This window comes from Cebus imitator, unplaced genomic scaffold (assembly GCF_001604975.1).
Source record: "Cebus imitator isolate Cc_AM_T3 unplaced genomic scaffold, Cebus_imitator-1.0 Scaffold4, whole genome shotgun sequence".
Classification (NCBI taxonomy): domain Eukaryota; kingdom Metazoa; phylum Chordata; class Mammalia; order Primates; family Cebidae; genus Cebus; species Cebus imitator.
In genome coordinates this window covers 9,009,147-9,075,948 of record NW_016107319.1, presented here as the reverse complement: position 1 = coordinate 9,075,948, position 66,802 = coordinate 9,009,147, and the positions used below count along the sequence as shown (strand labels likewise).

Sequence of the window (66,802 nt, the reverse complement as noted above, 5' to 3'; positions counted from 1 at the left end):
TTTTGAGATGGAGTTTCACTCTTATTGCCCAGGCTGGAGTGCAATGGTGCACTCAGCTCACTGCAAACTCTGCCTCCCAGGTTCAAGCAATTCTACTGCCTCAGCCTCCCAAGTACCTGGGATTACAGGCATGTACCACCATGCCTGGCTAATTTTGTGTTTTCAGTAGAGACAAGGCTTCTCCATGTTGGTCAGGCTTGCCCCGAACTCCCGACCTCAGGTGATCCACCCACGTTCGCCTCCCAAAGTTCTGGAATTACAGGCGTGAGCCATTGCACTTCGGTGCATTTTTTGAAGCAGGTATAGAAAGACAGAATTCCATGACATAACAATTATTCTAGAATATAAAACATAATGTTAGAAAATGATAAATATGACTGGGTTTAAGTATTTATTCATAGTTCTGGAAAATAAAAATACATTCACTATAATATTGAACCAAAAGGATAAACATTCTTTTAAAAAGTAGTACTTGTTATTCATTATGTGCATTTTCTAATTCAATTCTTTTTACTGTATACGATTTTCTCTATATAGATTTCTATTCTGCAGGTTACATTCTATTTTTTAATAAAAAAAATACAAGTGAAAAATATAAGCAAATCATTTTTTAAACTTCGATGTGTTAACTCTCTTGAAGTCGTGTGCTATCAATAAATAATAAATAGTATTGAGACTATTACCTTGAAAAATAAAATAAAATAAACAAATTATGTTCTTCCAAGATACAATGATGAAACAGAGACTGATAAACATTTCCATTCCAAAATGGAGAAACAGGCCAAAAATGAGGGGCAGCAAGCCCCACAGAAATATGCAAACCAGTAGGGCAGACATTAAAGCTCCAAAATAATCTCCTTGGCTCCATGTCCCACATCCAGGTCACAGTGGTGCAAGGGGTGTGCTCCTTGCACCCCTCTTGGGCAGCCCCACCCCTATGACTCTGCTGGGTGCAGCTCACATGGCTGCCCTCGGGCTGGAGTCGAATTCCTGTGGCTTTTCGAGGCTGAAGGTATAAGCTGGCTCTTTCATTCTGGGATCTGGAAGGCAGTGCCTGTTCCTACAGCTCCACTAGGCAATGCCTCAGTGAGGACTCTCCATGGGGGACTTCAACCTCACATTTCCCCTCAGCACTGCCCTATCAAGTATCTCTACAGTGCCTCCACCCTGGCAGCAGGCTTTTTCCTGGGCACCCAGTCTTTCTGCCATATCCTCTGCAATCTAGGGGAAAAGTTGCCAAGCCTCCGCCACTCTTGCCTTCTGCCTGCATGCAGACCTAACACCACGTGGAAGTCTACAAGGTGTATGGCCTGTGCCCTCCAGAGCAGTTACTCAAGCAGGATCTGGTGCCCTTTGAAATGAGGCTGGAGTCAAAGCAGGTAGGATTCAGGGAACAGTATCCCGACACTGTGCAGGGCCATGGGGGCCCCAGGCTTGGTTCCCAAAATCACTCTTTCCTCCTAGACCTCTGGGAGGCTGTCTTGAATAATTGCCTTCAATAATTTATAACATAGCAAGGAATCAAATTTCTTATTACCTTTCTTCATGGGTTTTCTGGCCTCTAAAATGGAAAAAAGATTAATTCTCTTCCTAGAGCTATGTATCCAGAAAGAAGATTTGTAACAAGTCAGATACCAAGCAGAGTTAACCACACAGTAGAAAAATGTGCCCATAAATGCTATCACTGGGTGCCAACTTCAACCTCTCATGTGCAATTTAAGTAATAAAAAGAAGTATTTTTTAAAAACCAAGAGATTTAAACTGAGGAACAGTTACAAATTCCCAAAGGGATGATTTGTTCACCTGTGTTTAAAAGTCTTGGTGCTAGACAATCAAGGATGCTTCCAACATGTACCTAGAGGACTCTGACCTTCTAGGCCCACTGTCCAGATGTTAAACCGGGCCAGTCCTATGTGACTACCTGCGCCTCTCTGTATTGTCTTTCACTCCCAGCTGCAGCTGGTGGCTGGCAGCACTTTGACCTGCAGTGAGAGCTGCGGCTCATGTTCGTGTAACACTGCCATCCTGTGGATAGATGGGGTCTGCAGCCGCCAATCAGAGGTTCAATTCAAGGTAAGCCTGGGGAGACCTCTACAGCTGCCTGTGCTTTCACAGTAACTGAACTATTCATTCTCTTACCAAGCCCCCAGTCCCAGTACTGTCCAGGTACAGTAAGGAGCTCAATGATATTTTTTTTTTAAAGATTAGTTACTGCTACGAAGAAACTAAACTCAGCGTACGAAGGAGCTCCCTCTAACTTGTCTTATGACGATTAGGGTGGGAAGAAAGCACTGTGGCATCTGCAGCACTTAGATTGACAAGAGTATTCTGCAAGACCTGTGCCATTAATTTTCTCCAATTGGCTCCCAGGGAAAGAGGTTGCCAAAGAATTAGCAATCTGGGAGAAAGCCTGTACCCAGAGAAAAGACCTTTCTACAACTGGAAACCATGCTAAGAAAGCAAACCTATCCATCTACTGTTCTAGGATTAAAGGGAATACAAAATGAAAAAAAAAAAGTTACTCCTTGCAAAGCTAGGATGACCAGATGGCCCCTTACCACCTCCTAGAAAGTCATCAAAGCTAATCACCACCCTGTTTGTGAGGAGGAGCCAGTAAGAACTCCGCCTTTGCATAGCAATCTGTATCATTTATATTCTTTTTCCTTCCACTCAGGATCCCTACATCCAGCCAGCATGCACATCAAGGAAAGCAGGCTAGTGGTAAACTTCAGGGCAGAGATCCTCCTCTGAGAGCAGCTGATAATGTCTCACCCAGCTAAACCTTGCTTCTAGCCAACAGCACTGCCTCACTCAAGAAATTACTAATCTGTATCAGGCCAGGTGCAGTGGCTCGCACCTGTAATCCCAGCACTTTGGGAAGCTGAGGCGGGCAAATCATTTGAGGCTAGGAGTTTGAGACCAGCCCGGCCAACACGGTAAAACCCTGTCTCTACTAAAAATACAATAAGTAGCCGGGCATGGTGATGCGTGCCTGTAGCCCCAGCTACTCAGAAGGCTGAGGCAGGAGAGTAGAAATTACAGTGAGCCTAGATCACACCATTGCATTCCAACCTGGGTGACAGAGCAAGGCTGTTTCAAAAGTCACTAATCTGCAAGAGACACAGACACTTTGACAGAAATTCAAACAGCCATGGAGAAATACTGATGGTCTACTGAAGCAGTGTTTAGTCCTTGCTAGAATTCTTGAGTTTGAAACAGGGGAAGCAGCAGCACTTCCAGTGTGTCTGAGCATTGCAACGGAGCTCTAGAAAGAAGCTGCTGTTGTCGATGATCTACCCTTTCCCCAACCACCCAGGCAGCTCTTTGTCCACTCCAGTGATGTCTGCAGACCACCCTAATGTCACCTCTTGAGGGGTGAATCAACCTTCCACTGGCCAGCACAGCCCTAGGGTTTCATCTAATTTTACAGTGAATTCGGCTTTCAGGACAGGATTTAGTTTGGGACAAAAAAATATTTCTATTAAGTAGTGTATTTGAATCCTGGGTTTTTCAATGATTGATGAAGACTAATAAAGAAAAGCTTACAAATAATCACATGAACTAAATTAGGACTCCACAAATTTAAGGTGAAATGAATAAATAATGCCTATCTCTATTTCTTTTCTCAAATTATTCACAATCTATATGCACAAAAACTCCTTTGGGTTGTCTACAACATCAAAAACAAGAATTTCTATAGTAAGCAAAATAAGTGCTTAATTATTCTGACTTTGCAAGTGTTGTTAATGTTTTTGTCAGTGTGGTGTTTATCTTGATTAAATTACAAAGTTTCCAGCATTAACTAAATTCTGATAAACTTTCTTCTTATACTGGAGATACATGACATGCAACATTAAATATTGGTGTCCTAGAGCTAAAAGCCCCACACCTATGCTATAGAATTAGAGGCCAGCACCTAGATCCTCAATCCTCTCATAGCCTCATTACCCCCAGATAAAATCTGTCATTAGAGCTGGGGAACCTCTCAGGACACAAGGGAACCTCAGTGGTAACAAAGAATGAAGACCCATGTTGCCAGTCTTAACTTGGCTATCTCAGGTGAGGTGCCAGTCCACTTCTGAAACAATGCTTTGCCTCCTATGCCTATGGAGAAACAATTTTACTTTTTTTTTTTTTTTCATTTAGAATTGTAGCATTTCAGTCTTTTTCTTCTTACTTCAATGTTGGTTCTGGTATCATAGTCTTTCCTGGTAACTACTGTAAAAAATGCTGAAAAAGCCTAATCATTCTAATAGAAATGTTAACAGATCCAAAACGATTCTGGCATGTACACAGTGAATTCCCTGTAGCACTGGCCCACACCCAAGAATGTATTTTGCCCATTATCTGTTATCTGGGGCATGCTATCACCTTTGACGATGACATCAGATTCCAACAGGTAAGGATATATTTTGGTAACAGCTATGCACCTCAAAGTTTCTTCTCTGTTAATACCTGCCTTCTAGCATTCATCTGGATTTACGAGTTCATCAGTCCACTTTGTGTAAATCTACTTCGCTTAAATTACCCTCCTTAGTACCTTTTTTTTTTTTTTTTTTTTTTTTTTTTTTAGCAATGTCTAGGCCCACACATTCTACTCCAAAACAACTGGTTTGATATACAGCAGGACGTCCTTTCAAAGGTTTTTTAGATTAAAAGGGATAAAACAAGATGAAGTTTCTTTTTTTACTCAGTATTTTTTCTGGAAAACCACAGAGGTGTTTCATGTTTTGTTTTGTTTTTTTAATCGAGATCCAGAAAGGTACTAAGCCAAAATTCATTTGTATAATCATTTATATAATTAAGTGCAGATCAATTCAAACAATCATTTTAAATACTCAAAAGTGCAGATTGAGCAATCCTTATCTGAAATTTTTGGAACCAGAAGTGTTTTTAACATTTTCCAGATTTCAGAATACTTGCAATATACTTAACAGTTCAGCATCCCTAATCAAAAAATCTGAAGTGCCCCAGTGAGCATTTCCTTTGGGCATTCAGATCTTGGAGCATTTCTGATTTTAGATTTTTTGATTAGGGATGCTCAACCTGTACTCTATGCCTAGGATTTGCTTCTCTCAACTTTATGAAACTTACACTGTAGGCCAGGTGTGGTGACTCACACCTGTAATCGACTTAGGCAGGTCGAGGCAAGAGGATGGCCCGAGGTTGGCGTTTGGGACCAGACTGGGCAACATAGCAAGACTCTGTCTCTACAAAAACTAAAAAAAAAATCTAGCTGGACATGGTGGTGCACACCTGTTGTCCTAGCTACTTGGGAAGCTGAGGTGGGAGGATCACTTGAGTCCAGAAGTTTGAGGCTGCAGTGAGCTGTGACTGCACCACTGCACTCCAGCCTGGGTGACAGGGCAAGATCCTGGCTCTTAAAAAGTAGAAATAAATCTGGGCAAGATGGCTCACGCCTATAATCCCAGAACTTTGGGAGGCCGAGGCAGGTGGACCATGAGGTCCAGAGATCGAGACCATCCTGGCCAACACGGTAAAACCCCATCTCTACTAAAATACAAAAATTAGCTGGACGTGGTGGTGTGCACCTGTAATCCCAGCTACTCGGGAGGCTGAGGCAGGAGAGTCACCTGAAATCCAAAGACAGAGGTTGCAGAGAGCTGAGATTGTACCACTGCATTCCAGCCTGGCAACAGAGCAAGACTTCATCTCAAAAAGAAAAACAGTAATAATAATTACACTTTATAAAAGCTGCCAGCACTTTTTCAGATGTACAATTAAGCATTCTTGCATGCTTTTTTGTTGTTAAAAAAAAAAGACACATTTAATCAGCATCATGATCAGACTATTACATTTAGCAATCAACAGCATGGATGCAAAAGAAACAAAAATCTACATAACCCCTGTGTTGGAATGCCTTACACTTTCCATAGAACAGAAACTAAAATAACCTATTATACAATTAGTCACAAATAGTCATCAAGTTCAGTGGTTGTGGTGGCTTTTGTGGCAGCATTGGTGGTGGTGGTGGTAGATACAGTGGGGATTGCTATAATAGATTTGGTAATGATGGAAGCAATTTTGGAGGTGGTGGAGGCTACAATGATTTTGGCAGTTACAACCATCAGTCTTCAAATTTTAGACTCATGAAGGGAGGAAACTTTGCAGGCAGAAGCTCTGTCCTCTGTGGTTGTGAAGGCCAACAGTTTGCCAAACCACAAAACGAAGGTGGCTATGGCTGTTCCAGTAGCAGCAGTAGCTATGGCACTGGCAGAAGATTTTAATTACTGCCAGGAAACAAAAACTTAACAGGAGAGGAAAGCCAGACATTTGTGAACTCAGCCAAGCACAGTGGTGGCAAGGCCTAGCTGCTTCAAGCTTTTTCCAAGTGAGTTTTTCTCTTCACACAGTTTCCATTTGAGTCCCTCAGCTCTCAGAGCTAGCACTATACTCGATTCATTTTGCATTTCCACTGTGTATCTCCCTCCCTCCCAGTTTCTCTTCCTCTTGAAAACATCACTTTTGTGACCTCTATAAGTTTTCTTCAGCCTTACATTTTTTCAATTTCTTTCATACTGAGGTTATAACTGTTACAAATTATTCGTTTCATGAAAAAGGTAACCATTCCTCATGCATGTATTACACCTTTAACTGTCAAGACTCTAACATTGTATTTAAAAAGTTAATTTTGAGGGAGCACTAAATAAGTTCAAATTACTTTACAATTTGCCATAAACACTGTGTTTTTGACATTAACAGCAGCAACTCCACATTTCAAGAAATTAAGCAGTATTAGTAATACTGCAGCTATAATTTTTTTTTTTTAATCTCCAATTACATGTGGGCAGGTGAAAACTACCAACAGAAATTTAAGAGGAAGAAATCCAATTAAGGGAAACAATGTGTCCTAAGGAAAAAAGTGAATTAAAATTGAGAAAAAGATTAAAGAAATTGAAAGAAAAGACCACTTTACAGATTATAAAAGTTATATTTATTCACGATGCTACATTTATTGCATTCCCTTAGAAAAATGGAGAACTGTTTATGTACCCAATCTGCACATATAAAATTTTATACAAATTATGTGTAGCACATAAAGGCCTCTGGTACAGCTAAAATCCTGACACTATAATTTGGGTATTCCTGCTTTAGGGTCTCCAGTTTATCAAGTCTGTCCATAGAAAACAAAAACTGGAATTATAGTCAGTCTTGCTAACACTTAGAAATGACTTTAAAATATAATAAAATTTTCATTTACTCTAAAACTCAAAATGGGAGGGGATACATTTTGTTACCAATTTCAATGTAACAGTATGACAAATTCACACTTCATTTTGGTTGGGTCTTTCAAAATTTAAAAAAAAAAAAAAATCACCTTAGTTCTGACATTATCTAAGGCCGTGGCTGCTTCAGAAGGTCATGTCAAAATATTTACCAAATAATTAGAAATAACAGTAATATTCCTTTTACAAAATGGTACAGTAATACCTTAAGGAACCGGAAGATATTAAATGTCTTTGGCTATACAACTAAAAGGCCATTCTTCCAAAAGAATAGGGCATATTTATTTCAAAATCACCTATAAAAACAGAAAGCATAACAGAAATATGCATAGAATTTAAGTATACTTTGTCTTGCCTTCTTTTCTCATTCTACCCACATAAGCTAGGAGAATGCAATTTACATAATCTTTCCAGATGAGACTCAATAGCATTACAAAGAAAATACCCAAATTTCTGCAAAGGCAAAGTGGATTAAAATAATTACACAACCAAGTGAAGATTGAAAGGGACAAATGTTATCTGAAATTTTCTTTTTTTTTTTTTTAAACTTGCTTGTTTTTAAGCCTTACAAGTGTAGAAATTATAGCTAATAAACAAAAAGTCACAATCTTCACAAATGGAACTACAATAGAAAAATAAATCAAATGAAACATTTAGTAATAAATGAAGCCTATTTTATTACTTCAAGTGTTAATGATAAAAAAATTTCAGCACAGCTGTTGCATTTAAAAAAGTGAAACTACATACTATGTTTCTAGCTCAGTAAACAGATGAACCTGATGTCTTTAAATGACATAACAATTGAGCATTGTACAGTACATCTTATGAAGACCCGTAAATTAAAGAACTACTGGTTTAAAGTTAGTGATTATGAAACAAAAACATATTCATAGTTTCAGCTTCTTTTTTCTTCCTCGACCATCAGGTGCTCCATCCATTTTACGTTTCTGTGTCTACAAACAGAAAGAAGGATTACCTTTCACAACGAGACTAATATAAACATGAAATATAGTTGCAGACACATAACACCTTATTAATAACTACTACAAAGTAATAGGTGAGATTTTTCTCCCAGACTATATAAATCTTTCAAAGCAAACTTTTTATGCCTCCAAATAATCTTATCTGCTTACTTACACAATAAACACATTTTAATGTTAACGACGTTATCAGAATGCACAATTAACAATAGTAAATCAGTATCAAATAAAGTCACTCTTCCCAAAAGAAAAGAGTGTAAGAAACACTTCAGTTTTTAAAAGGCAGTTACATAAATACCAAACATTATCCAGAGATATTCATTTATTCATGACTCTATAAATTACTTTTTTCATTTTAATTAAATTAACTATTATTAAATAGCAATTTTTTTCCCTTAAAGTGTTTGCCTTCAGGTTGCTAGAACATCACTGAAAAAAATCAAAGCTTAGAGATTAACAGTAAAAGCCATAATGCTACTGCTTTTCTAATGTTTCTTGTATTATCCTAAAATTATAACTTGTATTCCCAATGAGATGTGTACATACTTGGCATTCAGAAGACATACCTTTCCAGATTTTCATGAAGACCCGTATTAAGGACTACCGCATCATCAAGACATGATTTTTCCTACACAACCCAATCAAGCTAAATTTGTACTTTTTAAGTATTTTAAGGAAGTCCTAGTTATAGCAATCAGAGAGAGAGAAATATGGAACATCTAAACTGGAAAAAAGAAGTCAAACTGCTGTTTGTAGACGACATAATCTTACATTAAGGAAAATCCAAAGACTTCATCAAAAAACTATTAGAACTCATAAACAAATTCAGTGATGTTGCAGGATATAAAATCAACATACAACAACCAGTAGCATTTCTATATGCCAACGGTGAAGAATGTGCAAAAGAAATAAAAAGTAATCCCATTTACAACAACTACACATGAAATACCCAGGAATTAACCAAAACAGTGAAAGACCTCTACAATAAACTATAAAATGCTGATGCAAGAAACTGAAGATACAAAAAAATAGAAAGATAATCCATGTTCATGGATTAGAAAAATCAATATTGTTAAAATGTCTATATTACCCAAAGCAATCCACAGAGTCAATGCAATCCTTATCAAAATACCAATGACATACTTCACAGAAATATGCAAAAACAAAAAAAAATAACTAAAATTTATATGGAACCACAAAAGACCCAGAAATAGCCAAAGCCACCCTAAGCAAAAAGAATAAAACTGAAAGAATCATATTACCTGACTTTAATTTACAGTACAGAGCTACAGTAACCAAAATACCATGGTGCTAGTGTAGAAACAGATACACAGATCAGTGGAACAGCAGAAAAGAACAGAGAAACCAGAGCTAAGTCCACATCTACAGGGAACTCATGTTTGACAAAGGTACCAAGAACATACACTGGAAAAGGACAGTCTCTCCAATAAATGGTGCTGGAAAATTTGGATATCCATACACAGAAGAATGAAACATGACCCCATCCCTAACTACATACAAAAATCAAATCAAAACGGATTAAAGATTGACTCTAAGACCTCAAACTATGAAACTACAACAAGAAAACATTGGGGAAACTCTCCAGAACACTGGACTGGGCAAAGATTTCTTGAATAATACCCCACAAGCACAGGCAACCAAAGCAAAAATGGACAAAAGGGATCATATTAAGTTAAAAAGCTTCTGCACAGCAAAGGAAACAATCAACAACAAAGTGAAGAGACATCACACAGAATGGGAGAAAATATCTGCAAACTACCCATTTGTCAAAGGATTAATACCCAGAATATATAAAGAGCTCAAACAACTCTTCTGAAAAAATTCTAGTAATCCGATTATAAAATGGGCAAAAGATCTAAATAGACATTTCTCAAAGGAAGACATACAAATGGCACACAAGTATATGAAAAGCTGCTCAATATCACTGATCATCAGAGAAATGCAAATCAAAACTACAATGAGGTAACATCTCACCCCAGTTAATATGGCTTTTATCCAAAAGTCAGGCAATAACAAATGCTGGCAAGAATGTGGAGAAAAGGGAATCCTTGTACACTGTTGGTGGGAACACAAATTAGTACAATCACTGTGGAAACAGTTTGGAGGTTCTTCAAAAAACTACAAATAGAGTTCCCATACAATCCACTAATCCCACTCCTAGGCATATACCCAAAAGAAAGTCAGTGTATCAAACAGACATCTCTACTCCCATGTTTACTGCAGCATGATTCAAAGTAGCTGAGATCTGAAAGCAACCTAAGTGTCCATCAACAGATAAACTGATAAAGAAAACATAGCATGTATACACAAAATAATACTATTCAGCCATAAACAATGAGACTCTGTAATTTGCAACAACATGGATGGAACTGGAGTTTATTACGTTAAGTGAAATAAACCAGGCACAGAAAGACAAACTTGGCATGTTCTCACTTATTTGTGGGAGCAAAAAATTACAATTAAACTCATTGAGATAGAGAGAAGGATGGATATCAAAGGCTGAGAATGTTAGTGTGGGTGGGGCTGGCTAATGGATACAAAAAAATACAGAGTGACTAAGACTTAGTATTTGATAGAACAGGGTGACTACAGCAATAAATAAAATATCTCACGTAACCTATAAATACATATACCTACCCATAAAAATTAAAAATTAGAAGTTTATACCACTACTTAAATTTGAAAAGTGGAAGAAATCTCCAATTACGATCTTAGGTTCCCCCTTAAGGAAAACAAAAGGTAACTCATGGCAATTTGGGGGAGGGAGACAGGCGGCCCACAACAGGGACTACCACATCAATGACAGCCAAGCAGTGTTCAAATACTTAAAAAGAAAGGGAAAATTTACATAATCCACATATTTACATATTCATGAATACTTACTGAAGGCTTTGGTCCTCGTTTCTTTTTCTCTGCCTTCTCCTTTTCTTCTAGTTCCATGTTTTCTCTTTCAATCAAAGTAATTAAGGTGTTACATCTCCTCTGGAGCTCCTAAATTACAAACAAACATGGCATAGGCACTTTCCATCTACAAGTTTCATGATTTCAATTTTAAAATAAGGCATGTTTTTAAAAGGATAATATGAAACCACTACTGCACCCGATTTTTTAAAAAACTGATTTTCATACGTAATTCATGCTATGAAGATTAAAAGCAAAATATCTGTAAATGTTTTTACTCCATTCTTTAAAGGCAAATCACTGTATAGTCTTCAGAAATTCTTCCTTCACTTAGGAATTACAGCAATAAAGATGAACATCTCATAACACATGCAACACTGCTACTTAGTGTGTATGTGTGAGAATTACTGTGCGACTTATAGCCAAAACTTAAAAAGATTAATATAGTGCATATATGTGAGGGTCAAACGCAACAAGAACTTTAACAGGTGTGTATAATCTTTCCCTTCAAAGTATTATCACTAGAATTCTGGTAGTCAATGAATCACATGGCATCTTTCCCAATTTGGAAAAGCAGCCATGGAAGTCTATGGTGAGTTCTACTTCATCTCTCTGGCAAACTGGACATACAGCCTCCAGAAAAGATTTAAAGTATAATGTAGAAGTAGTGGATAACCCTAAAAGAAAGAGAAGTCCATTTGCATGGCTGCTGGTTAGCAGCTCCCTTTCTTACAGGGCAAAATTATTCTTTTTCTTACAGTAAGTAATACTACTATACACACAACCACGGTAAAATAATTTTAATAATTTTAAAATACTACTCTATAGAATACACCACACAAGGCTTAGAAATAGTATTATAGATAGAAGACTACATTATCATTTTTTGTGCATCTTAACATGATACATATTAAGAAGTAACAGTTTTAAACCATGGTATTATACTAGTAAATTAACACAGCACTGTCTTGTTAACAATTACTACAAAATTATTCTTTATTAACTCTATAAATTCTTTCCACTTAAGAAGAAGTAAGACCAAGCTTACAGCAACTGGATCTTTTCTCTAATTATGTATTTATACAGTGTTTTTTATCTTAAAAGTACCTTCATGTATTAAGTTTAGTACACTTCCCAAACCTAGTGATGTCTAGTGAAAAAAAAGAATACTGCTTTAACTTATCCACTGTCTTACAAAGTGACATTTTAAATACACAGAGAAATCACGATAAACAAACATGAAGATGTTTAAACTTTGCTTATCCCAGAATACCCCAAACTTAAAACTACGGAACTTATTAGCATTATTCTCAACTGGCAAAAAAGTTGAAGCTCAAAGTTAAATGGTGGTGAAATAAGGAAGAAAAGGAACAATCCATCAAAGTTAAACTTTTCTGTATTTAAATTTTAGGTTGTTAGAAATGGGGATATTTGGTCAGAAACAGTTAGCCAGACATTGAGAATAAAAACAAAACCTAGCATTAAGTCAGTACAAAAATAGTGTTTCACTACATTAAGTGATCTTAAAATAACCCAGACTCAGCATTCTGATGTGCAGATGCCTGAATGCAAGGACAATTTTTCTTTATAGAAATGTGTTCATTTAAGAAACCAAAAAGTCATAACATTCAGAAATTGAAACTGATGATATTTCCTCTCACTTAGAACTTGAAAAGCTAGTTTTAGCATATAGTGACGTTTAAAGATGTAAGATATTAAAGGACGGGACCAATAAACTTGTAAGTTATCCATGCTACTAGGTTTTATGACACCAACAATATTTTAACAAAAGTTTACTTCAAAGATTTTTTTAAGGTCATCTTAAAGAATACCAAAGACTTATTCTGAACTTACTCTGAAGTTTCTGCTATATTACACAAAAAAAACCCTTGAGCACTCACCATTGCAGTTCTGGACTTAAGAAACCAGTCAAATCTGAACTGAGGAGAGTTGCGAATACACTGTCGCAATTCATCATAAACGTTTTCTTTGTCAAATCCAAGTTTGTGAAGCATACAAATCAGAAAACGATCTTCTTCTTCAGTATAATTTTTTCCTTTGTTAGTACCATATGATATTCTCAGCTGATGAAAAGGTGCTTTGTACCGTCCAATCTAAGAAAGTGAGATTTTATATTACATAAAAAACAAATCCTATATAATCTGTATTTCAAACTCAGCTTTAGTAGAATTAGCTAAAATGTTGCATTTCAAATCAGAATTTCCTATCCAGAGCACCTTAACTGCTTTATATATAACCTTTGTCCTGAAAGACCTTTATAGTCTTTATTATTAAGAGAAAAACAGACTCAGACTTTTGATACTACTTAGTAAAAAGCTAATCTTAGTGCCTCTGACTCTGATCTATCAGTCTAGTACAGGGGTAAATTCTGTTGACAATACCATGTTTGAATGCTACTCTGAAGAAATTTTAAACTTGAAACTCTCCTTCTTTTCCTTTTGTAAAAAACTCTCATATTCACAGCTAGGAGTTATTTTATTAACTACCCTACTTATTAACCAGCAAATTACCTTTGTGTCAAGTGCTTTTTTGATGCTTATTCTTCTTTGAATTCTTGCCTCTCCCCTTTCAATCTGAGCCATAATCTTCTCTATGTCCTGGAGCTCGTTGCACCTTTCCCAGAACACAGCTATAAAAGTTGGACAAAGTAAACAAGCCACTTATACTTTGTTTTCTCAAAAAAAAAAAAAAAAAAAAAAAAAAAATGGGATCGACTGGATGATTTGTTATCTTCTAATTCTTAAATTTCTGCTATTCTAAGCAGACACGCATCACAGCATACCCGCATATATTAACATAGTAATACAACTGACTGCCGCAAACACACACATAATACTTGGATGTTATGGAGAGAAATAAGATAAAAATGAAAGTGCAATTATCCTGTGACTTATTCTGATTTTCTTGGCTGTAGCTAGTTACCTAGGGTTAAAATTTTTTTTTTAAATTATACCATTTTTGGGAAGGAGACATTTTCTAATTTGTAAAAAAACAATAGGCCAGACACAGTGGCTCATGCCTGTAATTCCAGCACTCAGAGACCGAGGCGGGTGGATCATCTAAGGGCAGGAGTTCGAAACCAGCCTGGACAACATTGTAAAACCACGTCTCTACTAAAAATACAAAAAAATTAGCTGGGCATGGTAGCGCATGCCTGTAATCCCAGCTACTCGGGAGGTTGAGGCAGAACTGCTTGAACTAGGAGGCAGAGGTTGCAGAGAGCTGAGATCGCACCACTGCACTTCAGCCTGGGCAACAAGAGTAAAACTCTGTCTCAAAAAAACAAAAAACAACGAAGAACGTACTAACTATGCTGTGGCAAAATTAGCTAATCACAATATAATTCAGAGTAAGAAAACAAGAATCTTCCAACAGCTCTTACTGAACTCCAAAAGCCTGGTTAAAAGAATTACCTGAATATTCAATGACTTCTTCTGGAGTTTTGCCTTCTACTTCTCTTGCTATATTTTCAATATCATCACGACCCCACTTCTCATTAGCTTTGATAAACTGGTTAAAATCTCTCTTATTCCAATTGGTAAATCCCTTCACAGGAACAGAAACAAAATATTTAATCCCAGCACATTAAACTTGGAAAACATGCTATTAAAATTATAGTAATCCTTCTAAATATTATAAAAAAAATTTTAAATTGCTCCTAGTTTATTTACTACTTTAGAATGGCATCTTTTCATTTACATAAATGTAGTTTTGGCAATACATTATATATTGCTCAAATACCCAAGCAATTAATTGTAAGTGGGAGAGAGTAAGAAACACTGTATGAAAAGGTGACAGTTTTGCTTAACTTTGAAAGATTATTAGCAGTTGGCCACAAAGAGTGAATAATCTAAAGGGCAAAAATATGATCAAGTAGAAAAACGGAAGGAAAACAAAGCTTTAAAGGTAGGTTAAAGGCCAGATTCTAAAAGAGCTTGATGAACACCAAAGGATGTTAAGAACTTACCAAGCCAAGATTTATAATTGAAAATGGTGAGTGGGTAGTAATGTGGAAAATTCATAGGAAAGACAAGAACATTCAAAGTAAGGTGATAAAAAGGATACCCACCCTACCAAGGCCAAAGTAGTCTTCTCAACTACCTCAACAACTAGTGACAATCAAATGGAGCATTTATGCACATGCCCATGCTTTGTTATCTCCAATTATTCCATCTTTAAAAGCAGAAACCTGTACTTATTCGTATGCCCCCAACATCACCCAACACAGTACTTTACAATAAACTGTTACTAAAGTTTGTACTGATTAAAGGCTATACCTGTGTTAGAAGCTTCTCTTTTTCCTCTAACTCTTCATCATTAAGAGGTTCAGCTTCATCAATTTTAAGCTGTTCTTCTTTTTGTGCCTGTGCTGCATTAGGCAGCTCAGGATTTCGAGGTACCTAAAAGATATTTTTCTATGCCATCAATAAGTAAATTTTAAAGAGCAAGTGATGAACTAAATTCTTAACCAATTAACTGACATTTCACAAGTTTCCATTCAACCAGGAAAGAAAATATACTGATATCTTGCATTTACCACATTAAAAACAACCTAGATTGGTCATGAAATCTTATTTTTCTTTTTAAATAACAGACACAAAGCTTATGTATTTGACATATACAACTAGACTAAGCTAAAGCAATAGCTTTTCCCACTAGGTCCAAATTAGATAAATATTAATAACTAATATTTATACCTTCCATAAATTCTGGATAGCAATGGACAGAAAAGTGGACAATTTCAATTACCTTGTACCCAATAGTTTTTCTGTAAAACAGAATTTCTTTTTCCAGTAATTCAAATAAACGTGGGGGAAAAAACTGGAAATCCTGAACATTGGGTTGTTTTGGAGGTCGAGGAGCCTAAAGGAAAAAAAAAAAAACAATGTTATCTATAAAAAAGAAATTTTGTTTTAAATGTATCCTTACTTCTTACTTCATAAACCGTGACAGCCAATTTTCCAAGCAAACGAATGCATCTTTCAATAAAACTGAATTGATACCTTAATTTTAAATGCACAGATTCAAAACTGATTTTTTAAAAATGTTAACTAAAAACAGAATACAGTCTAAAGAAATATAAAATGTAATTATCAATGTTTTTGCAAGAATATAGGAAAAAAATTACATTTTTAAAATTTTTAGATATTTTTATGCTGTGTCAGTCAACTCACCTTGGGTGCTTTAGGTTCACTAACACGAAGAGCTTCCCTGAAATATGCATCAACGGCATAATTGGCTTTTCTTTCTCGTTTAGGTGGCTCAATCCACTCTGTGAATGCAATCTAGCACATGGGAAACCATTCAAATCACCAACTTTTATTACACAGTAACAAATTATCATCAAGAAGGATGTTTGTAAATGGAAAGATATTCAATCCTGGCTATAAGCTCTATGAGGGTGGGGACTACGATACTTTGCTCAATATTATGTGTATAATTAACACATGAGACAGTGTCTAATAAAGAACAGTGTAAGCATTCAGTATTTCTTGCTTAAAGGAACAACTGTTAGAGAGGGAGGAACACTATAGAATGTTTGCTATAAATCTAAACTAGTAGAAAACTGTAGACATATGTTTAGTCTAAAACAAATTCTGAAGATATAGACCTAAATGTTAACAAGAAAAACACTGGGTAGAATAATTTTTTTCTTCTACTTTATGGGTATTTTCCAATTTCCCTCTATATTACCAAGTATTACTTATGAAATTAAGAAATTTTTCCCTTTATTACCAGCCACTTCTGCTGTTTAAAATAAAATTAATCAGATTAACATTCCCAATTACTATATTCATCCCATACAAGAATATATTTCACTGTAAACATATACTACAAACTTCATCAGAGAAACTGTAAAAATATTTCAGAACTTCCCAACTCAAAAACCAGCCTTAAATTTTACATAATATTCAGATGTCAATAAGCAAAAATGACTGCTGTTTTAAGCAAAATTACAAGACATTATAGTACCACTTAAAATTCCAAGTTTCTAGTAAAATAAAGCTTTCATGTATCCCAAACCTATTTCGAAATTACCTTTTGTTTTTCTCTATAGTCTTCTCCTTCAAAGTTATAAACACTCGACTCTGTATCCATTGTAAAGTTTCTAAGTGAGCTTTCACCCATCTTGGAGAGCTTTTCATTCATCTCTGCAGTCTAGAGAACAAAACAAACAACTTCTTAGACTCACAACAAAGCAAGTATGAACCTGTAGTCAAAATAAATTAACTTCATGTACACAAAAGCCTTTTTATAGGAAAATAAAATTATTTATAAGCAATGTAACAAATATTTCCTCAGTTTCTAGTCTGAAACATTTTATATTAAAAGCATTATCATTTAATCTACATCTCACCTTCTTTGCACCTCTTTCCAAAATACCGTCGATATCTTCATCAGTGATCTCACTTTCCTTTGAAGCAAACACATGTGTTGCCCCATGTCTAATCATTTGAAGCATTTCATCTTTCCCAATTTTGTTCAGATTCTGGTCCACAAGCCTCCCTGAAAAAAGATTGTGTTGTATAATGTTAACTGAACAGACTTTCACTGGTAACTTGAAATTTTAAATGTAAGGTTTAATGCTTAATAATTTTGTCTCAAATGTCAATCATTTCTGTTTATTGTTTATTCACATCTGATAATTTTCATTTTTACACTAAATTTAATACCAAATTTTCAGCTGGTAAGCTACAAAAAATTTCTAAAGCTTATATATTATATAATGAACCCTACTGTATACTGTCAATGAAATATAATCTTTTGTGAAAGCTGCATATAACAAAATTAACTTTCAAAAATCCAGAAGTTTCAACAGATAGAAACATTACATATACAAGTTTCTGATGAGCAGAAAGGTGTTATTACTAATACTCCCCAAATCAGTTTTTTTTCCTTTAAAAAGTAAAAAAATCCTTCACATAGGCCAAGCCTTTACACTAGAACTGAAATATCTAACATCAGTTTCTTTTTAAAGCTGAAACTCCTAAAAACTTATTATTTTTTTTGCAGTCTTGCTCTGTTGCTTAGGCTGGAGTGCAATGACAGGACCATAGCTCACTGCAGCCCTCAACTCCCTGCTCAAGCCATCCTCCTATCTCAGCTTCCCAAGTAGCTAGAACTAATGGCATGCACCGCCACACCTGGGGAGAAAATGTATCTGGATCATCAAAGAAACTCAACATTAATAAATTAACAAAGATCTTCAGTTGGCGGGAATTTGGACAAGCTTGTAATCTGTGTTTTAAAAAATACAAGTATATATTTAAAAAAAAAAAAAAAAAACCAGAAACACTTGTTTTCACCCTCCTCAAGGGTCACTCACATACACCTAAACAAAGCTTTGATTTTTATATGCCAACCAACTTGTAGTAAGTGGATAAAGATCCAAGTTTTCAATAACTTCTTTTAATATTTATATCATGGTTTGGAACCCATAACAGAATGTACAATCAAACATCCATGACTCTGAAGGTGAGGACATAGCCACAAAGCATGTTTCTTTGAATTGAAAGCTATCTCATTGCTACTAAAATTTTCTTAGGCTTATACAAATTACTTCCCAGTTGGGTAGGGAGGGAACCTTCAGATGTAAAGTGCTTATGTACTCTTGTTTTTAATTATGTCCCTCAAATAAAAAACAGTAACACAGAGGCATGCACTTAAGGCCTGGTGTTTGACTAACATGTCTACAAATGGCACATGAAAGCTATTGGTCTGAAGGTTTGCTCCCAAAATTGCCACAGTAAATATGAAGTAAAAAATCACATGATTTCTAAATTTATTATGAATCAATCAATTAAGAGCTTTTTAATCTTTAAAAAAAAAGTGTTCCAGCCAGGCATGGTGGCTCACGCCTGTAATTCCAGCACTTTGAGGCCGAGGAAGATGGATCCCCTGCGGTCAGGAGTTCACGACCAGCCTGGCCAACAAGCTGAAATCCCATCTCTACAAAAAATACAAAAAAACTTAGCCAGGTGCAGCGGTGGGCCCCTGTAACCCCAGCTACTAGGGAGGCTGAGGCAGGAGAATTGTTTGAACCTGGGAGGTAGAGGTTGCAGTGAGCTGAGATCGTGCCATTGCACTCCAGCCTGGGCAACAAGAGCAAAATTCTGTCTCAAAAAAAAAAAACAGTGCTTCATGGATGAAAATAACTCAGAACAAAAGTACATGGCAGGTGTCTTCCAAAACACATGGATGTGTGAAGAAAAGTAAGACATTGGCCATTATATTACCCATGAGATAACCTCATGGGAAGGCAGCCTTTCCTAATTAAATAGTTAACAAAGTTCTTGATTGCTCCCCCCATCACTTCCCAGCTGTATATATAATGAGCAAGTAATTTAACCTCCTCAAAAGTCTTTACCTCTGATGCTAACACCTCAAGTTGGCACGAAGACCAAAGGAGGAAATGGGCCAGGTGCCATGGTCCAGGCCTGTAATCCCAGCACTTTGGGAGGCCAAGGTGGGTGGATCACCTGAGGTCAGGAGTTCAAGAGCAGCCTGGCCAACATAGTGAAACCCAGTCTCTACTAAACATACAAAAAATCAGCTGGGCATGGTGATGCATGCCTGTAATCCCAGCTACTTGGGAGGCTTAGGCAGGAGAATCGCCTGAACCCTGGAGGCGGAGGCTGCAGTGAGCCGAGATCACACCATTGCACTCCAGCCTGGGCAACAAGAGGAAGACTCCGTCTCAAAAAAAAAGAAAAAGAAAGTTTAAGTACACAGCACGCTGCCTGACACAAAATAAACACTTCATTAACAGAAACGATTTGTAAATATAAGCAATAGTTGTCTTCAGGTATGCAGACATATGGCTAACACAATGAACAGCACTATGGATGCCAAAGAAATATAAAATACTCTCTTACATGGAAATTAGAGACTGACAAAATCAAGATACTTACATAATCAGTAAACAATGTACATATGCCTCTCAGCTTTATAGACAGATTGTAAATATATGCTCAGAATGCAGTTATAAAGGAAACCAATATATACTTGAAGTTATTAAGTTCCCCACACCTTTTCTTGCATTTTCTATTTCCCATCATCAACTTTATAGTAAGCTTCATGAAAACGTTAAGTTATGTCATCCTTAAAAACTGCTCTGGAATGAGAACTTAAGTTTCCTTCAACCCAAAATAAAATCCCACTCTCACCCCCTACTCTACTTATATCATTGTTTACTTCTTCTTTCCCACCTAATTAAATTGTAAACTCTTTGAAAAAGAATATTTGTATGTTCCATTTACCACTGAATTCTCAGCAACAAGAACAGTGCCTAGCATCTGGGGTACTGATAAGTTGCAGACAAGAAAAATAAAATCAGACTCTTTGACTTTTATTTTTATTTCAGTATTCCCCACAGTAATCAAGAGTATCTAGTGCATATAAACCATTAACCACCACATTGAATGTCAGATATTTTACATACATTATCCCCTTTAATCCTTTAAAATCCGTAAGTGTAGCTATTTTTATCCTTACTTAAGAGATGAGGAAATGGATTCAAGTAATGAGAGAGAAGTGCTAACTGGCAGAGTCGTTAATTCAAACCTCAACTGTCCTGAGCCCAAAATCCATCTTTTTAATAACAAAACTAAAGTTTACTATATTTGCAATACCAGTCATCTCTACTGGCTGCAAGCTTGACTCAACAGATGCTTAGTAACAAGAATCTTCTAAAACGATTTTCAGACAAAAACAGGTTATATCAATCCAACTTGGAAAGTTTTAAAGTTACATAACTAACCTTGTTGAATGACTATTGAATCCAATCTGAGTTTCATCTCAGCACGTTCTACTATTCTTTCTTCTACGGTGTTATCAGTTATAAAGCGAAACACTCTGACTGTCTTGGTCTGTCCAATTCTATGTGCTCGGTCCTAAATAAATTACCATGTTATTTTGAAAACAGTTTAAAAGTTAAATAAATAACACTGAAATGGGTACACTGAGAAACAAAATTAAAATATTCTGCAATATAAAACTTTTACAAATTTGTAGTAACACTGAATCTGTAAGGAATCAGATGAATTCTGCTACATTACACTAAGACAAAACACATCTCCAAACACCACACAAAATTATAATTAAGTCTGATGATAAAAGATTTTAAGTCTTTTTTCCTAGGTTTAAATTCAAAGTGTTTTTCTACATCAATCAAATCATTTGCACTGCTATCAGGCAAAAAAAAAAGTGACATTAAACAATGAACTTAGCAAACAATATTAAAATTCTAATCTTTAAATAGGGAAAGTGCCTAATGGGCAAGGTGCAGTGGCTCACTCCTGTAATCCCAGCACTTTGGGAGGCTGTGTGTGGATCACTTGAGTAAGAAATTTAAGACCAGCCTGACCAACATAGTGAAACCCCGTCTCTACTAAAAATACAAAACAGCTGGGCATGGTGGCGCACACCTGTAACCCCATCTACCTGAAAGGTTGAGACAGGATAATCACTTGAAACTGGGAGGCGGAGCTTACAGTGAGCCAAGATTGCACCATTGCACTCCAGCCTGGGCAACAAGAGTGAAACACCATCTCAAAAAAAAAAAAAAAGGGAAGTAACTAATGACAAAGATTAAGTTGGGTAGTTGGGTTTATGGTCACCAATGTCGTGGGTCAGGCCAATCTGCAGTATCAATTTTCTCAATCTAAAAATAATCTTCCTCATCTGACCAGGTACTCTCACAAAAGCATATCTTTTAAACATCTAAAGTGGCAAACAAGTTAGTTGCTCATCAAACCCAATTATCTCTCCTCCTGTGATACAACTATATTATCATTTACCAATCCCCTTGCAGTCAGTTATGCTATATGATTTGAGTTCTGTCCAACTGTCTGGTCAATGAGGTGAAGAGACAAGGAGGCTCTTTCAAGGTCTGACCCATAAAAAATTTCCCAGGCAATCCCCAACTCTATCCTTTCCCCTTTCTGCAGTAGGATGCAGAAGATATAGCAGAGGACTCCAGGGTCCTAAGATATGGCAGAGGCCTGAGGTGGAAATACCCTTATTTAGATGGATGATCACCTCAAAATACTCTCATTGAATCATTAGAGAAAAATAAAATTCTATTGGGTTAAGTCACTGATATTTGTAGAATTCGCTTGCCCTAATTAATGTATCTACTAAGCACAGAATACATTTATTTGTTATCTCTTACCATAGCCTGAAGATCTACTTGGGGATTCCAATCAGAATCATACAAAATTACTACATCAGCAGTTGCAAGATTGATCCCAAGACCACCAGCACGCGTGCTTAACATGAAAACAAACTTTGTGCTGTTTGGTTCATTGTAGGCATTGATGGAGTCCTATGGATAAAATAAAATGAGTATCAAGAAATTCATGATTCTTTTTTATCTCCCTCCCCATATTTTACTCACTTGTCTTTCATCATGGGGCGTCTGACCATCCAACCTGCAGTACTCGTAATTTCTCCACATGCAATAATCTTCCAAAATGTCCAAAACCCTTGTCATTTGACTGAAGATTAGTACTCGTGAACCTGTTGGTGAATATAATAATCCATTATCAGCGGCTTCAAAAAAGCAAAATTTAAGGGTAACCAAAACTAAGACTAACCAATTATCCCTTAATTCCAAAGTTACCTAACTTGGTTACAAGCAGGGAAAAAAATCTACATTATTATTCAAGTCGCTCATTCCCTACTTTTTTCACACCGTGGCACAAATAAAAAAGGGTAACATTTGTACAAAAAAGCATATTTGCCACTGGTCTGGGAGGCTATGCTATCCTTTTTTTTTTTTGAGACGGAGTTTCACTCTTGTTACCCAGGCTGGAGTGCAATGGAGCGATCTCGGCTCAATGCAACCTCCGCCTCCTGGGTTCAGGCAATTCTCCTGCCTCAGCCTCCTGAGTAGCTGGGATTACAGGCATGCGCCACCACTCCCGCTAATTTTTTGTAGTTTTAGTAGAGACGGGGTTTCACCATGTTGACCAGGATGGTCTCACTCTCTTGACCTCGTGATCCACCCGCCTCGGCCTCCCAAAGTGCTGGGATTACAGGCTTGAGCCACCGCGCCTGGCCTGAGGCTATGCTATCCTAAAGGGTAAGATAATCATCATCTTGTTAAACCATGTATGTTTAAAAATAAACTTCCACTACTCCACAACTTTTCCATGCATACAACTCCTCCAACCCCCAACACACACCCAATACTCCTAGTCCTAGCCTGGTTCTAAAGACCCATTCCAGATGAAAGGATCATAGTATGTGTCTCGTGTTTCTACAGTGATTATCCTTCACTTATCTGACATGATTCAAATTATCTCACTGCCTTCCATTTCTTTAGGCAGCCACATAATACCCTTCAGTAGAATGTATCAAGACAAAGGATCATTTTGAAAAGTAATGATTATAAAATGATCCTGTCTTCAAAGCAGAGGCTGAACATCTGCTGTTGCCACACATTCCTGCATCTCAAATACATAAGAATTTTTTTTTTTTTTTTTTTTGAGACAGAGTCTCACTCTGACACCCAGGCTGAAGTGCAGTGGCGCCATGTCAGCTCACTGCAACCTCCACCTCTCAGGTTCAAGTGACTCTCCTGCCTCAGTCTTCCATAAAGCTAGGACTACAGGCACATGCCACTAAGCCCAGATAATTTTTTTCTATTTTTGGTAGAGATGGGGTTTCACCATGTTGGCCAGGCTGGTCTCAAACTCTTGACCCCAAATGATCCACCCACCTCAGCCTCCCAAAAAGTGCTGGGATATGAGAATTTTTCATAGTTTCCATTTTCCCTGTAGAGTTTAATAAAGCTTTTGTTATAGCTGAGTATTGCCACTAAGTTTCTGCCACTCCTCCCCACCAATTCAATTCCTTTAATTACTTTGCTTTCAAGGAAAACATTTTTAAAAAAATCTATCTCCACAAAAAGGTATAAAAAGGAAAAAGTAAACCCATTTGCTGACAACTCTTAAATATGCTTTTGACAGTAGCATAGAGGAGATTCATTTACTGGTACAACTGTCATTCTTATTAAAATACAGAAACAAAAACAACCTTGAACCTATATACTTGATAATATAACAGTGATATGTCTTAGCTTTAAGAGATACATAATTTATGAAATGCTATAGTGTCTGAGGTTTGCTTCAAATAATCTGGGAGGAGGAAAGCTATAGTAGACTAAAGATGTTTTTTATTAAGTTAAAATTGTAAGCTGGCTTCTTACTAAGTTCTTTCTACATTCATGTAATTTTAAATATATTCGAACACTCACCACAGACATATAAGAAGTCAGCACACTATGAATAAAAAAGTTTTGGGTCCATGTAAATGGTACCTAATTAAATTAAAACTCCACACAAGTAACTGAAAAACAGTATCATGAACACACCACCGCTATCTAACAATGGATCTGGGAACCATGTATGGGAGGGAGGTGCATTCTTCACATTTTATGACAGAAAGCTATGATTTCCAGGAAGGCATATATAAAGTGCAAACTCTTCCCAAAATCCAGGGAGTGTGGTTGCTCTAACTATTGCTTACCTTCTGAGAAACTTAAGGCCTAAAACCAGGAGGAGGGGTTAGCATTCGAATAATGAATAGGTTTTTACTGTTCTACACTTCAACTTTACAAAGTATCAGAACAGTCATTTCAAAGTATAGTGCTCCTTCATTTTAACGTGAACATTTTAAAACAGTTTTGATAATTTGATATGAGTAACAGATACCTTGTTCTTTTAATTTAGGGAGCAGTTTGTCTAAAACCACCATTTTGCCACTGTTAGTTACTAGATGCATATCTGTTGTATAAGGAGGACCAGGTTCTGCTCCATCAAAGAGATATGGATGATTACAGCATTTTCTCAACTGCATCAGGATGTTCAATAACCTCATTTTGTCCATCTTGCCTGCTGAGTTGAGTATATCTATATCCTTCATTAATATCCGAGTATACCTATTCAAAGAAGAAAAATATTTTAAGAGCTCAAATGTTCCTTGATCGATCCCTGCCACTTTACATACTCAATCACCTTCCCCACTGGAACCCTCAAACACCTATAAGAAACCATTCATCAACATCTAGGTATGGTTAGGAATTTAACATCTGTACCCTCTTTCTGTTTCCATTTTTCTTTATTGTCTATAGCGTTCTAATGTTCCTATTTATGTCTTGAACCTTGAGGATATTTTTTTTTTAAAGTACAAAAAAAGTTTCCTTGGGTAGAATTAAAACAAAGCAGTAAGTTATAATATTTTTAAGTAAACAAAACTTAAAAAAAGTTAGGTGTAGTTTTTTGTAACAGAAAGTGCCACGATTCAATTACAATATACCCCCCGTAGATAGTACAACATGTAGGTAAGAACCCTAAGATCTGAGAAGAGAAGAAGAATAATGAGTTGTTAAGGCATGATGATGAGAATAATATGAATAAAATGAGATTAAAACATACATATAAATACATACGGGGAGGAAGATTTCTCTGTGAGACAGGTCAGTGAAGCTACAGTCATAAGCTAAGGCCAGATTATAAAAAGCCTTGAATGTATACTGAGAATTTGGACATTATTATGCAAGAATGAGTAATTTGAGCAACAAAGTTTTAGGCGCCTTGGATCCTTTGAACAAAATAAGTTCAAAGGCAATCTCTGCTTAAACAAGGCAGACCTTTCCATCTCAATTCTGATATAAAGTTCACTCACGTTTAACTAAAAAAGATTTGTCTTCCCTTAGCATTAACTCGTCTTAGTTTTGTTTTAGAGATAGCCAAGGTAAGCCTACTACCTGCTTTCCTTTTAAAAGTTTCGAAGACATTTAGGACTACCTTCTACAGATAACCTCTTACTCAGATAACATGCCCAGTACTCTAGATGATATTAAGTCCTTTAACCAAACAACCTTGGCCTCCTGCAAATACTTACCAAAATTTAAGTATCCAACTTAATATACTTGAAATATGAGACCAGTAAATAAAAGGGTAGCTATATTTATTTCCCTCCTTTGAACACTACACTTACATTAAGGTTAATAGTATCTTTTTCTGCAGCCACTTTACACTGACCCAAGTATTTATGAACTTCCAAGTAAACCATATGTCTCCCCTACTGTGCTATCACAGTTTCCTTTTAGAAAACCCAAGTAGATGGCTTCATGTGAACCCTGTTCAATTAAATCCCAATTTTAATGTTGGATTCATAAGCCTTCCATCCTGATTCTATCATCTAACAGGTTCAAAACTTTCTGTAACAAATTTAATGAGCAAGCCCTATACTACATGACAAAAAAACCTTTCAGGTTGAGTTCAATCCAGCACACCGGAATTCCACGAAAACACAAATTAGGAAAACAAAATACAAATGAAATTTAGGGAAGAATCAATAGTGCTATCAAACACATTTGAGAACACATACCATTCTCTTTGCATTTTGCTGAGACCCACATAGATTTTTACTTCCTTCTTTGGAGGCAAACTCTTTTCAACATCAGCCTTAATTCGGCGAAGGAGGAATGGACGCAAAACCTTAGAAAGGACAAAAAATAAATAGGTAATACCAATATGACACATAAGGTCATATTTCAGAATCTCAGAATTGTATATAAAATATAAGAAAAAGAAATTTCTGTGTCCATATCAAGTGACTTTTAGGATTTCTCCTTGCAAATACAGTCATATCTCAGTGTCCATAGGAGACTAGTTCCCGTCCCCTTCCCTTTGAATACGAAAATCCACAAATGCTTGAGTCCCTTATATAAAATGTAGTGTTTGTACATAACCTACAAACATCCTCCTATATACTTTAAATCATCTCTAGAATACTTATAATAGTTAATAGAATGTAAATGCTACATAAATAGTTGTTACACTATACTGTTTAGGAAATAATGACAAAGAAAAGGTCAGTATGTTTAACACACATGCAACCATCCATTTTAATCTTTTTTGGGGGCAAATATTTTCAGTCCATAGTGGACTGAATCTACTGATGTGGAACCTAAGGATATGAAGGGCTAACTGTATATAATTTGTGACTATTGGGTTCCAAGATCATTATTTATTCAATACAGGTATACTTCAGAGATAGTGTAGACTCAGTTCCAAACTACCTCAATAAAGGAAGTCATGTTTCCCAGTGCATCTGACATACGTTTACACTATTAAGTGTGCAATAGCACTATGTCTTTTTTTAAAAAAAAAAAGCATACATACCTTAATTTAAAAATACATTATTGCTTTAAAAATGCTAACAAAGTGAACACATGCTGTTGGAAAAATGGTGTTGACAGACTTCCTTCATACAGGGTTGCCACAAACCATCTATTTGTTTTGCAAAATCAATTTAAAAAAAAAAAAATGCAGTATCTGTGAAGCACTGCAAAACATAATAAAATGAGGTGTGCCTCATTTTATTATATTATTGGTATATACTTGTTATACTACCATAAAATACTAAAAACAATAGTAAATTTTTAAAATGGTGTTTTTAACAATTCACTGCCTTTCAGGTCTAAAACTAGTTACTTGCATGCAGACTGTCTAATATTGCTTAAGAATGGGCCAGGGTCTCATTAAGATCTCTTTATGGTTAGTCTTTAAATTTACTGTCCTAACTTACGGAAGGAATATGAAAGTATATAATTCAATAAATCATGACTGTACAGTGTTATAAATTTTATCCAAGTACTGTAAAAAATACCCACGTAATTATTACCTAAATTGAACACTCTAGAAATCCTTTTTGTGTCCCTTCCAGTCACTATCCCCTCCTCATTTCCTTCCCAAGAGAAAGCAATATTCTGACTTTTAGACACCACAGATTAATTCTGCCTATCATTTTTAACTTTGTATACATGGACTCATTCGATATACACCCATTTATATCTGGTTTCTTTTATTAAACAATGAGACATTTCCACGTTATATGCAGTTCACTCATTTTCATAAGAGTAAGTTTTAAAATTACCCATACAACTAAAAATATCCTTTTTTGTACCTTTGTTCTATTTACACTGATTTTTTAAAAATACTATTATCACAAAATAAATTAGACATTAGTGAGAAAAATAATCAGCAACACCTCTCTAATATCGCCACGCAGAAAAGCTAGTTTAGCCCTAGTCAACAGGCAACAGCAACTGTCCCTGACTGGTGCTCTTCTAGCATCGTCCAGCTAAATTCAACTAGATAAACCCAGGTGTAACCCACAAGAAACCATCCAGTCAACCCATAAATTCTGGGGTTGTTAACAAAATATAAGATATTAAGTGTTTGTGGGGTGGGGGAAATAAGCGGTTCTAAGATGTTTTGAAGGGTGGGGTACATAAGGGGTTCTTATTAACCCTTAAGGGGGTTATTAAGGTATTTTGGGGGGGGTGGAGGAAATAAGGGGTTCTTTCGTAGCATTAGATAACTAATACATAAAATAAGAGTTATCTCATTCCTAAGCATATCCACACTGACTTCTGAATCTTCCTTTCATTATAGGAACACAGGTGTTATTGTAGAAACTTCAGAATAAAGATCAGGACAAAGTAGAGAGATAGCTACAAAACCTCTTCTCCCTGACTTGAGAAGCATTTCTAAAATGCCCTGTGAACAAAATAGAGTTTCCAAATCTGATTGATTCTGCTGTGTGAGTTGTTCATTTGCTTTACCTAGATGTACCTACATATTAAAGGAAAGCCAAGAGCACAGGAATAAGGAAAAAAAATGCATGAAGGAAAATCAAGTTCTTCTGCCTTCTTTTCTACCCCCAAGATTACACATAACACTACACAATCCTTGGTCTAAGTAAATACAAAGAGAGTGCTTAGATACTTGAATGCCATCTGAATTGAAATAAAGGTAGCTAGGAAATTATTACCTGTAATATTTAGCAAAACTCTCAGTATTTAAGAATTTTAAAGTACCTTATAATGAAATATGTGAACATTCATGAACTTAAATTTTTTTCCCTGCTTAAACAACCACTCTAACCAGGCATTGTGCCAGGTATACAAAGACAAATGAATATATATTTCCTGTCTTTATGCTTACAATCCAGTATGGAAAACACTTGTGAATCATCTAAATAACCTCTGCAAAGTCCTATAATGTTAGAATGCTCAGATTATTAAAGAAAGAATACACAGAAGAGCACCTAGGCCAGCCTCAGCCTGGGTAGGTCAGTGGAGGTGATGTCACTGAGTGTCGGACTAGGTATTACTAGTCAAGAGACGAGGAAAAAATATTCTAGATGTAGCAAAAACAGATTAGAATTAGCACAATGTTTACAGAAAACTAACAGTGGGGTCAGTAGTCTGTCAAACTAAAGCTGAAGAAATAAAACAGATGCCAAAGAACGTTAAAAAGGTTACGTCATGGAGGGTCACAATTTTGTCCCCCAGGGGACATTTGCAATGTTTAGAGATATTTTTGGTTATCACAACTGGAGGAATGTTACTACCGGCATCTAGAGAGAAGTGTCAGGGATGCTATTAAACATACTACAATACACAGGACAATCACGTTCTCCCCTCTTTCCTTACCCCTAAAAGACATATCCAGACCAAAATGTCAAAAGAGGCTGAGAATTCCTGAGTTAAGTCATTAAGGGCTTTATAAGACATTCTTATAAGCTCCTGCTTTAACCTGCTGACCAGGGTATTTTGATCTGGAGTCTGTTAGAAAAGTTTCTCTACCTATCATCTTTTACTTGTAAACTGTCATAGGAAGCTATATGTCGACACAAAGCCATACAGCAAAGCAAAAACCTACCATCTCTGCTCATAATGCAATATTAGCAGTTGCTTATACACACAGTCACTAGATTTAAGAAAAAAGGTATATCTTTAGCCTTTTCAAAAGTGAACCTGTTAGATTCTTCTATGGAATATAAATGGAACTAAGTTTTAAAAACTTGTCTATAAGGCTGGGCGTGGTGGCTCACACCTGTAATCCCAACACTTTGGGAGGCCAAGGCAGGCAGGTTGGTAACTTGAATTCAGAAATTCGAGACTAGCCTGGGCAACGTGGTGAAACACTGTCTCTGTAATAAACACAAAAATTAGCTGGGCATGGTGGCAGGTTCCTGTAGTCCCAGCTACTCTAGATGCTGAGGTAGGAGAGACTGCTTGAGCCTGGGAGGCAGAGGTTGCAGTGAGCCAAGATCATGCCACTGCACTCCAGTCTCCAGTGAGACTCTGTCTCAAAAACAATAACAAAAACCTGTCTACATTATCATGCAATTCTTTTCCCCACTATAATTTTTTTAACTACAAGAGATTACTTTTTCCCTTAAGTCAGGATTCCATTCTAGGTTCTAACACTGAAACAACCACACATCACCCCCTACATTGATTGTAAGATGTAACAATTAAGTGGCAGAATTCAAACAGATCTGATTCTTAAGCCATTATGCTTTTTGCTAACAGGAAAATAATTTACTAATTTAAACTTCTAACCTTTTTCCCATCAGAAATATGCTTTAACACTACTCCAAAATACTTACCATATGAAGCCTCTCAACTAGCTTTTGATCCCCAAGGCAGTTGTTTGTATCAAACCAGGAATCAAAATCCTAGATTAACAAACAAAAAATATACTCAGGTCAGAGATAATATTAACAAATACCCTATAATAACAGATATAAAAGTGATTTCTAGAATTAGTATATTTGAATTGTAATCCCCCCAAAAAAAATCACTTAGTCCAACCCCATTTTTTATGTGTCATTATTACCAAGTAATTTTAAAACAAAGTTTAGAAACCATACTACCTTCTAAACATTCTTCTCGAAAACATCAAAATAACAAGTTTCACGGTGAAAGTTGGAAAGCAAATTCTATAGAATCAGAAAACATTCTTGAAAAATATCTTTCAAGTTTCATAAAAGCTTTAAAAGTAAACCATTTTATAGTTTGTTCTCTGAGACCATTCAGACTACTCAAATACAAAGTTACAGAACAATGTCAATTTTAATCAAACTTACTAAATGAAACTGAAATTACTGGCATTTCATTGATAGTTGGTTAGGATTTCAACAAGGACAGTTTCCCTAACCTCATCTCTTGAACACATGGAGTTCTTTTGTTGGTTGGTTTTTTTTTTTCTTTTCTTTTGAGACGGAGTTTCGCTCTTGTTGCCCACATTGAAATGCAATAGCACAATCTCAGTTAACTGCAACCTCTGCTTCCCTGGTTCAAGCCATTCTTCTGCCTCAGCCTCCCAAGCAGGTGGGATCACAGGAGCCTGCCACCAAGCTCAGTTAACTTTTTGTATCTTTAGTAGAGACGGGGTTTCACCACGTTGGCCAGGCTGGTCTTGAACTCCTGACCTCCAGTGATCCACCCGCCTCGGCCTCCTAAAGTGTTGGGATTAAAGGAGTGAGCCACCACGTCCAGCCTGAACACATGTATCATACGTGTGCTTTGTTTTTGAGTAAACATAATCTTAGAATTCATTGCTATAACTAAAGCAAATGAAAGTGTCAATGTAGTGAGAAAAAGGAATTACCTCAAAAACATCAAAATATGTAAAATCAAAACTAAAACTGCTTTTGGAGTTAGTTTAAGTATCTTTTTACAACACAAAATCTTTCTTTTAAAATAATCTTCACAGAACAAACCAAAATTAATACCTTTTTATAACTTAATTGTACAAAAACATACTAACATGGAGCTCTTCAAATCCCCCTAATACATACAATACGCCAGCTAGGCAAGCAAAGCTTCAAAAATAAATGCTGGTACAGCCCAAAAAAAAAAAAAAAAAAAAAAAAAGCTCTGCAATTATGAATAGCACAAACTCTTGACATAGTTATCACATTACTATTAACAGTTCAAACAGCTAATTAACCATTGCTATCATTTCTATAACTATAAATAATCCATGAAGATTAGGTTCTATTTGTTTGTTTGTTAGACTATAAGAAATGCCAGACAGACTTCACTGTATTTGACAGTCACCCTTGAGACTTAGAACATAAGCAATGTGAGGTATACAAATCATTTCAGGAATACATTTAGCAGCACCTTAAAAACACAACCAGTCAACCTAGAGCCACTGAAACAAAGTCAGGCCAACATGACTTACCAAATAGGAGTGATAATTTATGGCATTTCAGGGAGAGAAAACAATGATTTAAAGTAGACTGAAGACTGGTGAGGTGGCTCACACCTGTAAACCCAGCACTTTGGGAGGCCAAGGCAAGCAGATCACTTGAGGCCAGGAGTTTGAGATCAGCCTGGACAACATGGCAAAACCTATCTCTACAAAAAATACAAAAACTAGCCGGGCATGGTGGCACATACCTGTAATCTCAGCTACTCAGAAGGCTGAAGCACAAAAATCGCTTGAACCCCTGAGGTAGAGGGTGCAATGAGCCAAGATCACACCACTGCACTTCAGCCTGGGCAACAGAGACTCTGTCTCAAAAAAATATATAATAACAATAATAAAGCAAGATTGACACCAAAGGCACAAAAGTAAATTCCCATTATACAGAGACAACCTAGCAGATAACACCAGGCTAGCTATCTAAATAAATGCATGAAAAATTAATGATAATCTCAAGCCGTGCTATAAAAGCAAGCCACTTTTATTACAAAAATACATAGCATTAAACAAAATATTATTAGCCAGAAAGCACCAGGAAATACTTACATCTGCAGAATTAAACACATCTGGCAACAAAAAGTTAAGAAGTGACCACAGCTCATGCAAGTTGTTCTGAAGAGGTGTTCCGGTTAATAATAGTCTATTTGTAGTCTTGAATTCCCTCACTATTTCTGACAACTGAAAGAAAAGAACCAAATACACCATTATAATAGTCCGCATATTGCACTAGTTACAATAGCAAAGACTTGGAACCAACCGAAATGCCCATCAGTGACAGGCTGGATAAAGAAAATGTAGCATGTATACACCATGAAATACTATGCAGCCATAAAAGAGAATGAGTTCATGTCCTTTGCAGGGACATGGATGAAGCTAGAAGCCATCATTCTCAGCAAACTAACACAGGAACAGAAAACCAAACACTGCATGTTCTCACTCGTAAGTGGGAGCTGAACAACAAGAACACATGGACACAGGGAGCAGAATATCTCACACCAGCGCCTGCTGGGGGGGTGGGGAAAAAGGGGAGGGAGAGCATTAGGACAAATACCTAATGCATGCTGGGTTTAAAACTTAGATGATGGGTTGACAGGTGCAGCAAACCACCATGGCACATGCATGCCTATGTAACAAACCTGCACATTTTACACATGTATCCCAGAACTTAAACTAAAAAAAAAAATTCTGCATTTTAATCAAATTCTTACACGAAGGCTTTTCACATCTAAGTGTCAAATTACCTTAGATTTTTCATTTTTGATCCTGTGAGCTTCATCTATTACTAAGTATCTCCAATTAAATTTTTTGAACACAGACTTCTCTTTAATAAGCATTTCGTAAGATGTTACACATACATCCCATTCTCCTGGTAATAAAACATCTCTGACAAAAGCAGCCTGTGTAACAAGAGAAAAAAATTACATCATGCAGAAATAAACTACACATGAAATTTACTAATGACAAGTAATCTAGTACATAAAAGGAGGTGGGAATATTAAAAAGGAGTGGAGTAGCTACCTTATGCAAACATTTAGAACCAGCTTTCCTAACACTAAAGTAACTTCATTAATCATTTAAATGTCAAAGCCATTGAGTTTTCAAAAACTGACAAAGTTAACCAGTGCAAAATTCAATAGACTTAAAACAGAAAGACTTTAAGTGTCTTTCCACAATTCCACCAGATCTGGAAATTCTGGAGAGACAGGTTTAGACAAAAAAAAAGAGGGGCGTTTTAACATAAAGAAAGGAAGAGGGCAGAAAGATAGTTAGCATTAGTAGCCATTTTCATTCCTTTCAGGTTTACAAATGTATTAACACACTGCTAATAGTATTACTTTACAGGTAAGAAAATTGAAGCAAAGAATGGCTAAGTAATTACCACTCTTTGGGCTCTAAAACAAAACAACTTGATAACTTAAAATACCCAACATAACTAGAAGGAGAGAGAAAAAAATCTAGGCTTATCACTCACAACTAAATGAAGGCGAAAACAAAACAAGTACACAGCCGTTCAGTAGAGTCTGAATAAATTTCCAAATCTGAGCTTTATATTCTAATGTTATTATTTCCATCTCTTCTTCCCACAAGCATGATGTCAACTGATCAAAATTTTAACTTATTTCGTTAGATATCACAACAAATCATCAAATTACTGTAATTGAGTCAATCTGCCTTTAAAAACTATAATCCTATTACTATTACCACTACACACATTAATCTAAAAATGTAGCTCCTTAAATTTCCAACCACCTCACATTTCACAGGATCTTTTAAAACAAGAAAACACTTTCAAGAATGAGAACACAACCAATGATTTTAAACAGCCACTCCCAAAAGGGAGAAAAACTATATTCTTACAGCTTTCTGCAGTTTCTAACATTTTCCCAGTATAATTTTTGTGGGTTTTTTTTTGAGACAGAGTCTCACTCTGTCGCCCAGGCTGGAGCATAATGGTGCAATCTCGGCTCACTGCAACCTCCACCTCCCGGGTTCAAGTGATTCTCCTGCCTCAGCCTCCTGAGTAGTTGGGAACTACAGGCGCATGCCACCATGCCCAACTACTTTTTTTCTATTTTTAGTAGAGACATGGTTTAACTATGGCAGCCAGGATGGTCTTAATCTCCTGACATCATGATCCATCTGCCTCGGCTTCCCAAAGTGCTGGGATTACAGGCATAAGCCTGTCACTCAGTATGATTTTTATCCACCAAGACAATGCTACATTTGTAAATACTAGTATTCGCAAAAATCCCATCTCTTTTATCCTTCCCCCACTATACCCATACCCAAGCCTGAAGTCAAATTATTTTAACATCAAAAATGTAACGAAATATTAGAAACTTACTCGTTGTTCTTTATCTCCTATCAAACAAACAGATCTAAGTGTTGGTACCCATCTCTTGAATTCACTCATCCAGTTGTGTAATGTAGACTTAGGAACCAAAACCATATGAGGACCAGGAATGTTTCTATAATGTTTCATGTATCCAAGAAGAGAAATTGTTTGAAGAGTCTTTCCTAGGCCCTGAAAGATTTCAAAATAACCACAAAGCAATGAATAACCACAAAAACATTATTTCACAATTATACCACCATATGTAAAAGAAATGCTACATATTTTCAATAGTTAATAAATCGCGAAAACTTAATATATGTGAAAGTTTCTAAGTGTTATGTCATCTAATCTTCACAAGTCCCTAAGGGAAGTATTATCACCCACATAAGGCCCAAACAGTTTAAGTGACTTTCTCAAAGCCATCTAGCAGAGCTAGCATTGAAACGCAATTCTTTTGACTTTGTACTTTCTCCAGCCAATTAAATGTTTTAGCAGCAGAACAATAAAGAAACTTTTAAAAATATTCATTACGTAACTAGTAGTTAATAAGAGATAAAACATCTTTTAAGAATTGTACAAGCTGCCACCCTGAAAAAAATACTTATCAGCTATAAACAATTAATGATCTCACTTGTGTTTTACAGAAGTGGAAGGAAATAAATCATTGTACTACAAAACTCATCCAAAAATATGTTTCTCAAAATGTATTGTTTTTAAATTTATTGTATTTTCATAGACGGAGATTTCTCACAATTCAAGTACAAATCACACTCATGCAACTAAGGCAAGCTGCTTATACCAGTTTCAGAGCGGATCAGTTTGCTAACAGTTCCAGACTATAAGAAACAAAACTGTGTTACATACTTTTATCAATTTAATGTATCAGATATTTTAAATACAAAACATACCCTTCAAAAAACTACCAAACACATACCATTTCATCTGCAAGGATACCATTGATGCCATTCTCATACAAGGAAATGAGCCAATTCAATCCTCGGACCTGATAATCTCTCAGTTTACCCCATTTTACATCTAAGAACAGAAGAAAAGCACAATACGCATTTTAAGAGAAGAAACACAAGGCAATCTCTTTCATGTATGTCTACACATATCTACTGAGTTCATTTTCATTACTAAAGGATTCTTGAACAATAGGAACTCTGCATTTACAAAATGCTAGAGGCAGCTGCCATGGTCTGAAATGAAAAGGGTGGGCATGGAAGATAACCAAGTGCAGGGAGCATGATTGCGGGCATCAGAGTACCCACTCCAGCAACTCAGTTCTTAAGTTACACATATACTGGTCCAAGAGACTCTTTGGCCTCTTGTCTTTTTAATGACAACCCAAGTGTTCCTAACCAAGTATTTACAGCTTTCATAAAGACCAGATACAGATTCTTTGGGTGTTTTATTTTTTTTTTCCATTAAAACAAAGGAAATAGGATATTCCTAAATTACTTTTCCAGTATATCTTATACATTCTAGTGTACTCTCTTCTTTCAAAGTATACTACTTGCTTTGCTTCCCAAAGTAATTATCAAATATATATAATAGTCATCTGATTTTTTTTTTTTTTTGAGACGGAGTTTCACTCTTGTTACCCAGGCTGGAGTGCAATGGCGCAATCTCGGCTCATGGCAGCCTCCGCCTCCTGGGTTCAGGCAATTCTCCTGCCTCAACCTCCTCAGTAGCTGGGATTACAGGCACGCGCCACCATGCCCAGCTAATGTTTTGTATTTTTAGTAGAGACGGGGTTTCACCATGTTGACCAGGATGGTCTCGATCTCTTGACCTTGTGATCCACCCGCCTCAGCCTCCCAAAATGCTAGGATTACAAGCTTGAGCCACTGCACCTGGCAGCATCTGATTTTTTTTCATATGTACACAGTGTACCCCCATCTCCTTTTGAAAAACCACCTGAGATAAAAAAAAAAGCTAACCAATAAACAAATACATGTCAGAAAATATTAAAACTAACATAAAAACGTTAGGAGATAAGTAAGCAAATGTCTCCATGAAGTACCTTTTTAAAAATAAATTAGTTTTCTTATCTGGAACAAATATAAAGCAAAACCATCTCTAGTTTTACATATACCTCAGGGCAATAACAAACACAATGACATTTTATATAACTTTGAAATACAGCACTACTATCAGATAATATGCTGATAATATGCTATCATCTCCATCAAAAGCTGAAGTTTATTTCACAACCAATAAATATCTAAGATTACTACACATTTGCTTTACAAATAGTACCCAACACAAATCCAAAACATTAACCAAAGGCTGTCTCGGAGGGCAATTTTTTTTAAAAAATCAAGTGTGTTTAACATACATGATGGAGAGTCTTCAAATCGCGTGCAAACGTTGGTTGCTTTGGAGCTCTCTGTTAATAGTTCTTCATCCTCCTCTTGCTCTGTTCTACGGTGTCGGTAACTATTAAGTTGAAAATAACATCACCTGATTTAAGTTTTGGCTTTAATTATCAGCTACTATTTCAACATAATAGTCAAGCAGCTGACCAAGATTCCACAAAATTAAAATTTTTAACAAGCATCAACCAGTGAACATCAGCAAATACGAAAAAACTGGCCAGGCGCGATGGCTCTTGCCTGTAATCCCGGCCGAGGCGGGAAGATCATGAGGTCAGAAGTTCAAGACCAGCCTGATCAACATGAAGAAACCCCATCTTACTAAAAATACAAAAATTAGCCAGGCGTGGTGGCGCGTGCCTGTAATCCCAGTTACTCGGGAGGCTGAGGCAGGAGATTCACTTCAACCCGGGAGGCAGAGTTTGCAGTGAACCAAGATCGTACCATTGCACTCCAGCCTGGGGGACAGAGCAATACTCCATCTCAAAGAAAAAAGAAAATATGAGTAAATTTAAATCTGAAATGTTTTAAATAATTATTTAAAACATACATTAAATTGTTATTAAAATACAGTAGTACTGTAGACTAACCAGAACTCAACAAACAGAAATATGATAGTCAAATTTCAAGAACTATGTAGTCAGAAAATCTCAGTATTTGTTCTTTAAAGTGTACCTTGTTAAAAATCTTTTTGCCAAGGGAAAAAACTTCCAGAAACCACATTTTTAAAACTACAACTTTGAGCAAAACCTGCAGCATAAAAACTCAGAAATTAAAGCAGTGACCAGGGATTCATCAAAAAGCTTTATAAATACACATCTAAATTCTACATCCTAAGAGAATCAGATATACCCCCTTAAAAACTGATTTTCTCAAGTTTAATACTGCCAATGAATGTCTAAAGGGCTCGGTTCAGTAACACTATTAATACTTACTCCCCAGTTCTGACACTTCCAGCTTTAAACTTTCATACATCCAGCAAATATTTTCATCTTATTTAGAAAAAAGCAAGTTATTCCCCTATTGAGACCCCTGAATCTAATTTATAACTTCCTTCTACCAAAACTACATGCTTGGTAAAAGGGTAACTGGCCTTCCAAAATAGAAGAAGCATTCCTCAGAAATTCAAGGGCCTTGTTACATATGCTTCTAATAAGAACATCCCAGTCTTATTCCTTCTACTTCTCTGCATTCCGAGCCTATGAAATTGAGTACAAAGATCTACTTCCATCCCCAATTCATTCTCCATAAACTGGGCGATAATTTTAACATTATTTTTATAAAATCTCCTTTACGATTATTTTCAAAATGCTTATTACAGTTGTAAAACTCAAAATAAAAGCTGAGGTATGTTTTTTTGTTAAAAATTGAATATAATTGTGAATGACTGGAGGAAAAAAAAAAAAAAAAAAGGATTTTTGGCCAGGCATGGTGGCTCATACCTCTAATCCCAGCACTTTAGGAGGCTGAGGTGGGTGGATCACTTGAGGTCAGAAGTTCGAGACTAGACTGGCCAACTTGGTGAAACTCCATTTCTACTAAAAATACAAAAATGAGCTGGGTGTGGTGGTGTTATCCTGTAAACCCAGCTACTCAGGGTGCTGAGGTACAATAATTGCTTGAACCCCAGAGGCAGAGGTTGCAGTGACATGATATCACACCACTGCACTCCAGCCTGGACAACAAAGTGAGACTCTGTCTCAAAAAAAAAAAAAAAAAAGATTTAAATAAATGTATTCCTGATACTCAAAGACAGTAGTCACCCTCATTACTTTAGGTAAATTAGCTTCTCATTTAAGATGGTTTTAAGAGTAAAGAAATTTGTTAACTAGGACTCTTCTTCCCCAATAACACTATTTAATAGATCAAGACGAACAATTTATTACGTATTTCCAACAGAATCTTTTTTCTTATAAAAAATTAGGATAAAAACAAAATAGAAAAGAATAACAGAATTGTTTCATTGTTTCATAGACAATGTGACATCATATTGTCTATCCCATAACGATATTCATTACAGTAGTCTCTAGTTTCATGCCATGACACTGATATTCAAGTATCTGCAAACTTCTGATGTCTGAAACATTTCAAACACAGCTGAAGTGCAAAGTTGCCTCTTACAAAGTCTCCTAAGTATTAAGATAGTGCTTTGGTCACAATGAATAAGAAATAAGATATACTGGATGAGCGGAATACTCCAAATAAAACATAGTATGCTTACAACAATAATCCCTTCAAGATGAAGATCAAACTTCCCTCTTACAATACACTGTGTAGTGAATTTAACCTTGTTGATATTTCTTCTTCTAGATAATCTTTTATATCTTAATTGCTAATTAGTTTTCACTTGGGAATTACACAAAGGTATTTCAGGGAGCCAAGATGGCCCTAAATCTACTATTACTAATTAAACATCTTAGTTATCCAACCAGAACGCAAATTCTAGAGAATTCCCAAATTCAACATGTAAGAATTATTTTCAACAACCACCAAAGGATGGCATACAACTTGACACTTTAGTTAATACAAAAACAACTAAGTATGCCACAAAAATTTTAAACAGGCTGCTGTGACCTAAGTCATCACAATATCCCACACACTAGACTTTAAATAAAATACCGTCAATACATGCATGTGATGTAGGCGCCTACAGCACACCCAAGTCAGATCCAAATTCAAGTCTGGATCATTCTTACTATTTCAGTGTGATGTTAAGCCACTTAACCTCAGCATTTGTTTTTCCTCTCTGAGGAATGATGTGACATCTAAATTCCATACTCAGTATGACTGTTACAATTCATAAACACTATAATGCTATAGAAAGTAAGGCGTTATGCACATTTTTCTTTTCTTTTTTTTTTTTTTGTAGTGATGGGATCTCCCTATGTTGCCCAGGCTGCTCTCATATTCCTGGAGTCAAGCAATCCTCCCACCTCGACCTCCCAAAATGCTGGGATTACAGGCAATAGCACTGCGCCCTAACTATTATGCATATTTTATATGCTTATTCATTTATGGCTAAAGCATGCCAGGCCAAGCAGGACCTAATAAATAATGACACTAAAATAATTTTTTAAATTATTTAGTTATCATAAAAGTGACTTTATGCCTCTACTGAATACTATCAAAAGTAAGTTTGGTTGAACTAAATTACTCACTCGCCAACTGATAGTAAGTTCTGCTTCTCATCTTTTTTTATTCGTGGGCGCCCTGGTTTCATCTTCAAAGGTGAAGTTGGAGTCTTCTGAGCAGCAGGTTGAATGAAATGTGCAAACAGTTCTGTCTGCTTTAATAAATACTCAAATCTATTTGCCCGGTCAGTTTGCTGAAAAAGAAAAAAAAAATTAAGATACATTTTATCAAAGTATCCATTAAAACTCCAGAAAATCAAAGTTTTGGCATGCCTCCATACAATGAACTCAGCAAAAAAAAAATAAAANAAAAAAAAAAAAAAAAAAAAAAAAAAAAAAAAAAAGAACTAGATACATCCAACAACATGGATGAGTTTCAAAAGCACTATGCAAAGTCAAAGAAGCCAAACACAAAAGACTACATGCTGTATGATTCCACTTAAATGAAACACTAGTGATAGAAAGCAGGTCAAAAGTGTCAAGGAGGTAGGAGCAAGAACTGACTGCAAAGGAGCAGGAGCAAATTTTTTTGGGATGATGGAACTACTCTGCATGATGATTGTGACAGTATTTAAGTAACTGCATGTATTTGCTAAAACTCACTGAATTACAAACTTAAAATTATTTTATGTCAAACTTCAACATAGTTGATTGGAACAATTTTTAAAATATTAAGAGGCATTGTGCAATACAAGTGAATTTATTCAGAAGCAGGGAAAAATGAACTGGTCATTCATTAGTTAGGCTGTGACGAGTTTTAAAAAGGTATTAGGTTTGATATTATTCCTTCCTTTCGTATCTACCAGCTGCACCTTTGAATGTTCCCTAATACCAAGAGAATGGAAGAAATTTACTTGGACAAAAAAAATTTTAAAGCTTTGAAGACAAGTTTTCATAAAAATAATGAAATTGAGAGCCTAAAAATTTAGGCAGCCTTTATACAGAAAGAATAATTGTTTGATGAAACAAAGAAGACAAGAAAAGCTCAATAAACAGGAAAACCAACTACCCAACATCTCTGTCTATAAATGTTTAAAATGTCAGTTTTGGAATGAATTACAAAAAGACATTTTACCTAGCCCAGAAATATCCAAATGCCATAATGTTGTAAAAACTATGTATTTTTAAAAGGAACACAATCATTATTTAAAATTACAACATAAAAACTGAAGCCCAATTTGCTATTAGGAAGGCACATGGTTATAGTGTTTCATTGGGTCACAAATGACCAAACGGATCTGCACAGTAACAACACTGTGAACATGCTAGAACCTAGTAGTGTCCTACAGATGACAAGCCTCCGTTGTTTATGTTTTTCAAGATTACAGACTGTTTTAAAGTACTGAACAAGATACATATGTGAGTACATATTTTACACAATTACATTTCTTAATTTATATTAATGAAAGAAAAGCCAAGAGCATGCAACTAAATGTTAGGACTGAAAAAATATTAAATTATTATAATTTTGTTTGGACTCAAGATAAACTGCTTGAGAGAAGGTTAAAATTGAAATGTCTGGAGGGAGAGAAACTAACAGAACACAAAAGCAGAAACAAGAGTATGATTAGGAACCTGAATGAAATCACTTATAAAATCAAATGGAGATTAAAGTGAATAGCCTTGGACTAGCTTCTTCCTCTGAGACAGGAAGAAATGATGTAGGACAGTAGAGGCTATGTTTCAAAAGAGAAAGAAAATAAAGACAGGCCTGCAATTCTTTGTGGAGGAAGACTGAAAATGACAGCATGATAGAAATGGAGCAGAAAGACTGATCAGAGTGGGCACATTTTTGAATGGCTAAATGAGATTGATAGGCAATAAATACTCAACATCCAAGAAAATAAAAACCATAAATATATTCAGGCACCAATCAGCACTATTACTTAGTTTTCTGAAGTACTACTCAGCATTCTGGGTTCAAGAATCAAGAGTGGATAGTGAACTTATCTATGGTTAGGAACTAGCAGATGACAAGGGAGCTTGCTTAGAAGAAAACTGTTCAGGTGAAGATCACAATGTCGAAAAAGAAAATGATGCTGGGAGACTGAAAAACCTGGAAGAAATGAGAAGAGTTCCAATAAAAGCCACTTAGAAAATAAAAAGCACTGTAGAGAACCACTGAAAAACCTCCATTTTATAGTCAGATTTGTGTCATAAATAGCACTTTCCAAAAATGTTAAGAAACGTGGAAGAGGCCAGATCATAAGAAAGAAGGCAAATAAAGAAGAACAAAATAACCCATGCAGTAATAGAAAAATACTGAACTAGGGTGATATGGAAAAAAGAATAAACTCATAAGTAAATTTACTATTAAAAGGTATTCAGTACTGTCATGGACATCTTAAGTACACCTGAAGGGGAACTTTCATTCATTAAGGTAACACTAAGGTATGTGAAGTAAAAATTGAGTACACCTCAAGAGGAACTTTCATTCATTGAGGTAACACTAAGGTATGTGAAGCAAAACTTGTCAATTCAGTTTTGGATATTCTCAAGCAAGAGGTAAGAATAGGATTTTAAAGTAAATGAAAATACTGATTACAGGCTTCTGGGCTAGAGGTTAAGTATTTGAAAGTATTTAGTTAAAGATAACAGGTGAAAACCAGTAAGATTCAAACTGTCTAGGAAGAAATGTTCAAAATTTAACAGGGAAGAACAAAAGAATAAAAAAGCAAAGAGGATGTCATCAAGGGAAAAAACGTCTTACAAGGCAAGTCAAGATTTCTGAAGAATGGTCAACAATATCAAGTACAAATCAAGAAACTAAAACTAAAACTAAGCCTCAGAATTGGCAATTAGATTCACCCGTATAGTGTTAGTGTCAGAATCTAAACTGTAAAGGGTTAAAGCAGTATTAAAATATGTAGACTGCATTCAGTTCAAAGTAGCATTCACTTTAAAAAAGAGTGGCAAATATATTTTTTCCTAAGTTTGGTAGCAAAAAAGATGAGACAGTTTATACATATGTAACAAATCTAAAAATGTATCATTTATAATTTACATAGTGTTACATGTATTGTGCATATTATGTATGTGCATAAAATAAATATCCTAATTTTAGGATTTTGAAGCTATTTAAAAGATTAAAAAATATTTACTGATTTGGAAGAGAAAGTCAGAATACAAGAAAAAAGTATGTTTTAAAAAATATGTAGTATCTGCTATATGCCAGCTATTGTTCTGCTGCAGATAGACAGATTAAGATACTGTTCCTAACTTAGAGGAGCACACTGTGTAGTGCTATTCTTATTTAATATACTGTTATTTTAACTTTTAAGACTTCAATACAATTAAATGAGTTCAATCCATATAAAGCATTCAGAAAAGGGCCTGATACAGAGTAAACATTCACTGTTAGTCGCTGTTACTATTATTAAAACTGAATTTAAATTTAAAGCTCTGTGGTGGTACTGTTTAAATCAAGTCATAGTTCTGAGAGGTTTCTTAGAAGATATGGGATGTGAACTGGGACTTAAATGACTCCAGTATAATGTCATATTATTTTTGTAAAGATCCCATCTATAATATAAAAATGCTGTAAGCAAGGAGCATATATTTTTTCTTTGTAACCAGGAGAGTACAATGCTCGCCAGGTACAGAAGAAATATACACTGGATAAACTATTCTGGTCCTCACCTCACTTCCAAGGTTAAATTTTTAAAGGTATTGTTAACATAACTAGATAATGACATTATGTTAATTCATACAATACTTCCATTTGGTTTACACAGGCAAGTAAGATATGGAAGTTACAGTATTCTATGTTACTTACACGTATTTCAAATGGATATCTGTGCCCTCATTGTAAAAATTAAACAGACGTTGCTATGGTTTGACTGTGCCGCCGTCCAAATCTCCTATGTTGTAATTTAATCCTCAATGCAACAGAGTTGGGAGGTGGGGCCTAATAAAGAGGTGATTAGGAAAAACTTTCTGTCATTATCTCAGGAGGTTGTTAGTTATCACCAGAGTGGGCTTGTTATAAAAGAAAGTTCAGTCCTGTCTTGCTCTCTTCTCTTGCCCTTCTTCCATACAATGACACTGCAAGAAAGCCCTTAGCAAATGCTGGCCTTGACATTGGACTTCCCAGCCTTCGGAACTATTAAGAAATAAGTTTCCTTTCTTTATAAACTACCCAGTCTGTGGTATTGTTATAACACAAAATGAACTAAGACAGATGTTTAGTACATTTAATCACCTAACAAAAAGTTTTCCTTACAGACTATCCATAAGCCTAGAACATACCATTTTTTCTTCATAAGTAGGATCTGGTTCTTGGATTTCTTTTTGCTTTCCAGGTGATGTATCATCAAATACTTCCTAGTAGGAAGAAAAAAATTAAATGGAATTGTTCTTCAAAAATTTTAACATACAATTATAAATGAATTTCTGCCCAAAACACATTTTAAATAATATATTCTCACCCAAATTTCCTAGAAACTGAAATTATTGTCATCTAACCTAACAGAAAAACTGATAAAATGAAATTAAACACCATAGGGATAATAACCTATTTAACCCACATATATATACTGTATGATTGCCAAGATTAGAACAAGATTATCTTCACCATCCTAAAAGAAAACTACATTTAATAGTCTGTTTCTCTTTTTTGTAATAACCATGAAACCAAATTAAATAGTTGTGCAAAAAAGTTCCCTTTTTATCATAAAACTACAATATGTGCTGTGCTACTACACAAATGTAAGCAAAGAAATCAGGATTAGTCACCCTGATTTCCATCTTCTAGAATATTACAAAAAAATTTATCTCGTAGCCTAAACTGAATAACTACAGCCTGATTCCTAAAATAGTAATAAGTATGTTATTCTTGCAAATGCATTTATCCTGACATTCATATGCCACAAACAACAAAAATCAGCAACTTATATACTGCCAAGTTCTGTTCATCCACTAAAGAAAAACTGGCAGAAGTATAATCTTCATTAATGATGCACAAATCTATGCTTGGCAATACATGCTACAATGTAACTATCTGTGACTAAAAAGTTGTGGGGAAGAGGCCTGGTATGGTACTGGAACAAAAGGTAAATGACCTTAAGACGAGCCTAACTTCATTGCTAAGACCCTTGGCACTTGTGTGAACTTATGTTCATCATAAATCTCTGGTCTCCATATGTAAGTGACAAAGCCACCTACTCAGTACAGTTTACAAAATTCCAAATGCCATGAAATGCAACATACAAAAATAAAATGTGCTTTCCAATAGTTGTCATTATTTCTTCCACAGTTAAAAAAANTCCAGGCATCTTGACATCATTATCATTATTGGCTAATAGGCGGTTATTTAATCAGTCCAGTCAAGAGATGAGGATCAACACAGAAGAGTTCCACATTGCCAGAAGAATAACTAAAAAACAAGTTGCTCCATTGACCTATCAGTATCAAGCAAAAAGAAAAAAAGAAAAAAAGTAACTGAATATATAAGGCTATTTCTGAGAAAATCAGCTTTGTCACACACAAAAAAATTCATGAATGCTGTTTATTCTGTGCTTTTAGAAAAACACCTTAGACCACACTTTCAAACAAGAAAAAAGCATTTATAGAATATTCATTTTCCAAGTACAAAACAGATTAAGTTGTGACATTAGGCATGTGTGCTGAAACTTAGTTTTTATCAGTGAATTGCAGTGATTCTGAATTTTGTTAAACAGAAAACAGACTGACAGTACATTGTAAGAGACAAACACAAACACACACACACACACACTATAATGTGAAAAGGAAAAAATTAAAATGAGTCAGTGATAAGATGGATGAAAAATAAAAGTGGTCCAATATAGGGCTGCCCAGTGGCAGTGCAAACTCTGAGTTCAACGAGTTTCAGGAATTACTCAAGGTGATGAGGGCAACTGATGACAGAATAGTACATGAATTAAACACTATGTTTCCAAAAGCTTCCTCTGAAGGAAAAATTGATGCCAGCCAAAACTGTAAACAACTTTATGAGTCTCTGATGGCAGTTCATGACAGTAGAGTCAGAATCATAAAAAAATTGTATAGCCCAGACCTCAGCAGTAGTAAAAAAGCTCCGAGAAGAGAGAGAAAAGAATTTGGACGATTTAACGTTATAAAAGCAACTTAGGGAAGAACAAAGTTTGCCATGAACATTATGGAATCAGGGAGTTCCTGTAGATGTTACAGCTCTACCTCTTCATTTTCTTTCTGAGGAAAAAGTCTCAGAGATAGCAACATCCCCAAACCCAGAAGCTATCGCAATGGATGCTGTCAGAACTGAATGTTTAAGAAGTGGTACATGGTATGAGCTGGAAGGTGTTTAATGAACGCTGCCAAATTCATTTCAAGTCTCCAAAGAATGAATAAAGAGACATACTTTGTTTTTTTTTAAGGACCAGGTCATCTCATAAGAGCTAAGCATAACAGATATCAACAGGGTGGGCTTCCTAGAATGATTTCTGAGCCAACAGTCCAAGACCTTTTGTTGATTTCTGCCCCACTTAGCCAAGTGGGGCAGAAATCAACAAAAAGTATAAATAATTCCGATATAATTCAAGTATAAATAATACCGATAATTATGGAGAAATCAACTATTTTTATACTGATTCTGTTAAAAAAAATTTGTGACTATTAAAATAATTTTCTGAAAACAAAATAAAATTCCTAATATTTCTATACTAGGAAAGTAAAAACAGCTATGGTATTCAATAAATTCAACTGCCAATTTTTTTTTTTTTTTTTTTTTTTAAGAACATGACAGAGCAAGATACGTGAGAAAAGGCTCACTTTTAAAGGCAGACCCGAGTTTTATTACAGGTTCTACCTACCAGAACTCTATTTCCCCATCTGGCAAATGAAAATATCACTAATTTAATACGGTAGTGATAACATCTATACTCATTTTTAAACTTTAATTCAATTTTCATTAAAATAGCAATTTCAAGTCAAAATACTTAAGGCTTAAAACTACGCTGCATCCAGATACTGATACGACATTTATTTTTCCAAAATTTGGAACAGACCCTTTTGAGAAACTGAGGAAAACTATAAACAACGTTTTGTAGAGAACTGGACATTTACACACGTCTCGGGTTTTCAAACCCCTGAAGCCTTGAAACAGAAATCCAAGTTAAAGAGCCCTGGTAACCCGAAAGAACCATTTCCGTAAGAGGAAAAAAAAGGCAACACAACATATTTTAATTTGAAGGAAATCTTAATCACAGAAAACTACAGGACCTACCAGGAGTTCCTATGTCAATAAACCTACCCTCACCACCAAAAGATCTTTAAAAGATTACTAACATTAATGTTACTTAACCCCAACTACCCAAATACAACTCCTGTGCCAAATACCTCAATGGTAAACTACCCTTTCATTTCCTTACCTTACCGTATTCTGCATCAAGACTCATCTTCGGAGCAGTATTACTTTCATTCTGTCTAAGAATAGGAAAATCCCATAAAGCTTTGGGCTCCAACTTACAAAGTATCTCAAAACATGTCGAAGGCCAAGAACAAAAATTGGAAGGAGCAATTACTTTGTTCCCAGATATCGCAAAGCCTGGGAGCATATCCAAGAGCTCCGCCTGGCAGCTCCCCCATCTTTCCAGCCCCCTCAGTGCTGTCAGCATCCCTTGGCCAACCCAAACCCAGAAGTCTCGGCAGCGACTGGTGCTAATTTTTTTTCTTCCTAAGGCCAGAAGCTAAAGAGAGGAAAAGTGCCAGACTGAGAGCCCATCAACTGCGCCAGGTTCTCTAATTCATTCATACACTTATTCATCCCCCCTAAATTAGATGGGGATCCGAGACAGCTGCTGCTGCCTTGGTCGCTTCCCTCCCAATGGAACAGTGCCTGGGAGGGGCCTCCTCTCCCTTCACTGAAGCAGCTGCGCCCCGCTTATCCCCACTGCGCACTCGGCCATCCAGCTCTCGCCATTGTTTCGGCCCAGAACAGATACCGCCCCCGCAAGTACCGGGAAGAAGAAGAGGAGGCCCAATACCTCGGACGCGCTTTTAAATGCCTCCTTCACCCCGCCCGTGCATCCCGCTCCAAAGGGGTCCCCGCCTTTTCCCGAAGTTTGGTGGAAACTAAAACCCACATTCAGAGATAGGAGTGGGAATTGCGGGAGTCTAGAAGGGGGAAAAAAAAAAAAAACGGATGGGTTCCCCTAGGCCACTGTAACCAAGAACATCTGTTCACTGAGGGTGTTCGAAGATTTGTCAAGATTCACCAAAGAGACAAATAATTTAAATGTGAGAAGCCGGAAATCCATTTTGCTTGGCCCGAGTAGGTTAAGAACAACGGAGCAAGGGTGAGAGCAGCACTTCGTATCCACAGGGTGTGAGGCTGAGTCTGGTGCAGAGAGAGAAGCCCGGCTCTGCGCCCGATCGCCAAGATCCGGCGAGGGAGCCAGCTCCTCCTCCCCGCTGCGCCCGCTCCCCACGCCGCAAGCCGCCCTCACCTCCATCTCCGCGTCTGCGGAACCCGCGCTGGCCGCAGACGCAACCGCCTGCGCCGCGACGCCCTCAGGGCCGCCTTTGTTGCTGCTGTTGCTCCCGCCGCTGGCGGCCGAGGCTGCTGGCTTTGAAGGCGCGCTCTCGGGAGGCGGGGGTGGCGGAGGCTCGGCCGCGGAGGACATGATGTTCTGTCTGCGTCACCCGCTGCTGCCAGAGGCCGGGTCCGGCGGGGATGGACCGGGAGGCCTAGGCCTGGGTGGCTACGTCGCAATAAACTGGTGGAGGAGCGAGACTCCCACCCGAACGCTCCCCCGCGCCGCGCCTCCGCGACGGGCCTGAGCCGGGATCAGGAGCCGCACACTCTAAGACGTTCTGCTCTTCCGCGGGGCTCTGGGTTCCACCGACGCTTACCTCACGGCGGGAATCACATCGACGAGGGTGGGCGGGGCCAGACAGGTCACTGAGGTCAAGGAAGGCGGGCTGATTTAGAGGATGGGGGAGGGTTGAGGGAAGGGAAAAGGAAAACGAAAGACAGACTGAGGCTGGGAAAACGCTTCACCGCCTCCTCTTCCTCTGGTAGATACCTTGTATCTCGCCAGCATTCAGGACGACTACCTACGCCACCGACTTTCAACCCTCGCGAGATTCCCTATTGGCTCACTGGCTGGGTCCCTGGCGCGCATGCGCATGCTGCCGTCCTTCCCTCTGGCCCCTCCTCCTCCGGACCTCTAGTGGTCTCGAGGGAGAAGAGTGGACGGGACCTCGAGGGATCGCCCAGAGACGTAGCTTTGTGCATGGGCTTCCTGGTAGGACGCGAGCTCTGTGTTTAGGATTCCATAACGGCTCACGATTCTCGCTGTGTCTTCTGGGCCTGGCCGAGGTCTGAGGGGCCTGGCCGGGGTCGGCGGCACTCCCTGAAAACTTGTCTTGGTCTTGTGCTGCCCATTCAAACTTGGAAGTCTGTGTCTGGCCCCAGTAATTCTGCGGTATCCGCTTACAGGCGTGACGCCACAGCCTTGACGACGCTATGGTTACCCCAAGTGACGTCTCACTGTTTTGTTGTTAAAAAAAAAAAAGAGGGGGGGCCTTTAGTATGATTTTTTTTTTTTTAATTTTTTTTTTTTGGCCCTCTCATGTTAGCTACCTCAGTCATTTCTAAATACCCTCTTTCCTTTAGGTACAGACTTAAATGTTGCTTCTGAATTTATATGCTAAAAGTAAGCAACAACGTGCACACTACCACGTAAGAGAAACACAAGTAATATATGGGGAAGATAGGTGGTGCGATGTAATCTTTTCCTCAAGCATCAAACATGAAAATTAAAACGTACATTCTCCTTAAAGAAGTGTTAACAAATACTCAGCACTAATTACTTTGGTTTTTTTGCTTCTTTTTTTTCTTTTCTTTTTTGGAGACGGTGTTTTGCTCTCACCCAGGCTGGAGTGCAGTGGCGTGATCTCGGGTCAGTGCAACCTCTGCTCCCGCGTTCAAGCGATTTTCCTACCTTAGCCTCCGGAGTAACAGACTATAGGCATGCGCCACCAAACCCAGCTAATTTTTGTATTTTTAGTAGAGACGGGGTTTCACCATGTTGGCCAGACTGGTCTAGAACTCCTGACCTCGTGATCCGTCTGCCTCGGCCTTCCTAAGTGTTGGGATTACAGGCGTAAGCCACCGCGCCCAGCAGCACTAATTACTTTGTATACTGCTTTAGGCAGTCTTCAATGCAGCTTAAGGGCCTTCTTCGTTCATCTCCTATGAAATTTATAGTGTAGTCTATTTGATAACAAATATGCATACTTTAGTAGATTCTCTACCCAGCACAGGGTTTTATTTGGCTTTTTTTATTCCCATATCCAGTACTCTAAAAATGTTCGTTGAATAAAGGAGACATTTTTCAAGAATTGAAGTTTGAGGTGACTGGTGATGTTGAATTCCAAACAGAAGAGATCCCTTGTGAATATATATCCTGCAATTTTTTTAACTAATGGAATGACAATTCTTTGAAGTCTGGAAAAATGTCCTCAGTCCACTAGAAATGCCAGTTCTTAGACTAAAAGGAAATGTCTAAGCATATATGTAAAGATAAATACCTGCAATGATGTTCATCACAGTCTTCATATGTAACTGCAAAAAGCTAACAAGAGTAGGCTGAATCCAATATTAAAAGTTATGAGTTTAAAACTGTCATATACCCAGAAAATGAACTGTTAACCATTAACAACTGTTAATGTTGAATAATGGTTGTGTTGTTGTTTTGTTTTGTTTTGCTTTGTGACAGAGTTTCCCTCTGTCACCCAAGCTGGAGCGCAGTGGTGCCATCTCAGCTCACTGCAATCTCCAACTCCTGGGTTCAAACGATTCTCATGACTTAGCCTCCCGAGTAGCTGGAATTACAGGCATGTACCACCACGCCCGGCTTATTTTTGTATTTTCAGTAGAGACAAGGTTTTGCTGTGTTGGCCAGGCTAGTCTCAAACTCCTGGTCTCAAGTGATCTGCCCGCCTAGGCCTCCCAAAGTGCTGGGATTACAGGCATGAGCCACCGCACCCAGCCGAAGAATGTTAATTATAAATTGTTAACTGAAAAACAAATGTTTTAAAGTTCAAAAATGTACATAAAAGTTGGAAGCATATTTACAAAAGTACTGAAAATAATTACTGTTGGTATTTCCTAATTCTTTTTTGCTTGACTGCATTTTTTTCATTTGTCCAAAATGAATTTGCCTTTTTTTTTTCTGAGACTGAATCTTGCTCTGTTGCCAGGCAGGAGTGCAATGGTGAGATCTTGGCTCATTGCAACCTCCACCTCCTGGGTTCAAGTGGTTCTCCTGCGTGAGCCTCCCAAATAGCTGGGACTACAGGTGCGTACCACCACACCCAGCTAATTCTTGTATTTTTAGTAGAGATGGGGTTTCACCATGTTGGCCAGGATGGTCTCAATCTCTTGACCTCGTGGTCTGCCCACCTCGGCCTTCCAAAGAGCTGGGAGCCACCACAACCGGCTTTTTTGTTTTTTAGGCAGTGGTTTGCTCTGTCTCCTAGGCTGCAGTGCGGTGTCACAATCATGACTCACTGCAGCCTCCGCTTCTTGGGGTCCAGCAATTCCCCCACCTCAGTCTCCCAAGTAGCTGGGACCGCAGGTGCATGCCATCACACACCCAGCTAATTTTTGTATTTTTCGTGTGTAGACAGGGATTGACTTGCCCAGACTGGTCCTGAACAACAATCAGGGCTCAATCTATCTACCTGCCTCAGTCTCCCAAAGTGATGGGATTACAGGTGAGAACCACTGTGCCAGGCTGCTGAATTTTCATATTATTGCATTAATAAAACTTTTTTTAAACTTTCAGCTTTATTGAGGTATAATTGACAAAAATTGCATATATTTAAGGCATACAATTTAATGTTTTGATATATAAACACATGGTGAAATGATTACCAGAACTAAGCTAATAAGCATATCCATCACCTCATGTATTTACTGCTTTCCAGCATGGTGAGAACATTTAAGATCTACTCTCAACAAATTTCAACTACGCAAACCGTATTGTTAACAATGGTTATTATGCCGTACATTACATCTCCAGAAGTTATTGATCCTGTATAACCAAAACGTTGTATCCCCTGACCATCATCTCCCCATTTTAAGAAAACTTAATTTTAAAAAATGTTCTTTCAACAAAAAAATTATGTGGAAGGGTAAGAAGGTAGTGTCTAAGGTGGAACCTGACATATAGATACCTAAGAAATACTTGATGAATAGTTTTTTAGTATTTACATTAAATGTTTCTTCACTTTTTATAGTCTTAGGTGGAAATCTTGGGTCTTGGTCTGGAAACCCTAAAGTTATACATAGGTATATAAAAGGAAGGATCTTAAGTCTGATGACTATTTAAGGAACGCAATAAATAGCAAGGAAAACAATGCACATAATTAAATAAAAATTGCCTCCAAAATGGGGATTGTCTTTTAACCTGTGCATTTATATGTTGAGTTTTTTTTAGGATCGTATGAAAGCTGTATTAGAATCATCTGGGGGGAAATTATAGAGAAAAGATGGAAACTAGAAAGAGAACACAAGATGTTTGAACTCGGTTATCTAGCATAACGGATAGAGAAAAACATTTTTGGCAGAGTCCAGAACAAGAAAGGAAAAGTAGAGAGGAGCTACAGAAAAGACAGGATGCCTAGAAACAGCTACAGGGGCATTAGCTGTGTTCCTCAGGCAGATGGCAGTACTAACAGGGTGGCCAAATCACAAAATCCTGCTAAAAGGCCAAAACTAGCAGCTAGTTGTGGAATTAATCACATCATGTAGAATTCATGTGTTGGTAAAAGAGTAGGTTGGGGAGCAGGCAAGCCTAGATTCCAGTTCAGGCTCTGGAACTTTGTAGCTGTGTGAATGCAGACAAGTTATCTAAACTCTTTGAAATCAGTTTTCTCATCTTTTAATTATTATATTATCCTAGCTTTATTTTGAGATAATATTCTTATTATGATGTCATAAGAGTTAAATGAGACAGTACAAGGTACTTGATACAGTGCCTGACATATAGTGAGCTCTGGGTTCAAGTGTTAGTTAATCTTATCCTTAAGAATCTTAAATCGGGTTCAGAGTATAGTTGGAAGAAGTGGAACCAAAGAAGGAGGAGGGTCAGGGGTGTGGTAGCAAGAAAACACCAGAAAGGATTGGAGCTTTAGCCATGTTCCCAGCAACAGACTGCTACAATGTAAAACAATGTTAGTGTTCTATCTCCAATATGTATATACACACTTTCCACCTAAAATTTCTTGTTAGATTTAATGTGCTAGAACAGCATGTACAGTACAGAAATAAAATAGAACAAAGAGATGTTGCCAGAGGACAAAATATGCCAAAGAGCCAGAGCTCTCTCAGCATGTGTCCTTGAATGGTAACAGAAAGGAGTTAAAGTTTTCTGAAGGACAAAGTAGAAATGCAACACCGCTCTTCCTTGCATACTTATTTTGTCGAAGCCTAAGAAAATAAAGTCTGATTACTACAAGACAATAAAACAGTATTGAGTTTGTATATAAGAATGGGTATTTCCAACACCAGATACCAATGATTACACCTTGTATGTATCTTTTTTAAAGTTCTCCCACTTAAGTCATTTGTCAATATACAGAGATTTCAGTTAAAGAGAAACATCAACTGTGCTGTTAATAAATAGGTAAGAGTATATTCCCTTCATCCCCCTCACATTTAGTCATCAAATAGTGGGGGACTTTGTATCTGCTAGGCATATATGCATATATTTATGTAGTCAAAGCTGTTCAAGTTCTCTCTGCATTTCTTCCTGTTCATGAAAAAAAATTTCTTTTTTGTTGGACTGGTTAGTCTAGGTAAAATATTTATAGGAACCCAAATATTATGGTCCAAAGTTATATTTTAACCACAATTCTTGAAACATTATTGAAAGAATAAACTACAAAGCTTCAGCTAAGAAGTTAGACATTATTTATTTTTTATCTCATTTATTAAAAGAAACTTCAGACAAAGAAAATTAGGCGGCCTTTTGCTCAAAGTATTGAATATAGAAAGAAGGGAAAGATATATCATTAAAACACTAGTAAAAAGAAAACAACAGTTGCTATATCATTATCAGATAAAGTGGATTTCAAAGCAAATTATGAGACAAAGAGGGACATTATATAATGATGAGAGTGTCAACCCAGAAGACAGCAATTTTAAATGTATATGTACCAAATAGCAGAGCTGCAAAATATGTGAAGCAAAAAGTGATAGAACTGAAATGAGAACTAACAGTTATATGTGGAGACTACAGCATCTCTCAACAACAGATGGTACAACTAGGCAGAAAACCAGCAAGGGTATAGAAGAACTTAACAAAAGCCAATAGGATCTAATTGATGTTTGTAGAACACTGCACAAATTTTGTTTCTTATACAAAAGCAGGACTATACACATTCTTTTCAAGAACCCACAGAAAATATAGCAAGATAGACCATAAACAAACCTCAACAAATTTAAAAAATTTGAAATCATAGAGAATATGTTTTTTAACCACAATGGAATCAAACCAGAAATCAATAACAAAATGTTACCAGGGATATATTCAAACTAAATGACACGCTTCTAAATAATCCGTGGGTCAAAGGGAGATCTTGAGAAATCAAAAAGCACACTGAATAGAATAAAAATACAATATATCAAAATTTGTGGAACACAGCTAAAGCAGTCTTAGAGGGAAATTATTATACACTAAATACTTAAATGCAGAAAAGAGAATAGTCTCAGAGATAAGCTTTCACCTCAAAAACCTAAAAAAAGGAGAGCAAAGATAAATCCAAAGTAAGCAAAAGGAAGGAAATAATAAAAGTAAGAGCAGAAGCTGGGTGTGGTGGCTCACGCCTGCAATCCCAGCACTTTGGGAGACCGAGGTAGGCAGATCACAAGGTCAGGAGTTCGAGACCAGCCTGACCAATATGGTGAAACCCCGTCTCTACTAAAAATACAAATATTAGCCAAGCATGGTGGTGGGCGCCTGTAATCCCAGCTACTCAGGAGGCTGAGGCAGGAGAATGGCTTGAATCCAGGAAGTGGAGGTTGTGGTGAGCCAAGATTGTGCCATTGCACTCCAGCCTGGGCAACAAGAGCAAAACTCCGTCTTAAAAAAAAAGTAAGAGCAGAGGTCAATGAAATTAAATACACAAAATAAAAAGCAAAGAACTGTTTTTTTTTTGAAAAGATACATAAAATTGGCAAACTTCCAGGAAGTCTGACAAGAAAGGAAGAAAGGAAAAAAGAGAGGGAAAGAAGAAAGAAAGGAAGGTAGGAAGGAAGAAAGAAGACTCAAATCACTAATATCAGGAATAAAATAGGACCTATCATTTTAGACCTTGAAAACATCAAAAGAATAATAAGGGAATACAACACATATAAATGTAACAACTTAAGTAGAACACTTCCTTGAAAAATACAAGCCACTTTAACTCAAACAATATAAAAAAGATCATTTGAATACCACTATAACTATTTAGGAAATTAAATTTATAACTTAAAAACTCCCAAAAAAGAAATCTCCAGGGACAGACGGTTTCAATGAAAAATTCTACCAAATATTTAAAGATGAATTAATACCAATTCTATGCTACCTCCTACAGATAATAGAAGAGGATGATATACTTTGTAATTCATTTTATATATGAATTATATTTCTAATACCAAATCAGACAAACACTACAAAAAAAGAAAATGACAGACCAATATTGCCGATGAATATAGATACATAAATCCTTAACAAAATATTATCAGATACAATTAAATTATGTGTAAAAAGAATTATGCACCCTGACCAAATTTGATGAATATTCCAGATATTCAACACTTGATTCAGTGTTTGAGAATTATTGAATGTTGTCTGCCATATTAACAGGCTAGAGAAGAAAACTCACATAATTATATTGATTGATAAGGAAAAAGCATCTGACAAAATTCTAACACCCATTTATGACAAAACTGTCAGAAAAATAAAAAAGAGAGAAAGCAGAAATAGAACAGCACTTCCTCCTCTTAATAAGAAGCTTCTGCAAAATACCTACAGTAAACATTATACTTAGTGAGATTGAATTCTCTCCCCTTAAGATCTGAAACAGGGAAGGCTTACTGCTTATACCATTCCTATTCAACACAGTGCTGAAAAGGAAAAATAGAGATCACTGAAATTATCTTCAATCTGACATAAAACTTTTGTTGAAAATCAGAATAATGATTCAATTTGGCCAAATACAAATTGATATTTTTCATAATCTTTAACAATAAAGTGGAAGTAATGCTAGCTTATTTGATCAATAAATCAGTATAAATTTAGGAAAAACATTCCCAACTAAAATTAGTATAGTATTGCATTATATTTAACGTTGATAAATCAGAGAAGACATAGATGATTTTATTAAAACAAAAATATTAAATTAGTCTTGTTGCCAAATATTCACCTAAACTGTGAACATGGCTTCTCTACTTGTCAGTTTCAGTAAAAATACTTTTCTTTTAGATTTTAGCACACTTAAAGTATTAGTTTATTATTTTCTAGGAATTTTTGGAATATGCAATCCATATAAGTGCCTCTATTAGTCAATCAGAACAGGCCCCTTTAAGAGTTTGTAATTGAACTTATTGATAACATCCTGAAATGAAAAACATTACACACTCATGCAAGGAAAGTAAAATTCTGTCTTAATTAGAGACACATATACAGACAGAGAGCACTTAAGAGTTTTAATTCTGAAATTTCACCCACTGGTCAACTCAACAATAAATACAACATCACAACAACTTCCCAGTTCAGATACTAAAGAGCTTTTCTCCTTCCTGATAGGCAGGAAATTCTGAATTGATTTAAGCCTGAAATAGATAAATTGACAAACAAACCAAAAGACTAGAAAATCCAACACTTTATTGTCTCTCACTCAGCAGAGACTAGATCTTTATCAGCCACTAATTCTTCTACAGAAATCAACAAATGGTCAGATAATAAAAACCAAATTGCCAATTATTGCTGCCACTAATGGGAAATAATTTATCAGCTGCAAAAGAACAAAAAACAAAACATAAAATTAGTAGAGAAGAAAACTAAAAATAGAAAAACATCATCAGCAAATTTTTATTGCTGCTTTGGATTTATGTCTGGAAGCCAAGACATGCTGGGTTTAAACTACCCATGAGGTGCACTTCTCTGGTGACAGTTTACCTGGGTATATGGTTTGGTTGTGTCCCCACCCAAATCTTCTCTTGAGTTGTAATCTCCATAATCCCTGAATTTCTAGGGAGAGACCTGGTAGGAGGTGACTGGACCATGGGGGCTTTTCCCCCCATGCTGTTCTTGTAATAGCAAGTGAGTTCTCACAAGATCTGATGGTTTTATAAGGGGCTCTTCTCCCTTCACTCCTCTCTCTCTCACCTGCTACCATGTAAGATGTGCCTTTTCCCATTCCACCAGGATTGTACATTTCCTGCAGCCTCCCCAGCCATGCAGAACTGTGAGTCAATTAAACCTTTCCTTTATAAATTACCTAGTCTCCAGTATTTCTTTATAACACTGTGAAAACAGACTAATACACCTGGTCTTATTAAGTGAATCCACTGGACATGTTTGTGGAAAACTCTGTTAAAAGAAGTTTTTCAAAAACGTAAAAGCATGATTCTCATACATATATAAAAAAGAACATTTGTTAAAGATTTTATGTAACTCACTAATAAGGAAGTTAGTGAGGTGTTACAATCAGTTTAAAGATTAAAAAAATACAAACAAATTTATAATGGGTAAAGAAAAGTTGAAATTAATGTGCAAGTGGAGGTAAAATTATCTTCTTCCACACTAGAGGAAGGAAGTTCGTTTACCTTCTACTGCATAGGACGACACTCACATATATACAGACAAGAATTATTTTGCACTTGTATAAGTTATTTAAAATTTACAGGGTTGTAAAATAGTTCCTGCAGAGTCAGAAAACCCAAAAGTTTGTCCTCTAGAGTCAAGACAATTCAAGATTTTCTATTTAAGTGCATGTTTTCCCCATGTGCTATTATTTTAGTTTTATTGTAAATAATTCTCATTTGGACTCTTAAATAACGTAATAATTTGTCTTTATTTTACACTAAGTGAAAGAACTGAAATTCAACCCATATGCAGGCTTGTAACCATTGCAGCATAGATTTTTGTCATTCTGCATCTCTCCAGAATAGCTTGCTTTCTCTTGGTTTTCTCTGCTTCTAAGCAAGTGCATTGTGTTTAGTCTGTTTCAACTCCAATTGGCTTCGCATTATAGTACCTCATTGATAACAGTCAGTGTTTCCATTACAAATCCCAAAGTCTGGAGATAGATTAGTTCAGTTTAGATCCCTTGCCAATCCCAGATTCATCAGGTATGAGTACAGATCACGGCACTAGATGTAAACATGGCTACCTAGGCCACCTCTTGAGCAGCAACCGAGAATGGAGGCAGGCTCTCTTAGAAAGAAGAGTGGATTTGTGCAAAGCATTGACTGGCATCTCTAGCATATGTTTGTGGTTTGTTTATGTCACAGAAAAGTAAACTATCTTTAATGGAAAAATCTATTAATGTTCCCATTCAATCATTATGATCCTTTTAATTTTCATTCATGGTTCAATGTTCATCCAAGTTGCCAATTCTAAGCTCAGTTGCACTTGAAACTGAGTTATTCAGTTAAAATGTATTTGAAGTATGTTTTTGTGAGAGCTGGGGATTAACTCTGACCTTTTGAAAATTTGATTCTTAACACTTGTAGGTATATAATTATTATTCTGTAATAACTCATCATGAAAGATAATTTGGATTTAGTATCTTATAAATTCAAAAAACAATTTTTTAAGTTTCTGATTCATTTCAAAGTACCTGTTCTTCACAAGTGTTGAACCTAAACTTCGCTGTATGGTAAGTGCTCCAGAAGGCACGCAAGGAGGAAGCCCTGTGACTCTGTTACTGGTCAGAAGAACCACTGAGTTGTGTTCTTAAGAAGAGTCCACTTTTGGTTTTGCCCTAGCAAGATAAGCCACTTCAGGGTCTTAGTGGAAAGAGGTAGAGATGTAAGCCTCACATTCAGAAACAAAAGAGAGGATGTAAGTCAATGGAATTTTCCACTTACTATTTTGTAAAGAAGCAGGAATTCTAGGACAGAGACCTTGACAATAAATACTGTGTAAGACTGTAACCTTTGCAGTTTGTTCTTGCTTGTCACTTTTGTCACAGCTTGTGCTGAACATTTCAAAACTAAATTCCTTATCATTGAATTTTCTTTTTTTACTGTTCTTTCAGTAACCTGAATTGATGAATCATGATATTTGGAAGTAGACTGAATTTTAATTCTAGATTTATAGTTGAACTCACAATGAAGTAGTAATTTATGGAGCTGCAATTTCCTTTATAAAATGACTATATCTTATGCACTTTCATTCTAAACCTGAACCTATAGTAGAGATTGCAATAATATCATTTAGCTGTTTTGTGTTTTATTTGCATATTATGTTTGCGTCCCCACAGAAACAGACACCAAGACAGGGTTAAGCTTGCAAGATATTTACTGGGGGAACTAACTTAAGAATAAAGGGAGGAAGTATGAATAAGGAAGGAGTGACTTGAGACAGAGAGACAACTAATATTTGTAAAGACAAGGGAAAGATGGAGGATTGTGAAAGAAGAATTTCAGTTTATAGCAGAGCTCTGAGAAAGTTTTGCCCAGGTTGAGGGGGCATCTTTAGGCCAAAGTCGCTCATTAGATGAGTAGTATGTTCCGTGAGAATGTTCCTGCACTAGTACCAGTGCCTGCTGGGAGTAGCCTGAAAAAAAGTTGGCCCTAAGCGCAAGCACGGAGTAAGTGGGGGTAGGGATGAGAGGATGGAAAGATGGGGAGGTAGATCCAGAGCGGCTACAGCTGGGGCTGCCGTAGTATATTTAAGTGTCATAGTTTCATGGTCACCACAAGAATATACAGACATATTACAGAAAAAGAAGTATACTTTCAATAAATCCATCTCTTAATTAACCAATTTCCGCTAATTTTACACACACACATACACACACTACACAATCTTCAGGGTGAAAAATAAAACATATATTTAAATTGCACCCTGATTTTGGACTCACAGAGACCCCAAGTACTCAGATAAAATTTAGACAAAAGAGTATTTGTATTTCAATGATGACAGTGATGGTAATAATGATAATTAAAGTTTTATTAGTTGTATGTAGTGTATCAAGTTTTTAATGTTTTGACTTAATTTACCCTCACATTAGCCCTTATGAAGGGGTAATATTTGTCCCCATTTTGCAGACAGAGAAACAGACACAGAACATAGAATGTCTTACATAGTATTATACAGTCAATGTGTGATATGGCAGATTGATTAGACTAAATTGCATAACAGTATAAGATGAACCTTGTAGCTCAAGGATGGTAGCTTATTGAGATGATGGAAATAAATGAAGGTCACCCAATAAGAACAAACAGATGCTATTTATTCAGAACTTGTTATATCAAGGGACTTAACTACCATCACTTGCTTTTGGCAAAGTGGGAAAGTGGTAGAATATGAACTGGAAAAACTTTACAGTGTTGTGTTCTGAGTAGAGCTCATTGGCATGGAGGAACTGGAGGCAGGCTAAATAAAATAAGACATCTAGGATGACTGGTTTGGAAAGTATATTTGGCTTTCTCTCCTTTATCCTGAGTTGAAAGTTGTACTGATGCAAAAAATAGGGAAGTAAGCAGTCACTGACCACATTGTGACCATACTGAGCTGTTGCTGCAGAGGTCGGGGTATAGCTTATGCAGCGGTTTGGATGTCTGTGTCTCCCCCAAATTCATATATTGAAATTCTAACTCTCAAGCTTATGGTTTTAGGAGGTAGGGCCTTTTGGGAGGTGATTAGGTCATGACATCTCCACAGAATAGGATTAGTTTTCTGATAAAACAGGCCCAACGGAGCTCGTTTGTCTTTTCTGCCATGTGAGAAGGCTCCATTTGTGAACCAGGAAGTGGGCCCTCACCAGATGCTAAATCTGCCACCACCTGCCTAGATCCTTGCCTTCCCAGTCTTCAACACTATGTTAAATAAATTTCTAGTTTTTTTTCTTTCAGTCGACACAGTTGGTTATTTGGTTATAGCAGCCCAAAGGGACTAAGATAGTTTCTCAAACTAGTTGCTACAGACGTTATGTGTCACAATTCTGTTGTCATAAAAAGTCAGTTAGTGGCCGGGTGCTCATGCCTGTAATCCCAGCACTTTGGGAGGCTGAGGCTGGCGGATCACGAGGTCAAGAGATCGAGACCATCCTGGCCAACATGGTGAAACCCCATCTCTACTAAAAATACAAAAATTAGCTGGGTGTGGTGGTGAGCGCCTGTAGTCCCAGCTACTCGGGAGGCTGAGGCAGGAGAATTGCTTTAGTAAAGTAATTAAGTAAAGTAAGCTGAGATAAGTAGGAGAAGCTAAGCACATGGCTGAAAATCACCAATTTTTTAAGTCTTGGAGGGAAAAAAAATAGTACAATTGCTTGTATTAGCTGTGAGCTTGCCCTGTATCTATGGCTTCTGTGGATTTAGAAACTTAAAGATGAGGAAAACAGAGTTGGGAGTGGGCAGAATTTTGAGACTGTGCCTTCCTCTTCTTCAGCAAAAGATGAAAAGGTGTTAAATGACCAATGTTAAAGAAAGGAAAAACCATTTCTCAGTTCATTAACAAGGTATTATTACAGGTTGTTACCAGAAACCTGAAAAAGGAATGAGGCTCTGGAGCAAGCCTGTGCCTCCCTACTGCGGGTTGGAGCTCCAAGCAGGCTGTAGGGTTCCTTGCCCAGCTTCATGCCACATAATTAGAAAGGACATGGAGTATTAGCTGTGTTTCCAGATTTTTGGTGACAGAAAAATTCAAGCACCAGAATGAGGAGGGGAAAAATACAGGCTCAGAAGAAAAATTGCTGAAAACCAAGCACATTCACAAGGGCTTATCAACTCTGTTCCAATGCAGAGTTAAGAGGGGACCCAGGAACCTGGCTGCACCCTGGGACACAGGCAGCTCTTTCTGAAATGACTGTTAAAATGGCCTGACGAGGTTGAGTGTGGTGGCTCAAGACTGTAATCCCAGGACTTTGAGAGGCCGAGGAGGGTGGATTCCTTGAGTGCAGGAGTTCTAGACTTGCCTGAGCAACGTAAGGAGATCCCCATCTCTACAAAAAAAATAAAAAATAAAAATTAACTGGATATGGTGGCATGCACCTTTAGTCCCAGGTTTTGAGAGGCTGAGGCAGGAGGATTGCTTAGCCCAGGAGTTCAAGGTTGCAGTAAGCTATGATCCCCAGTACACTACAGCCTGGATGACAGAGCAAGACACTGTCTCAAGAAAGAAAGAAGAAAAGAAAGAGAAAGGAGGAGGAGGAGAGAAGAAAAGGAACATTAATTGTAAGTGTATTGGGGCCTAACTAAATGTAGTGTAAATATTAAGTTGCCACTGAAAGATCCCATCATGAGTACGGTTAATGTATCTTATGTTAGTCTTTATGGAACCTAAGCAATGTTCCAAAACAAACCCACCAAATTTGTTCTATTTCATTTTTTTAGATCAGGTTTTTTGAAAAGTCTTTGACAGCTCTTAATATTAATTAATACTTGATCTTAATTTGTTTCATTTATGTCTGCTAACTACCTTACTTGACATTTAACAGCTGAGCCAGTAAAGTAATAAGATCATAAATATCTGGATTTAAAATAAAGGCCTTTTAAAAACATGGAATTCAACAACAATGCCGCTAATAATAAAAGGTAAAAGAGAACACCAGTATCCATAAAAGTAAAGAGTTAAATGAGAACTTAAGGCAAAATTTCAAAGGCTTCTTGCCTTTTTGGCTATTTCATTTCTATTTTAGGTTAGTTATATGGATTTCTATCTAAAGGATTGCTGCGATCTGAATGTTTGTGCCCCCTGAAAATTCATCACCAGTGCAGTGATGTTGGGAGGTAGGGCATCTGTAAGGTGATTAGGTCATCAGGTCAGAGCTCTCATGAATGGAACTAGTGCCCTAATAAAAGAGGCCAGAGATATCTTGTTTGCTCCTTCCTTCATTTGAGGATAGACAGAAGGTACCATCTACGAGGAATATGAAGATTAGAACACTAAATCTTCTGGTGCCTTCATATTGAACTTCCTGGCCTCCCTAACTGTGAGAAATAAATTTCTGTTGTTTATAAATTACCCAGTCTAAGCTATTTTGTTATATTAGGTTGGTGCAAAAGGAATTGTGGGTTTTGCCATTGAAAGTAATAGGCAAAACCGTAATTCCTTTTGCACCAACCTAATAACAGCCTGAATTGACTAAGACAAGTACTTTCTGTTTTTGAATTCTCCAGTGTGCTCTGTGGGGAGAGAAATGCATCTTTCTGTTTTAAAGTATGAGATGCTGTCTTTATTTGCTAACAGGAAGCAAAACCTTGACCAATATGCTGTGAATTTGATTCCAGGATAATTTGGATTAAAATAAAGAAATGTAAAAAGCCTCGGCTGATTCTGGAACTAAGGCAGCAGCCTTTTTCTCCCTTCTCTCAACCTCCATTTCCTTGTTAAAAATAATAGCACAAGGAAAAGGCAGTTGAAACCTTAGAGAAATGCATAGTAGTAAGGTCAAATCACATGCTATGTATGAGAATGACAGATGAGTTGATCTTGTTGATAGCATTTTAAATAATACTCTTGATTACTTTTATGTTTTATGCTGAGTAACACTTTCTTGTCACCACCTATGCCTGAATACAGATGCCTTCAGCCAAGTGGTACTGCTCTGACTACAAACAACCCTGGTTTGTTTTTTTTTTTTTTTTTTTTATGGAGTCTGTCGCCTAGGTTGGAGTACAGTGACATGTTCTTGGCTTACTGCAACCTCCTGCCTCCTGGGTTCAAGGGATTCTCCCACCTCAACCTCCAGAGTAGCTGAGATTACAGACTTCAGCCACCATACCAGCTAATTTTTGGGTTTTTTGTTTGTTTGTTTGTTTTTATTGGAGACGAGCTTTCATCATGTTGGCTACACTGGTCTCCAACTTTTGACTTTCAGTGATCTGCCCGCCCTGGCCTCCCAAAGTGTGGGGATTACAGGCATGAGCCACCATTCCCAGCCAACCATGGGTCTTCAATATAGTGAAAAGGCCTCTGCTTGGGTCCAAAACTTGCCCTAAACAAGTGTTATTTCACACATCACATTTCCAGAGCTGATTACTGCCTGGAATATTACCCTGCCCACTCTCTTGTTAGAAGCCTTATTCTCTTTTGTTATTTTCCTCTTGAGTTCGTGCTCCAATACCTTACCAGGTGATTTTTTTTGTAAGTTAGGCCACTCAATGTTCTGGTAACAATCTCTCATTAGAAAAAGAATCTACTGCTCTGAATTAATGGGGTTTAATTTCACATTATAGACAATTTTTATTAGAAGAGTTAGAACTGTAAATAAAAAATACACTCAAAGATATAATTGCAACTAAATCTTAAATTTCTGTGAGTTTTTGTTTTCCCTAACTCTGCTTGCAGTTCAAGGGGAATAGGAAGACAACGTTTTATTTATTTATTTGTTTTGTTTTACTTTAATCCTAAACCAGACAATTATAACCTCATAAAACTAAATGAAATTCTCAATTTGTGCCCATGGTCTAACTCACATGGATTAAGGCATGCTTATTATCACTTCACTAGCCACATTCTAAGTCTGGGACCTAACTTCCTATGTTTTCTAAGTATTTTGGTTTGGACTAAGCCACCCTTTTCTAAACAGTATGATATGACCTGTTACAAAAAGTTCATTTTATAATTCAAATCTCTAGATGTTCATCTCTTAATTAATTGTTTACATCTTGAATAGGATAATAGGAAAGACACTGTAGGAATATTCAACTTGCTTTTCAGCATGATGCCACAATGTTAGGACACTTAAGCTGACTTAGGTAGAGGCCCACTGGGTGAGGAACTGAAGCCTCCTACCAACAGCTATGTGTGGAAGCTGTGCTGGAAGCAGATTCTCCAGCTCCAGTCAAGCCTTCAGATAACTGGAGCCTAGGCTGACATCTTGGCTACAATCTTAGGATTACAGCTAAGAACTTGCCATCTAAGCAGCTTCCAACTGCTGATCTGGAGAATCTGTGTAAGATACTAAACATATTGTCGTTTAAGGTTGCTAAGTTGTCAGGTAGTTAAGGAGCAATAGACGACTAATACTGGTATCTTAATTATTTCAGATGATTTGTATAATTATAGTGATAGTTTTCCAACAGATGGCACTAATATATCGAATATATCTTACTCTAACAAAATCAGTATAATTTTCTAACAGATGGAAGGGCCATTTTCCAACCTGATAGATATTTTGCTTGTAAAAGAGGTACAAATTTAATAACTGACAAATCTCTTTGGTTTAACATTTAAAATATCTAAAATAACCCATGCTTATAAACAAAGAGCTGTTTTTCTGGCTGATATAATGATTATCAAATGTCTTGAAATTTTTAAAAAGTCTCCTATTGGTACTGGTATACTGGCTAAATTTGACGTTTTATATTGCAGCTCAGATTTTCTTCCATTTCTTTACTATATCAAAATGCTATTGCTGAGTCCCAATTTAAATCCATAAGTATATAAAACAGATCATGTTATCATGTTACTCAGGAGGCTGAGGCAGGAGGGTCTCTTGAGCTTAAAAGCTCAAGGCCAACTTAGGCAACAAAAACCAGATCATCATTTATGAATCAAAAAGTTATTATATTATTGATGGAACAGGTTAAGAATTTATTTTCTACTTTCATATCAACCATAACTAAAGAATATAAATAAAAACCCAAAGTGAAAACGCCTTAGAGACTCTATTAATAATCTTTCTAGGTCATGGCCAATAATTTGAATGTTAAACAATAATTTAAATGTTAAAAGCTCTTCTTTTTGTTTTTGAGGCAGAGTTTTATTCTTGTTGCCCAAGCTAAAGTGCAGTAGTACCATGCTGGCTCACTGCAGACTCCACCTGCAGGTTGAAGAGATTCTCCTGTCTCAGCCTCCTGAGTAGCTGGGATTTCAGGTACACACCACCACACTCAGCTAATTTTTGTATTTTTAGTAGAGACGGGGTTTCACCATGTTGGCCAGGCTGGTCTTGAACTCCTAACCTCAGGTGATCCGCCCAGCTTGGCCTCCCAAAGTGCTGGGAATACCCGGCCCTGTGTGCTTACTATT

At 36.8% G+C, this 66,802-nt stretch overlaps 1 protein-coding gene and 1 pseudogene across 1 annotated transcript; one reads left to right on the top strand and one right to left on the bottom strand.

Moving 5' to 3' along the window:
• Window positions 1–6,932: 6,932 nt before the first annotated feature.
• Window positions 6,933–49,699, bottom strand: SMARCA5 (SWI/SNF related, matrix associated, actin dependent regulator of chromatin, subfamily a, member 5). Its single transcript, XM_017534510.2, has 24 exons — window positions 49,043–49,699; window positions 44,847–44,921; window positions 40,626–40,792; window positions 37,431–37,531; window positions 36,024–36,124; window positions 35,099–35,278; window positions 33,495–33,650; window positions 32,800–32,931; window positions 30,647–30,715; window positions 26,570–26,679; window positions 24,889–25,115; window positions 22,569–22,690; window positions 22,344–22,496; window positions 20,931–21,063; window positions 17,529–17,677; window positions 17,210–17,329; window positions 16,345–16,455; window positions 15,920–16,033; window positions 15,448–15,570; window positions 14,584–14,716; window positions 13,681–13,799; window positions 13,051–13,263; window positions 11,132–11,239; window positions 6,933–8,200 (listed from the first exon to the last, which is right to left on the bottom strand). The coding sequence occupies exons 1-24, from the start codon at window positions 49,217–49,219 to the stop codon at window positions 8,135–8,137; spliced, it is 3,159 nt and encodes a 1,052-aa protein (XP_017389999.1). The 5' UTR covers window positions 49,220–49,699; the 3' UTR covers window positions 6,933–8,134.
• On the top strand, window positions 45,632–47,327 carry LOC108307509 (annotated as a pseudogene).
• Window positions 49,700–66,802: the final 17,103 nt, after the last annotated feature.

Excerpts from the sequence above, each read along its gene's own strand:
- SMARCA5 (XM_017534510.2), bottom strand. The coding sequence starts at position 49,219 with ATGTCCTCCGCGGCCGAGCCTCCGCCACCCCCGCCTCCCGAGAGCGCG. Across the intron at positions 15,571-15,919 it reads GAAAAACTATTGGGTACAAG|GTACCTCGAAATCCTGAGCT; the intron begins GTAATTGAAATT and ends AATATCTTTTAG. Across the intron at positions 13,264-13,680 it reads AAAAAGCACTTGACACAAAG|ATTGGACGGTACAAAGCACC; the intron begins GTAATTTGCTGG and ends TCACTTTCTTAG.